The following is a 72,089-nucleotide window of genomic DNA, read 5'->3' as shown; positions in this document are numbered from 1 at the left end:
ATGATCTACGCAAGAAAAGTTCTTCTTACATTGCCAAGCGTTTACTCTTATCTACTTACATGCCTCAAATCAAGTCTAGTAACAAGTATAAGAAAGATACTTCCTCTAGTAGTAACAATAATAATGTCAAATCCAATATTGTTGCTTCTAGTAGTTCTCTTGATTCCACTAATGATTCTCTTAGCCAAGTTACACTTGAGCAAGAAAATAGCTTAATGAAGGGAATTATAGAGAAAGGTGTTTACAAGAGCCTTGCCGGGAGTAAGCAATTCGAGGAAATTGTACGCAAGCAAGGAAGGCACTGGAAGAATCAAGGTGTTGGTTTTGAACGAAAGTTCAATGCCAATGGAGTTGAGTGGGAACAAGATCAATACCCCAAGACGAAGTTTGTCCCTCAACAAGAAAAGTATGACCCTACTTCCTTCAAGGGAACACAAGCTCAAGATGATCTTCCACCACAAGACCACAAGAACAAAGGCAAGGACAAGCTTCAAGAAGAGATTGATGCATTTGAAGAAGCACCTAAAGCCTCGTTCAAGTGGGTTCCCAAGACTACGTCAAGTTCTACTTCATCAAGTACAACTACAACTCCAAGGATTCCCATCAAGATGATGTGGATCCCGAAGAAGAAGAACTAGAGAGTTCTTGAGGGTGACTCCGCCAACATTCTTCACTCATATCATTATGGCAAGAACAAGTGCAATCAACTTCCACATCTTGCACTAGTTCAAGGAGTCACAAACCCTCATGTTGGTAAGGCAAGGGACAAGGTAACCTAATGATTTCATGGACATCATCTTGTGTGTGCATCACTCTATGTCTATGGATATTCTTGTTTGTTCCTTGTGGGACTAACCCATGTAGGTAAGTTGAAAGTGCAACTCACTCCAAAGGATTGCTCCAAATGATCTACATCAACATTGAGCATCCACATCTTCAATACCTACATGAAGTCATCATCGACAAAACCCAAGGTTAGTTCATCCCTCTAAGGGGGGATCTCACATCTAGGGGGAGCTTAACTCTAAGAATTGAGTCAAAGCAACTCTAATGGTGTGAACATATCAATGCATTATGTAAAAGTGGTAACCCCACTTGAGCTTAAACGATGAGTATGACCTATGATCAAATGTTCTCATTTGACTCCTAAGTCGATATACTCATATATAGATGACCTAGTCATCACCAGTTGTTTGATAGATGCTAGAATTGGTTGTGCATGCTTTGCCACATATTTCATTTGCAATCTTATTGTGTGAGCATGTTGGTGCATATTTTACTCATTCAAGGACATCCACTTGTTGTTTTGATTGTTTGGTTTCTTTTCTTTTTGCCAAGTGGATGGACAAGAATGCCTAAGAACCTTCTTTAGCTATCTATGCTTTTCTCATCTCAAACTCTGTTCATGCTACATCACAAAATTTGATCAAGTCAGATTCGAACCACTCTGTGTGAGGAGCACTCGGAGTCCCCGATTCGTCATAGACTTAAACTTCCAAAACCTCTTTGTGACTCTCGGTCTGACCGATTCCTCCATTTCGGTCCTACCGAGATCATTAAGTTGATCTGAGTTTTCAATCTCGGTGCAACCGATTTGAACTTGTCGGTCACACCGATTTGATGTAACTGTACATAGTTATGCATCTCGGTGCCACCGAGTTGTTCCACTCGGTCACACCGACAGGGTCGGGCTATATATAGTCACGGGCAAAAGTTTGGAAATTTCTCCGAAACTCCTTCGCTCGCGCAATAGCTCGCTCTGCCATCGAAGGTCTCCGGATCGTCTCCTCGTCGCCAGCAGCCTCCTGTCGCTGGTCTCCGCCGCCGTCAACGGATTTCGCCCCCGCCGTTGCCGCCGTAGCAAGTCCACCGTCGAGCTAGGGTATGGACTCGATCTTTGTGCTATCCACGTCTGATTCCTAGCACATTGTATTCTTATTGAATCTTGCCACGATTGAAACACTCCTATCCAGCCAAAGTAGTCCGTAGAGTAGATGAGATTCAAATTTTTAGGGTTAGGTTTCCGCCAAAACCATCCCGGACCCACCGAGTTGAAAAACTCGGTCTCACCGATTTGGCTTATGCCATTGCACTAGTGACTCTCGGTCTGACCAAGAATTACTAATCGATGCGACCAATTTTAGGATTCTGTGAAGCCCTAGCAGTCTCGGTGCCACCGAACTGTGACTCGGTCTAACCGAGATCATCAGTTTAGGTTCCAAAACTGCTTCGGTATCACTGAGTTTGAAAATCGGTTGATCCGAAATGCTTTCTGTGGAAAACTAAAACTGAATTTTTGAATCATTCTTTCGCAAAAATCTCCGCATTTTGTGATGCTCATCCTTTCTATCTCATCTATAACTCTTCACAGGGTCAGCAGTCAGCATTTGCAGCATGTCAGACCAGAGTGACAGCCAGAACAGGTCTGAAGAGCAGATTGACATGAGCACGGGCACTAGTCCCTCAAGCTCTACTGATGAAGGGAGCAGAAGCACTCCTAGCAACTTGCCAAAGGCTGCTACCAGGCAAAGGAGGAAAAGAACTTCAGACTCAGAGGATGAGGACTATAAAGCTGAAGAAGATGAGGCTACTTCCAAGAAAGTAGTGCTTAAGAAGGAATATGGCTCTGCACATAGCACAAAGCCAGGTCTGAAAAAAGAAAGTTCCTGCCAAGAGGACACCAATGCCCAAGGCCAGAAAGTCCACTCAAGTGCCAGCACAGACTGAACCCAAAGAGGCACCTGAGAAGAAAGTCACTTCTTCCAAACCCAAGAAAGTCCCCACTGGTGAGACTATGAAGTTCACAATTGAATCAGAGGATGAAGGTGCTCAGGACAAGAAGAAGAAGAGAGCAAGAACCACAATTGCCCAGGTTCTTGGAAAGCCCTCTATGAGAAGAGATTCTGAAGAAGAGGAAGAGGTTGTTGCACCAGCATCTAAGGCACCTAAGCTTATGGGTGATGCAATCAGATCAGGGGCTGCAACATCTAAGCCCAAGGAAGCACCCAAAGCTGCCTCCAAGGCCAAGGTTGTACCAAAGAGGAATACCAGGAGTATTCCAGCTGCTGAGAAGAACAAGGCCCCAGTGCCAAATGTTGCTGAAGGAGAAGGCAAAGAAGGAGAAGGCTGCCAGGATGCCAACTCAAGAGGAGGCATCTGAATATTTCTTGAAGAACAAGCAGGAGCAGCTTCGTTACTTGATAGCGTCAACACTGAGGATTGAGAAGGGACTGGCCACCCTCACTCAGAATTAGGAGAGCTTGGAGAGAATCATGGAACTCAAATTCCATGACCTTGATGTCAAAGTAACTGAGATACAGTCAGTTGTGGAGCAGCTGCAGGATGATATGCAGGAGAGGCAGGGCAAGACTACCACAAATGTGTTTGCCAGAGTGCCTAGAGCCCAAAGGTCAGTTGCAGTGCCTGTGACACACACTAGAGCAACATCTTCAGCACCAGCTACTGCCCCTTCAGCTTCAGTGCAACCAGCTCCAGCATCAACTCCAGCACCCTCTACTTCAACTGAAGCCTTCATTCTTGGAGTTATCCAGACACCACCACCTGAATATCAAGCCTGAGAGTCGATCTAGCACTATGCATTTTCTATGAACTTTTTGGGAACTTGTTGCCAAAGGGGGAGAAAAATGTATATATCATATGCTTCGAGAGAGAGAGTGTGTTGCTTTTGTTCTCTCTTGCTTTATTTGGTGGTTTAAAACTTGTTGCTTTTTATTGCTTAAGATACTATGCTTGTGAGACATTGATGATCATGTGTTTGATCATAAGCTACACTTATGCATGTTTGATGATACTATCCTATCTATCTTATGTGATCATTCACTTTGCTTGGTGATGAGTGCATGTATTCAATGTTTATTATTTTGAGCGCTCCACCAAGATGTATGTGACATGGAAGAGTAACCCATGAGCCTAATTCATAGTGCATTTGCAGTCCAAAGCAAATCTTAAACTATGCACAAATTTAGGGGGAGCTCTTGCTTATCACATACTTCTCAAAGTGACGATGTTGTTCAATCTTATTATCATTTGTCGAAGCTTTGATCTATATGTTGTCATCAATTACCAAAAAGGGGGAGATTGAAAGTGCAACTATCCCTAGGTGGTTTTGGTAATTCATAACAGCATATAGCTCATTGAGCTAATGCTATTCCAAGACTATTATTTCAGGAAAGCTCAATGGATGGCATGGCATGGATGATGAAAGTGGATCCCTCAAAATACTAAGGACAAAGGATTGGCTCAAGCTCAAAAGCTCAAGACTCTTCATTTTATATTTTAGTGATCCAAGATCACATTGAGTCTATAGGAAAAGCCAATACTATCAAGGAGGGATGAGGTGTTGCTTAATGAGCCTCTTGCTTCATGTGCTTAGTGATATGCTCCAAAACCCTCAACTACTTTCCCACTTCCACAAATGACCTAAACCCAAAGCCAAAATCGGTCACACCGATTCTTCCTACACGGCGCCACCGATTCCAAAAGTCATAGCCACTGCCACAAACCCTAAGCAAATCGGTCTTACTGATAGGGATCTCGCTCTCACCGAGATGGGATTGTAATCTCTCTGTTTCCCTTCGTAACGTTTCGGTCTAACCAAAGTGAGCGATCGGTCCCACCGAGATTGCAATGTAAACTCTTTGTTTCCTTTTTGTAACATTTCGGTCTCACCGAAAAGAGCAAATTGGTCCCACCGAGTTTACCTGACCAACTCTCTGGAAAGCTTATTACCAAATCAGTCTCACCGAGTTTGTGTAATCGGTCTTACCGAGATTACGTTATGCCCTACCCTAACCAAATCGGTCTCACCGAGATGCATGTCAGTCCCACCGAAAATCCTAACGGTCACTAGGTTTACTAAATCGGTCCGACCGAGTCTGTTGATTCGGTCCCACCGAGTTTGGTAAATTGTGTGTAATGGTTAGATTTTGTGTGGAGGCTATATATACCCCTCCACCTCCTCTTCATTCGTGGAGAGAGCCATCAGAACAAACCTACACTTCCAACTTACCAGTTCTGAGAGAGAACCACCTACTCATGTGTTGAGGCCAAGATATTCCATTCCTACCATATGAATCTTGATCTCTAGCCTTCCCCAAGTTGCTTTCCACTCAAATCTTCTTTCCACCAGATCCAAAACCTATGAGAGAGAGTTGAGTGTTGGGGAGACTATCATTTGAAGCACAAGAGCAAGGAGTTCATCATCAACGCACCATTTGTTACTTCTTGGAGAGTGGTGTCTCCTAGATTGGCTAGGTGTCACTTGGGAGCCTCCGACAAGATTGTGGAGTTGAACCAAGGAGTTTGTAAGGGCAAGGAGATCGCCTACTTCATGAAGATCTACCACTAGTGAGGCAAGTCCTTCGTGGGCGACGGCCATGGTGGGATAGACAAGGTTGCTTCTTCGTGGACCCTTCGTGGGTGGAGCCCTCCGTGGACTCGCGCAACCATTACCCTTCGTGGGTTGAAGTCTCCATCAACGTGAATGTACGATAGCACCACCTATCGGAACCACGCCAAAAACATCCGTGTCTCCAATTGCATTTGAATCCTCCAAACCCTTCCCTTTACTTTCTTGCAAGTTGCATGCTTTAATTTCCGCTGCCTATATACTCTTTGCATGCTTGCTTGAATAGTGTGATGATTGCTTGACTTGTTCTAAAGTAGCTAAAATCTGCCAAACTCTAAAATTGGGAAAAGGTTAAGTTTTTATTGGTCAAGTAGTCTAATCACCCCCCCCCCTCTAGACATACTTCAAGGTCCTTCACGGATAGATCAAATCGGTGGGGCCGAGTTTGACTTTAGGTTTAGTTCTTGAATGGATATTAGTTCAATGAGCTATATGTTGTTATGAATTACCAAAACCACCTGGGGATTAGTTGCACTTTCAATCTCCCCCTTTTTGGTAATTGATGACAATATAGATCAAAGCTTCGACAAATGGTAATATAAATGAAGTACATCTTTGCTTTGAGAAGTATGTGATAAGCAAGAGCTCCCCTTAATTTGTGCATTATTTAAAATTTGCTTTTGAATGCAAATGCACAATTTATTAGGATCATGGGTTACTCTTCCATGTCACATACATCTTGGTGGAGCGCTCAAAATGATAGAATATAGATAGCATGCACTCATCACCAAGGCAAAATATGAATGATCATACATAAGAGATAGAATATCATCATTCAAGCACACATTAAAGCATAATATGATCAAACACATGATCATAGGAGTATCTCACACACAAGCACAAATAATGTAGCAACCAAACAAGCAAGCAAAACAAGTAGCAAGAGAGGCAAATGAAGCAAAACACTGTCGCTCTCTCTCTCTCGAAGCCTATGATCTATACACTTTCTCCCCCTTTGGCAACAAGTTACCAAAAAGCTTGAAAATGCATAGTGCTATGTGGCTCTCTAAGAATGATCTCCGGGAGCTCTGGTGTGCGAAGGTGGCGTGGAGAGGAGTCCTGCAACAAAAGCATCTGAGGAGGTCTGTGGAGCTGGTGGACTTGCAACTGGAGGGGCAACTGGGGCTGTAGCTGCAGGTGCTGAAGTAGTAGCCCTAGTGTCACTAGCTGGCACAGTTGCGGACCTTTGTGCCCTTGGCACTCTATGAAAAGCATCAGTGGTAGCTCTCCCTCTTCTCTCTTCAGCTTCTTCATGAAGTTTCTCAACTGTAGTCTAGATCTCTGTGACCTTCAAGTCTAGATCATAAAACTTTGTCTCGATGATCCTCTCAAGACTCTCTTGATTTTGAGTCTGGATTGCCAATCCTTTCTCAATTCTCGCAGTGGCCTCAAGCAGATAGCTAATCTGATACTGCTTGGTCTTGAGGTGTACAACTGAAGCATCTGGAACTTGTGAAGATTGTGCTGCCTTCTCTGCCTTTGCTTTTTCCCTCTTCTCCTGAGCCTCTACTGATGTAGGGTGTGATGCCTCCATGACAACCTCATTTTCCTCAAACTCAGGCAACAGGGGAAGGTTCTCCTTGTCCAAAAGATATATGCCTTTGCCCATCTTAGAGTTGATGATCATCTGAATGTGTGGAGCATAGCCACATGATCTATTCCGGTCAGCAGCAGTCCTCTTTATTGTATCAACAATCAAGGTCATCACCTTGAAGTTCTCTGGCACATCAAATATATGCAGCAAGTTAATTGAATGCCCTTTGATCATTCTATCATCTCCAGACTTGGGAAACAATGTCTACCTCAGAATGGTGTTGATGGTGGCAGCCCAGACAGCAGATAATATACTGAGCCATATTTGTGAGTCTCGCAGGCAGAATCAGGAATCTCCTTGTACATGTGTGCCATGGAGTTGTGTCCTTTCCTAGGCTTGGCATATACATCTGTTTCATCTTCTTGTTCTTTAGGGACATTGACTAGCTTGACCCACTCAGCAACAGAAGATTGGTACCTTGTACCCTCAGTCATCCAGACAATTTTTCCATCTGGGTAGAAATGTGAAGTGGAGTAGAACTGCATCACCATCTCATCATTCCATTTGGTGAGTTTCTAACCAACAAACTTATCAACTCCTGTCAATCTAAAGTTGTCATGAACTCCTAGGAAATAATCTGCATTGTTGTCAATGTACTCCCAATCAACCCATCTCATGTCGCTGACAATGGGCTTCTTGTTCAAGAGTACTGTCACATAGAAGTCCTATTGCTACTTGGTGTGGAACCCGTAATCCACAGCAGTCCTTCTCCTGGTGGCATATGGGTCTGTCTGTCTCCATAGCCTGAGACCTGCATCTTTCCTCAGCTTCATATTCTCTGCAACTGTATGTGTATCATCATGATCTGGTATCTTGGGTTTTAACTTTCTGAGCACTTGGGCTTCCTCTTCTTCCACTTCAGGCACTGGAGCCTTGTTCTTCTCAGCAGCTGGAATATTCCTTGTTAATCTCTTAGGTGTTGTTGGCTTAGAAGCTTGTGTAGCAGCATTAGCAGCCTTGGGGCGGTCTTGGGCTTGGATGGAGCAGCCCTTGACTTGATGGCATCCCCCATCAGATTCTGGGTCCTGGCAGAAGGTGCAACTAGATCTTCCTCCTCCTCTTCATCCGATGACCTGATCATAGATGGTTTTGTGATCACTCTGGCCATGGTCTTCTTGACCCTTTCCTTTCTCTTCTTTCCCTCAGCAACCTCTTTTTCCTTTGGCTCAAGGGTGAGATCAATTGCTTCTTGTGTTGGGGCTCTGGCTTTGGACATGGGGATCCTTCTGGTAGGTGCCTTCTTCTTCAGACCTGGCTTGGTTGAAGCTGCAGTGCCAAACTCCTTCTTGACAACTTTCTTCTTTGATGTGACTTCCTCATCAACCACAAAGTCTACATATTCTGTGTGTCTGAGGTTTTCTTCTTCCTCTGCCTGGTTGTTACCTTAGGAAGTTTGCTTGGGGTGCTTCTGCTACCCTCCTCAAAACTGCTGTTAGAGGGGCTGGTGCCCTCACTCAGGTGTACCAATTTCTTAGATCTGTTCTGGTTGTCACTGTTGTCTGGCATGGCTGACTCTGAAAGCTGACCCTGTGAATAGATAGTGTTGAGATAGAGTGAATGAACATCACAAAGTGCAGACATTTTGCAAAACAAATGAGTCAAAAGCTTAGTTTCAGTTTTCTACAGAAATCATTTCGGAGCTACCGATATGTCAAACTCGGTGACACTGAAGCAACTTTTAGAGTCTAAACATGTGAAGTCGGTCAGACCAAGGCACAGTTCGGTGACTTCGATATTGTTGGGGTTTCACAGAGAAATAAACTTGGTCACACCGATTTGTATGTTTCGGTCAGACTGAAAAATACAAGTGCAATGGCCTGGGCCAAATCGGAGACCGAATTTTTCAAATCGGTCAGTCTGAGATGAGTTCGGTGGAAAGCTAACCCTAAGTTTTTGGATCAAAACTATGTTGGGAAATGTAGCATGCAATTTCAAAAAAAATCCTACACTCACGCAAGATCTATCTAGGAGATGCATAGCAACGAGAGGGGAGAGTTTGTCCATGTACCCTCGTAGACCGAAAGCGGAAGCATTAGCTTAACACGGTTGATGTAGTTGAACGTCTCCTTGATTCAACCAATCAAGCACCAAATGGACAACACCTCCGAGTTCTACACACGTTCAGCTCGATGACGTCCCTCGAACTCTTGATCCAGCAAAGGGTCGAAGGAGTAGATGAGTTCCGTCAGCATGACAGTGATGGTGATGTGATCCACGCAGGGCTTCGCCTAAGCACTACGAGAATATGACCGGAGGAGTAAACGGTGGAGGGGGCACCGCACACGGCTAAGAACAATTGATGTGCTTAGAGGTGCCCCCCTGCCCCCATATATAAACGAGGAAGAGATAGGAGGCCGGCCAAGGTGCGCCCCCAAGTGGGGAGGAGTCCTACTAGGACTCCAAGTCCAATTCGGACCCCCACTTCCTTTTACCGGAGAAATCCAATCTATCCATCTGCACTGGTTTCATGCATGTTTAAACAACTTAACCTTGCTGTTTAGTGAAAAACATGATAAGGCACTATTTGAATTCATAATTTGAATTTGGGGTTGAACCTTTGGCTCAATATGACCCAAATCCATCTGTTGCTAGTTGCATTAGCTCAAACCACAGCATATTGCCATGTCATGATCATGCATCATATTGTGCATTGCATTGATTGTGTTTCTTCTTTGTTTGTCGGTGTTTGTCCCCTCTCGGTAGACGATGTTCCGACATTGTGATCGTTGACACTGATGAAGACTCAATGCTATCTTCAGAAGTGCCAGGCAAGCAAAACCCCCTTGTTCATTCCGATACAATCCTACTCTCTCGCTCCTGCTCTCTTTTATTGCATTAGGACAACAACGATTCAACTGTTACTTGCTGCGGTAGCTGAACCCCTTTATCCTCTGCATGACCTGTCATTGCCACAGTAAATAGATGAAACCCACTAGCATGAGTAGGAGTTGTTTGAGCCCTGTTGTGCCTACTCATTCATGTTTGTTTGTCATGCCTGCTATTGCTTAGAGTTGAGTCAGGTCTGATTCATCGGGAATGAATCAGAGGTGGTGAACATGTCCTACTGTGTGTGAGCTAAGTGTGTGAACACGATTTGGTAAAAGGTATCGGTGAGAGGCCATGTAGGAGTACATGGTGGGTTGTCTCATTGAAGCCATCCTTAGGAACTTAGCTCTGTGTTTGTGATCCATGATTCAGCTACTACCATGCATTGGGCCCTGAAATATGACCCCGCTCGACTTCTTATTCACCCTTGTCCTCTGTCCAGGAGTTGCAAGTAGTTTGTGGTGTTTGTAGTATGCTGGAGGCCGTGGACAGTGCTGATCGTAGGGGTGGGCTGTGATGCGGTAGGCACGTGGTCGGGTATACCGGGCGCCCGTTTGGTGTCACGGAACCCTGTTCACATCGTTTGGGGCTGTGAGCGACACCCCGGCCGGATCTCCTCACGGATGGAAGCCGAATAGGCGATAAACCTGGACTAGAGACTTGAGTGTTTAGGTAGGTCATGGTCTACACCCACGTCGGCTTTCGCTTGAAGTCTGCCGAGCACATGTCGTGTGCAGACGCTAAGTGGTGGAAACATGTATGAAGAAGTACACCCCTGCAGGGTTAACATCATCTATTAGAATAGCCGTGTCCGCGGTAAAGGACTTCTGGGTTGCTTATATCAGTTCATAGACAAGTGAAAGTGGATACCTAAAATACGCAAGATAAGCGTGAGTGCTATGGATGGCGTTCTCGCAGGGAGACGGGAGCAGATCCATAGTGGTGTATTGATATGGTGAATATGTGGACTCGTGTGCGCCACCTCAAAAGAGTTACTTGCAGTCGTAGTTTAGGATAGCCACCGAGTCAAAGCTGGCTTGCTGCAGTTAAACCCCACCGTCCCTTTGTTGATAATGATGCATATGTAGTTAGTTCTGATGTAAGTCTTGTTGGGTACATTTGTACTCACGTTTGCCTATTTTATGTTTTTGCAGAGAGACTTCGGTCTCGCTAGTAGTTCCGCATGGACTTCGACGTTTAGCTTGTTACCTCAGCTACGATCTTGTGCCCTCGGCAGGATCTGGCAGATAGTCAGGCTTCTCAGCCTTTTTCCTTTATAGATGTCTGTACTCAGACATGATAGCTTCCGCTTGTGCTTTGATTTGTATGCTCTGAATGTTGGGTCATGAGACCCCTGTTTGTAATATCTCGCTCCTCGGAGCCTAATGAATACATACTTGTGTCGTAGAGTCATGTTGTGATGCCTTGTTGTATTTGCACATATCGAGCATATTGGGTGTATGATTGAAATGCTTGGTATGTGTGGGATCTGACTATCTAGTTGTTTATCTTTAGTAGCCTCTCTTACCGGGAAATGTCTCCTAGTGTTTCCATTGAGCCTAGTAGCTTGCTACTGCTCCGGAACACTTAGGCTGGCCGGCATGTGTCCTTCTTCGTTCCAGTGTCTGTCCCTTCGGGGAAATGTCACGCGTTGAGTACCAGAGTCCTGTTAGCCCGCTACAGCCCGGTTTACCGGAGTCCTGCTAGCCCAGTGCTACAGCCCGGACCCACTTGCTGATGACCGACACGTTCGATGCTGGGTCATGGATGCTTGTCCCTGTAAGTCTGTGCCACTTTGGGTTCACGACTAGCCATGTCAGCCCGGGCTCCTTATCATATGGATGCTAGCAACACTATCATATACGTGTGCCAAAAGGCGCAAACGGTCCCGGGCAAAGGTAAGGCGACACCCATGGGAATACCGTGCGTGAGGCCGCAAAGTGATATGAGGTGTTACATGCTAGATCGATGTGGCATTGAGTCGGGGTCCTAACAGCTTTGGTATCAGAGCCTGACTGCCTGTAGGATTACCAAGCCAAACTGGTCGAAGTTGTGTCTAGAAATGCTTTAGTTATGTAAGGGAATTGATTGTGGGATGGAACGTAAGGCTCTTTTTACTCCTTATACCTCATGGCCTTCTGATCTGAGTCATCCTCTTCTCTTCTACGGGGATTAAGAACTAGGCCTTCTCATCTATCTATCAGGATGACGTGTTACTAATCCATAGACCTATAGAATTGTTAGTTTTAAATCTCAGTTCAGCCTTTACTACTTCTGTATGTTAACTGATGATCTCGAAACCTTGATATTGTGCTTCTGAGTGGCTATGCCACCATTTCTGTAGTATGTCTCCAAACTTTTGAGCATTTACAGCCGTTATGCTGTCCGAGTCATCCCAGGTTTCTAAAATAGTCTGAAGCATTTGCAAAATCCTTTCCTTCTGTTTTGATGTTCCTTTGGGCCAGATTAACCACACTAATCGGTGAGTTGAGGTAATTTATTGCCTTGACATATATGTTGGAGCTATTATTATGACCCTAGGTGTTTTAGGGAGTCACCTAGTAATCTAGCAATGTTTAGTGTTCTCAGTGTGAAGATTCTGTCCATCATTCTCGAAAGCATCTCGTGATGCTACTTAGGAGTAGGTATTCTATTCCTGGGTTTTGAACCCGAGATTCACTCTACTTACTTCATGTTGATAGTGTTTGCTAGTTCCTTTAGGATATTAGTAACCTTTGAATTAGTCCTCGAGGTCTGTGGTATTTCCTTCTTCCAAATACCATGAACCATTCTTGGCAGGAGTTCTTTTGAACCAAAAGATCACAACCAGAGTACTCTTGAGGAGTTCTCCATTCATAAATCGTGACTCTGCCAGTCCTACCTCTCTGCATGGGTTATCCGGAAGAAACCTGTTGAACTTGGTTCGACATATTAATCTATGCATCGACAACTCGAAAGGATATATGTCCCCTTGAGTTGTCCCTCTTCAGTCGTATTCCGACCTTCGTCTATCAATTGATAGTCAGGAGTAATTGTGCATTCGTGTTATCGATGCTTATTATTCTTGTGGTCCGTCGAGCCATTCTATTCTGGAATGACTAGGAGAAACAAACTCCAGTGCCTTGTCCATTTCCAGGATTGGGTCAAAGCAGTCGTACTCCACAGATCAAATTGCTAATCTTGCTTTTGTTCTGTTCTACCCTGAAGTATTACCCATTTTATGTCAAGAAACGTCATGAGAATTGCACCTTCCCTTATGGATTCTTGACGTAGTGATACTTCTTGCCATCATCATTCGCTCCTCGGTTCCGTGTTGTTGCAACCGGAATACCGACAAGTGAATTGTGGTGTGTGAAATCAATACTGCTAGTAACTCCGTTGCTTGGTAGTTAAATGGACAACAACCTCATTTTTAGCGTGCTGATTATTGAGTCATCATTCTAAGATTGATCGTGCTACCTAGTCCTTATTTCTGGTGCACCCTCTGATCAATGAGTTAGGATTGTGTCAATACCTTGCTCTGTTGATGATGTCGTCTTGCCCCGAAAAGCAAGATTGTTCTCAAGCTTAGTAACATACCGGTGGTTCGTGATTTTCTGAATATCTTCTCGGAAGTATCACCAGGTCGTCACCTGACCGCTATGTTGAGTTCATGAACAAGTTGGTTTATTCCTGTAAACCACCCTTTCTCCAAGAATCCATGTTGGATACCCCTGAGCTAGTTGGTTAATCCAAACAACAACTTGGAGAGTTGGAAGATAAAAGATTGCCTGGCTTAGTCATGTTAAGGGATATCTTTCTGTGTGTGTGTTGAAGAAAGATGATATCTTTATTGGTTGATCCTCGTGATCAATTGTTGGATCTATTATCTTACCCAAACCTTTGATTTGAGTATGGGCTATCGTCAAATCAAATCAGAACCAACGATATCTGTAATGTTGTCTTACTCGTTGTTGTTCCTCGAGCATACACCATTATATCTTTCGGGTCTGACCAATGCTATCACCTTGTTCACATAATTGTGGAATTCCACTAATATGGAAACCTGGATGAATTGTTGTTGAGCCCATTGACAACATCCTTATCTCCTCCATGATTTTGCTGAACATTAAGCTAGTGTTGGAAACTTGTGTAAGCATTATCTTCATGACTCCTTCGTGAAGCATATGTTTGGACAAAAGAAGTGAGTCCCTCTAATTCATGTGCACTTGATGCAAGTTGCCGCCATGAATTTGAGAAGGCTTGTTTTACCTCCTTTGGAATCATCCCAAGTCAGTCATGCACGTGCGAAGAATTTTGTGGTCTGTTAGACTGATCATCTTCATTCCATATGTATATCCTAGCACACCAAGCCACTGATTGAGTTGTTCAAAGATAAAGGAGTCTGTCCAAGGTGAACTCTTTGGACTTCGACGCGTGGAGACTTCGATGTCATTAATGATGGTTCCCCACCTGAACTCGGTAGTGTTTTATTGTAAGACTACCATGTGATAATGTTTGTCTGGGACAACGTGTTCACATGTGTGTAGCAGAACTAGCTCATGTTTTGGAGCTTGCTATCGTAGTTCATTTCCCGAGAATCTCGCAACGTCATCTCGTCAATTTGTGTTGCAAACTTTCATTTTTCTTTCTAGACTCGATGAGTCTGGAATATCCTGACACCAGCCAGATCTCAATCTCAGGCAGATATGATGGTTGGAACATTTCCCAAGAACTATAATATTGGTCTCTCGATAACCTGGTAAAGTGGGTGTCGTGGCCAACACATCCAGCCAGAAGACCTATTGTTGTAGTATCTTGATTGAGGAAGTTGGCCACCTCCACATAAGGACTTCGTAGGATTTACTCCCTAGCTATGCCTTATGATTTTTGTGTTTCCGAAGTACGACCTTTACTTGATGTTCTAGTTACCAAACCATTTCAATGAATGGGATACACTAGCACATCAAGGAGAACATTAGAGGCGGAGTGCTAAATGTCTCTCGGTCGATTATCCAGATCTTGTGACCTTGTCATTACTAAGGTGAAATCTGAGAAGGTGTTATCTTCCTTTGCATCTGCATCTTCCACCGGTATTCAGCATGGTAGTATGATGTGCTGCCAGGATCCTCGCTTCAGAAATTGGTAAAACCTTGATGAATATGGAAATGCTCAAGTTCTTGAGAGCACGCACAAGCGCTAGGTGTTATCATTCGCACTAACTGGGATTGCTCTCAGTTTCCTTAGTTATGCTATAACCTTTCAAACAATGGACTCACTCTCTACTGTTGGGCTTCTCCCCAGTTGCTAAAATCATCCCTTGTGTTGTCTTCAACAAGGTAATCCACATCATCCGTTCTAATCCGGGTATGCCATTCTACCGAACCCCTCCAAACGATCGCTCGAGAATTGCCTTAGGCTGGTATAAAGAGTTTCAATGGTCGCTGACTCAAAGGTAATTCTTTTTGCCACCTAAGGGGATGTTTCTACTAGTCACCTTTTCCTAAGGTGCCCCGTCATGGGATCATGGCAACTATTTTCCTCGCTACTTTGAAACCCTCGTCAAATTGTTTCTTCCGCCCTTCCTGATGTGTGTTTTGCCTCTCAGCTCAAGAGATGTTTCTATGTCTCATTCCGTGAGTGGATCCGGAGTTGCTCGATCTTCGAGAAGATCAATCCTTCTAGAGATTATTTTTCTCTCGTTGTCATGTTGGTAGGAGTTCCTGGAGCAAGACATTGAGACAATGATGGTGGTCGAATCAACGTTCTTATGAAGTGCACCCTGGATCGTGAAGATTGTGTTAGTTTGCATTCCCCCTTCATCTTACCCTACGCTTGAATCTCGGGACGAGATTTTTGTTTAGTGGGGGTGAGTTGTCACAGCCCTAGCTAAGCCCTTGCCTGACTCTGCATAAGCATCCATGCATCATGTCTAAATTCAAATGAAATTTTGAAATGGGGATGTTCAAACCCTAGCAGATAATAATTTTAACTAGGTTCAATTCAAATATTTTCATTGGACCCAAAATGCCCTCCAAAAATGTTCATTATTTCTGGAAAAAGGTTAAAACCTTAATCAGAGGTCATGCACATTTTTCCAATGCATTTATGGTTTTTGAATTAATTCATAATTGTATTTGAGTTGGAGAAAATATATTCTATAAATATTTTTATTGCTCCAATAATCCTGGAATATTTTGTGGAGCTCTAGGATAAACCTAAATGCATCCACAATAATTTCCAGAGAGCTGCAAAAATAATTTGGTTAAGAAACCAAATTAAAACAAAACTGCAAAATAGAAAACAGAAACTAAATTAGAAGAGAGAGAGAGAGAGAGAGAGAGAGAGAGAGAAAACTTACCTGGCGCAGCAACCGGCCCAGCTCCTGTGCTGGCAGCCCACCTGTGCGGCCCAGCCCACCTGGCCCCTCTCCTGTCGTCTTCCTCCCGGCCAGGAGGACGAGCGCGTGGCCGCAGCGCGCCGGCACGCACCCCGGCCACCTCCACCCTGCGTGCCTGTGTCCCCGTCGCCTCGATCTCTCCCGCATCGCCACGCACCTCCCTGCCTCTGTCTCTCACTCTCCCGCGCTCTCACCCCCTTCCTGGATCTCTCTCTCTCTCGCATCCGAGAGCGACCGCCGCCGCCGTTCGCTGCCACCGTGCGCAAGGCCACCCTCTCACCCTTCCACCATGCCCAAAGGCTCCACCTCGACGCCACGGAGCCTCAAGACGAAGCACGCGCCTGCGGGACGCCCGAAGCGACTCCATCATCTTCTTCTTCGCCGTCGGCCGCCGGAGATCCCCCTTGCCGCCCCGACTACTCCGGACCGTCTCTGAGCTCGCCGACCCCCTTGTCCGACTCGCCGTGAGCCTCTGCCCCTGTCCATCTCTCTCTTCTTCCCCGTAGGCCGCCGTAGCCACCGAACCACCTACGCCTGAACCCGCCGCCGCCCGCGCTCGTCGCCGGCGAAGCCCCGGTGACCTCTTGGTCCCGTGCGTGCGCCCGTTGCGCTCGCAACATCCCGTAGAGCAAAACTAGCATGACAGCCGGCTCGTTTGCAAGCCGCAGCGCCAACCCCGCACCCACCTGAGCTCCGGCCGCCGCCTCGCTCGCCGCCGTTGCTGTTTCTGACCGCCCCGGCATCGCCCACGGCTACCACCCGATGCGCCCCATCGCGCCGCAGCCGTAGAGCCCATACCCACCTCCTCCCGTCGTCGGAGTCGCTGGAACGAGCGACGCCGCCGCGTCTGTGTGTCACCGGCGGTTAACCGTCGACGTGGCCAGCTTAATTAGTGCCTAATCGCACTGCTAATTACCCACCACAGTCCCTGACAGCTGGGCCCCGCAGCCTAACTAACCATAGTTTATTTCTTGTTTAGTTTTAATTAACAACAGCAGCCCCATGCGTCAGCTTTGACCAAGCTGATGTGGCCGTTGACTAGGCCCACACGTCAGCGGCACCAACCAGCCCCAGTCACTGACCAGTGGACCCCACTGGTCAGGTTTGACCTGGTCAACGTCTGTTGACCTGCTGAGGTCAGCGTGACGCACTGCTGACGCAGTAATTGTTTTCTAGATTTAAAATAATTCAAAAAAATTCAGAAAATAGCTAAAACTTCTAAAATTCATAGAAATTCAACCGTAACTCCAAATGAAATAAATTATATATGAAAAATGATCAGAAAAATCCAATCTATCCATCTGCACTGGTTTCATGCATGTTTAAACAACTTAACCTTGCTGTTTAGTGAAAAACATGATAAGGCACTATTTGAATTCATAATTTGAATTTGGGGTTGAACCTTTGGCTCAATATGACCCAAATCCATCTGTTGCTAGTTGCATTAGCTCAAACCACAGCATATTGCCATGTCATGATCATGCATCATATTGTGCATTGCATTGATTGTGTTTCTTCTTTGTTTGTCGGTGTTTGTCCCCTCTCGATAGACGATGTTCCGACGTTGTGATCGTTGACACTGATGAAGACTCAATGCTATCTTCAGAAGTGCCAGGCAAGCAAAACCCCCTTGTTCATTCCGGTACAATCCTACTCGCTCGCTCCTGCTCTCTTTTATTGCATTAGGACAACAACGATTCAACTGTTACTTGCTGCGGTAGCTGAACCCCTTTATCCTCTGCATGACCTGTCATTGCCACAGTAAATAGATGAAACCCACTAGCATGAGTAGGAGTTGTTTGAGCCCTGTTGTGCCTACTCATTCATGTTTGTTTGTCATGCCTACTATTGCTTAGAGTTGAGTCGGGTCTGATTCATCGGGAATGAATCAGAGGTGGTGAACATGTCCTACTGTGTGTGAGCTAAGTGTGTGAACACGATTTGGTAAAAGGTATCGGTGAGAGGCCATGTAGGAGTACATGGTGGGTTGTCTCATTGAAGTCGTCCTTAGGAACTGAGCTCTGTGTTTGTGATCCATGATTCAGCTACTACCATGCATTGGGCCCTGAAATATGACCCCGCTCGACTTCTTATTCACCCTTGTCCTTTGTCCAGGAGTTGCAAGTAGTTTCTGGTGTTTGTAGTATGCTGGAGGCCGTGGACAGCGCTGACCGTAGGGGTGGGCTGTGATGCGGTAGGCAAGTGGCCGGGTATACCGGGCGCCCGTTTGGTGTCACGGAACCCTGTTCACATTGTTTGGGGCTGTGAGCGACACTCCGGCCGGATCTCCTCACGGATGGAACTCGAATAGGCGATAAACCTGGACTAGAGACTTGAGTGTTTAGGTAGGTCGTGGTCTACACCCACGTCGGCTTTTGCTTGAAGTCTGCCGAGCACATGTCGTGTGCAGACGCTAAGTGGTGGAAACATGTATGAAGAAGTACACCCCTGCAGGGTTAACATCATCTATTCGAATAGCCGTGTCCGCGGTAAAGGACTTCTGGGTTGCTTATATCAGTTCATAGACAAGTGAAAGTGGATACCTAAAATACGCAAGATAAGCGTGAGTGCTATGGATGGCGTTCTTGTAGGGAGACGGGAGCAGATCCATAGTGGTGTATTGATATGGTGAATATGTAGACTCGTGTGCGCCACCTCAAAAGAGTTACTTGCAGTCGTAGTTCAGGATAGCCACCGAGTCAAAGCTGGCTTGCTGCAGTTAAACCCCACCGTCCCTTTGTTGATAATGATGCATATGTAGTTAGTTCTGATGTAAGTCTTGCTGGGTACATTTGTACTCATGTTTGCCTATTTTATGTTTTTGCAGAGAGACTTCGGTCTCGCTAGTAGTTCCGCGTGGACTTCGACGTTTAGCTTGTTACCTCAGCTATGATCTTGTGCCCTCGGCAGGATCTGGTAGATAGTCAGGCTTCTCAGCCTTTTTCATTTATAGATGTCTGTACTCAGACATGATAGCTTCCGCCTGTGCTTTGATTTGTATGCTCTGAATGTTGGGTCATGAGACCCCTGTTTGTAATATCTCGCTCCTCGGAGCCTAATGAATACATACTTGTGTTGTAGAGTCATGTTGTGATGCCTTGTTGTATTTGCACATATCAAGCATATTGTGTGTATGATTGAAATGCTTGGTATGTGTGGGATCTGACTATCTAGTTGTTTATCTTTAGTAGCCTCTCTTACCGGGAAATGTCTCCTAGTGTTTCCATTGAGCCTGGTAGCTTGCTACTGCTCCGGAACACTTAGGCTGGCCGGCATGTGTCCTTCTTCGTTCCAGTGTCTGTCCCTTCGGGGAAATGTCACGCGTTGAGTACCGGAGTCCTGTTAGCCCGCTACAGCCCGGTTTACCGGAGTCCTGCTAGCCCAATGCTACAGCCCGGACCCACTTGCTGATGACCGACACGTTCGATGCTGGGTCATGGATGCCTGTCCCTGTAAGTCTGTGCCACTTTGGGTTTACGACTAGCCATGTCATCCCGGGCTCCTTATCATATGGATGCTAGCAACACTATCACATATGTGTGCCAAAAGGCGCAAACGGTCCTGGGCAAAGGTAAGGCGACACCCGTGGGAATACCGTGCGTGAGGCCGCAAAGTGATATGAGGTGTTACATGCTAGATCGGTGTGGCATTGAGTCGGGGTCCTGACATTCAGGCCGCGAGGAATGCGTAAAACCCTAGTCCTACTTTGGTGGATGTATTGAGTGTTTCTGAGCTCTTGAACTAGCTACGGTGGCTGCGTGGTTCCAAAGAGCCGAATCCCTCTCCAGTACGCCATGTGCCTCCTTTTATAGTCGAAAGGGGCTGCCACAGTGGCACACAGGAGGTGGAAAGGCCTACAGTGCTATGAGCTTATCGCTAGTATTACAGGACAAGGCACATTTAATGCGTAGCTTAGGTGTCCTCTTGCTTTATCGGGGACGGGAGCGAGGCCCGTCCTGTCCGTCGCTGCTCCTCCTCGCTTCGACACGCGCCCTGGCCAGCGATGCATGCGGCACCATGTAGGCAGGCAAGCAACTGAGGTGGCGCGGTGGAGCCTTCACGACGATCTGCATGCCGCCACGCAGGCATGTGCTGAGTTGGCCTGGAAGCTGCATATTGCCATGCAGGTGCCTACCCAGCTAGTTGGGTTGGCAGCTGCATGTGAACGGCAGTGGAGACTTGTTTGGTGCGAGCCTGGCAGTGGCCCCGCTGACGCCCTTGGCAAGGGTCTTGCCGGGAGGCCCGGCAAGGGTCTTGCCGTGGCGCACTGTCGTCCCCGGCAAGGATCTTGCCAGGGGTCTTGTGGATTTCCTTGGCAAGAATCTTGTCGAGGATTGTTGCCTTCCAATCCTCATCTGATCTTGAATATTCTTTGTCTTCACAAAGATCTGCATGCCACCACGGAGATGCCTCCCGAGCCCTGGCCCAACGTTGTTGATGGTGTTGGAGACCGTGGGTTCGAGGGTGGCTCACTCCACTAGTGTGGGCGAGCCGCCCCGTCAAGGGGCTCACCGGGGCTGCTGAGGCTGCCCCGGCAAGGGTCTTGCCGGGGAAATCTGCTTCGTCCATCTGCTCTCTGTGGTCTCGGTCTTTGATGTTGCGCTGATCATCTTGCGGCTTTGGCTCCTTCCTTTTACCCTGCTAAGTGTGGCTTCGGCCTGTGGCTCTGACTGCCCGCGCACAAGTAAAGGGGTACAAAGGAGTGCCCCTACTTTAGTACGCCGACACCTACGGGTTCGAGAACTATGTAGACATGACCGAGACACCTCTCCGGTTAATAACCAATAGCGGAACATGGATGCTCATATTGGTTCCCACATATTCTACGAAGATCTTTATCGGTCGAACCGCAATGTCAACATATGTTATTCCCTTTGTCATCGGTATGTTACTTGCCCGAGATTCGATCATCAGTATCTCCATACCTAGTTCAATCTTGTTACCGACAAGTATCTTTACTCGTTCCGTAGTGCATCATCCTGTAACTAACTCATTAGTCACATTGCTTGCAAGGCTTCATATGATGTGCACTACCGAGAGGGCCCAGAGATACCTCTCCGATACTCAGAGTGACAAATCCTAATCTCGATCTATGCCAACCCAACAAACACCTTCGGAGATACCTTTAGAGCATCTTTATAATTACCCAGTTACATTGTGATGTTTGATAGCACACAAGGCATTCCTTCGGTGTCCGGGACTTGCATAATCTCATAGTCAGAGGAATATATATTTCACATGAAGAAAGCAGTAGCAATAAAACTGAACGATCATTATGCTAAGCTAACAGATGGGTCTTGTCCATCACATCATTCTCCTAATGATGTGACCCCGTTCATCAAATGACAACACATGTCCATGGCTAGGAAACTTAACCATCTTTGATCAACGAGCTAGTCAAGTAGAGGCATACTAGGGACACGATGTTTTGTCTATGTATTCACACATGTATTAAGTTTCCGATTAATACAATTCTAGCATGAATAATAAACATTTATCATGATATAAGGAAATATAGAATAACAACTTTTATTATTGCCTCTAGGGCATATTTCCTTCAGTCTCCCACTTGCACTAGAGTCAATAATCTAGTTCACATCGCCATGTGATTTAACACCAATAGTTCACATCTTTATGTGATTAACACCCATAGTTCACATCGCCATGTGATCAATACTCAAAAGGTTTACTAGAGTCGATAATCTAGTTCACATCGCCATGTGACTAACATCCAAAGAGTACTAAGGTGTGATCATGGTTTGCTTGTGAGAGAGGTTTAGTCAATGGGTCTGTCTCATTTAGATCTGTATGTATTTTGCAAATTTCTATGTCTACAGTGATCTGATACGTCTCCAACATATCTATAATTTATGAACTATTCATGCCATGTTTACAATAATTTTATATGGTTTTGGTATGATTTGCATGGAACTAACCCGGACTGACGTTGTTTTCAGCAGAACTACCGTGGTGTTGTTTTTTGTGCAGAAATGAAACTTCTCCAAATGAGTTGAAACTTTTTGACGATTTTTTCGAACAAAAGAGACCCCCGAAGCTTTGTGGGAGGGCCAGAAGAGCCACGAGGAGGGAACAACCCATCGGGGCGCACCTAGGCCCTTGCTTGTGCCCCGGTGTATCGTGCTCACCTCGAGGCCCATCTGGACGTGAGACCGATGCCAAAAATTCCTATAAATAGAGAAACCATCAGAAATAACCCTAGATCAGAAGTTCCACTATTGCAAGTCTTTGTAGCCATGAAAAACCAATCGGGAGCCTGTTCCGGCACCCTGCCGGAGGGGGAGATCATCACCGGTGGCCATCTTCATCATCCCGGCGGCCATCACGATGAGGAGGGGGTAGTCCACCCTTCGAGCTAAGGGTTCATACCAGTCGATATGTTTAATCTCTCTCTCTCTCTCTCCCTCTCTCTCTCTCTCTCTTGTTCTTGAGATATCACGATCTTGATGTATCACGAGCTTTGTTAATATAGTCGGATCATATGGTGTTTTCCCCTCTCTATCTTGTGATGAATTGAGTTTTCCCTTTGAGATTTCGTTTTATCAGATTGAATACTTTTATTGATTTAAGAGCACTTGATATATGTCTTGCAAATGAATACTCGTGGTGACAATGGGGTATCATATCGGTCCACTTGATATATGTCTTGGCACTCAACTTGCGGATTCCCGAGGTGACATTGGGGTAATCTATGCATAGGGGTTGATGCATGTTCTTGTCTTTTTTCTCCGGTAGGAATCTTGGGGCACTCTTTGAGGTTCTTTGTGTTGGATTGAGTATTATGAATCTGAAATTGTTTGATGCATATCGTATAATTAACTCACAGGTACTCGCGATGACATTGGGGTATCTAGGTGACATTAGAGTTGGTTGATATGTATCATATGGTGTTATTTTAGTATGAACTCTTGATTAGATCGATCAGAAATAATAGCTTGCTATTATTTTAGTATGAACTCTAGGATAGATTGATCGGAAAGAATAGCTTTGAGGTGGTTTCGTACCCTACAAACAATTTCTTCTTATGTTCTCCGCTAGATAAGAACTTTGGAGTGATTCTTCATTGCACATTGAGGGATGATTATATGGTCCAACTATGTTAGCATTGTTGAGAGATTGCTCTAGTGAAAGTATGCACCCTAGGCCTCATTTTCCATTATTGCAACACCATTTGTGCTCCATTTTCTTTACTACCTTGCTGTTTTTTATTGTTCGCACTACAAAAACTCATATCTACTATCCATACTACACTTTTATCACCATCTCTTCGCCGAACTAGTGCACATATACAATTTGCCATTGTATTGGGTGTGTTGGGGACCCAAGAGATTTCTTGTATTTGATTGCAGGGTTACTTGAGAGAGACTATCTTCATCCTACGCCTCCCACGGATTGATAAACCTTAGGTCATCCACTTGAGAGAAAATTGCTACTATCCTACAAAACTCTGCGCTTGGAGGCCCAACACGAGTCTACAAGAATAAAGTTGCGTAGTAGACATCAAGCTCTATTCTGGCGCCGTTGCTGGGGAGGTGAGTGCATGAAGGTATATCTTTAGATCTTGCAATCGAATATTTTAGTTTCTTGTTCATCACTAGTTTGGTTCATAAAAGAAAACTACAAAAAAATGGAATTGAGGTTGCATCATATTATTCGTCTTTGTAATGTCTTTCGTGAAAATGATGGCAATAAAAATTGTGCCCAATTGATAGAAGAAGAATTCAATAGAATGTTTGGCATAAATGATGAGCATGAGTGCAATGTTGTTAGTATGAATTGTTTGAATACCCATGATGCTAGTGATATGCAAAGCCATAAGTTTGGGATGCAATGCTTGATGAAGATGATATTTTTAGTCCCCCAAGATTTGATGTGCAAATTTTTTATAATGATTGCATGCCTCCTATTTATGATGATTACAATGATGAAAGTGGATTTGGAGAGGTCATGACTTTATTTAGTGATGAATCCACAATTTTGGATGAGGTTCCAATTGACTATGATAACAAAGTTCCTATCTATGATGATTATGGTGATGACATGTATGCTATAAAGTATACTGATAACCATGAAACTTGTCATCGTGATTTTAATTTTCACTCTCATGATAGTTATTTTGTTGAGTTTGCTCCCACTACTATTGATGAGAAGAAATTTGCTTATGTGGAGAGTAATAAGTTTTCTATGATTTTGTGTCATGAAAGAAATGCTTTATGTGATGGTTATATTGTTGAATTTCTTCATGATGCTACTGAAAATTATTATGAGAGAGGAACATATGCATTTACATATTGCAATAATATCAAGTTTCCTCTCTATCTATTGAAAGTTTTGAAGTTGCACTTGTTTTGCCTTCCTATGTTAGTTGATTATTTCTCCCATAAGTTGTTTGCTCACAAAATACCTATGCATAGGAAGTGGGTTAGGATTAAATGTTCTAGTCATATGCTTCATGATGCTCTCTTTGTGTTTCAATTCTTTACTTTTATGTGAGCATCATTGAAATCATCATGCCTAGCTTAAAGGGCATTAAAGAAAAGCGCTTGTTGGGAGACAACCCAACACTTTTACCTACTGTTTTTGCATGTTCACATGATTATGCTACTGTTGTAATCATGTTTTATTGCTTTTGTTTCAATAAAGTGCCAAGTAAAGCCTTTGGGATCATGTTGGGTGATACTTGATTTGATCTTGCTGAAAAACAGAAACTTTTGCGCTCACGAAAATAACTCTCATTTTTAACAGAACAGTGCTTTTGAGTTGATTCTTTTTGCAGAAGATTAATATACAAATATCTCATGTGGTCTTAATTTTTTTAATAATATTTGGAGTAGTAGAAGTATGGTTTGAGTACAGATTACTACAGACTGTTCTGTTTTTGACAGATTCTGTTTTCAATGCATAGTTTGCTTGTTTCCTTGTTTCTATGGCTTATATTGCTCAATATAAATTGTGGAAATGATATTCTACAGTAGTAATTGTGCGGAAACAATTATGAATCTCGTCTTTGACAGTACCAAAGTGAAATGTTTGCTCTATATCATACTAACCTATCTCACGAAGTTCCGTTAAGTTTTATGTTATTGAAGTTTTCAAGTTTTGGATGAGATGTCGATATGAGGAGAATAACGAGTAATATTCAAGGAAGATCCAAGCAAATAAGCTTGGGGATTCCCCGGAAGGCATCCCCTCTTTCGTCTCCAACATTATCGGTAACCTACTTGGAGCTATGTTTTCATTCGTCTTATGATATGTGTTTTGCTTGGAGCATCAATTTATTTTGCTAGGATTTTCTTACTGTTATTTAGAATAATGTTTTGCATCTTTTATTTCAATAAAAGTGGCAATGATAGCCTTTGCCATGCTTATTTTGCAAGTATACATGTTGCTGTTTCAAAACGGAAAGTTTATCGCTGTTGCAAAAATTTCCTAGAAAAGTCAGAATGTGATAAAATGTTGAAACCTTTTGCAAAATAATATCTGATAAAATTTATAAAATGTGGTAATTTTTTCAGAATTTGTTTAGTTATGGAAGTATGATGAATATTGCATTCTTTACAGACTGTACTATTTTGGCATATTGATGTTATGTTTGCATTGTTTGCATATGTTTGCTTGTTTAATGATTCTATTTGAGGATAGGAGTATTAAATATGCAGAGGCATTTAGTAGGAAATGTTAAATAATAATTTTAGTGATTTTATACAGTAGAGAATGATAAGGTTTTGCATTGATTTATACTAACTTATCTCACGAGTTCTTGTTGAGTTTTGTGTGGATGAAGTTTTTGAGATTTAGGGAAACCATGATATAAGAGGAATTAAGGACACAAAAGCTCGAGCTTGGGGACGCCCAAGGCATCCAAAGTTAATATGCCAAGAAGTCTCATACATCTAAGCTTGGGGATGCCCCGGTAGGCATGCCACCTTTCTTCTTCAACAATTATCGGTTAGTATCAGTTAAGCCTAAGTTTTTGCTTCTTCACATGAGTTGTGTTGTTCTTGGAATGTCATTTTGTTTTGTTTTTCTCGCTGTTTTAATAAGATACATAGATCTGAAAGTTTTAAATAAAAGAGATTCCTCAAATAGCTACCCATTTACATGACTATTCGCATGATCTTCACTTATATCTTTTTGGAGTAGTTTGTCATTTACTCTTGTGCTTCACTTATATCCTATGAGTAAATTGTTGAATAAATTGAATGTCATGAAGTTGAAATATTATCATGCCTAGTGGTAGCTTCACATTGGGTTTAGAAAGTGAAATCTTTTGAGGCTTGACAATCACAATATTGGTCATACAAGCAATTCACGAATAATTAGTATAAGGAAGAGAACTTTCACATGCAAATACACTATCTTCAAAATCTTTTGTGATTGTGAGCCCCCATAAAAATATTATATGCCAAAATTGTTGACGTCGGACAAGGAAGACAACATGATGATCTATGTTTGTTCATATTCACATAGAAGTTATATTGTCATAAATCCTTCAACATGTGGTGCGTGCCCCCCATCTTTGTTAGCCAAAAATTCCGCACCAAGTAGAGATACTACTTATGCATCCAAAAACCCTTAAACCCAGATATTATTTTCAAGAGTCCACCATACCTACCTAAGGTTTGAGCAAGATCCTTCAAGTAAGTTGTCATCGGTGCAATAAGGCAATAAAAATTGCTTCTAAAAGTGTTAGATCATTTAGTGTAAGAGAAAATTGAGCGTTGTACGAACTTGTGATGGCGAAGAATAAAAGCGACAGACTGCATAATAAATGTTGCTATCACAAGGGGCAATATAACATGATGTTCTTTTGCACTAAGGGGTTGTGCATACAAACAAATAAGCGCATGGCAACCTCTGCTTCCCTCTGCGAAGGGCCTATCTTTTACTTTTCAATATTTACTTTTATGCGAAGAGTCCAAGTTTTTCTCTCTATTCCTTTTTCTTTTTTTCTTTTGGCAAGCATCATGTGGTGAGGAAAGATCTAGGCACATATATCCAGTTGGATATGGGTAGCATGAGTTATTATTGTTGACATCACCCTTGAGGTGAATACGTTGGGAGGCGAAATGATAAGCCCCTATCTTTCCATGTGTCCGGTTGAAACGTTTTTGCTCATGTCTACACGGTGAGTGTTAGCAATCATAGAAGACTATATGATGGTTGAGTATGTGGATCTCTTACTTAGACTCTGTTGAATAAGTTGAATTGCAATTGCTTGGTGACTAAGAACGTAGGTTATTGAGTTTCAAGAGAATTCATCGTTTGAACCTTAACATGTGAATTGGTTGCTACTTTAACATGATGAGTTTTTATGAGAAAAGGTTGTTGTTATGATGCTAGAAAAGTGATTGAAATTACTATTGATCAAACTTATGCACTTTGCTAGCATTCACACTTCATAAATTATTTGTTTTATCATTTACCTACTGGAGGACGAGTAGGAATTAAGCTTGGGGATGCTGATACATCTCCAACGTATCTATAATTTATGAAGTATTCATGCCATGTTTAAAATAATTTTATATGGTTTTGGTATGATTTGCATGGAACTAACCCGGACTGACGCAATTTTCAGCAGAACTACTGTGGTGTTTTTTTGTGCAGAAATGAAAGTTCTCCAAATGAGCTAAAACTTTTTGATGTTTTTTTTGGAACAAAAGAGACCCTCAAAGCTTCATGGGAGGGCCAGAAGAGCCACTAGGAGGGTTCAACCCACCGGGGCGCGCCTGGACCCTTGCCTGTGCCCCGGTGTATCGTGCTCACCTCGAGGCCCATCTGGACTTGAGACCGACGCCAAAAATTCCTATAAATAGAGAAACCATCAGAAATAACCCTAGATTAGAAGTTCCGCCACTGCAAGTCTCTGTAGCCATGAAAAACCAGTCGGGAGCCCCTTCCGGCACCCTGTCAGAGGGGGAGATCATCACCGTTAGCCATCTTCATCATCCCGGCGGCCACCACGATGAGGACGGAGTAGTCCACCCTTCGGGCTAAGGGTTTGTACTAGTAGCTATGTGTTTAATCTCTCTCTCTCTCTCTCTCTCTCTCTCTCTCTCTCTCTCTCGTGTTCTTGAGATGTCACGATCTTGATGTATCGCGGGTTTTGTTAATATAGTCGGATCATATGGTGTTTTCCCCTCTCTATCTTATGATGAATTGAGTTTTCCCTTTGAGATTTTGATTTATCGGATTGAATGCTTTTATGGATTTAAGAGCACTTGATATGTGTCTTGCAAATGAATACTCGTGGTGACAATGGGGTATCATATTGATCCACTTGATATATGTTTTGGCACTCAACTCGCGAATTCCCGAGGTGACATTGGGGTAATCTATGCATAGGGGTTGATGCACGTTCTTGTCTTTGTTTCTCTGGTAGGAATCTTGGGGCACTCTTTGAGATTCTTTCTGTTGGATTGAGTATTATGAATCTGAAATTGTTTGATGCATATCGTATAATTAACTCACAGGTACTCGTGGTGACATTGGGGTATCTAGGTGACATTGGAGTTGGTTGATATGTGTCATATGGTGTTATTTTAGTACGAACTCTTGATTAGATCGATCGGAAAGAATAGCTTACTGTTATTTTAGTACGAACTCTAGGATAGATTGATCGGAAAGAATAGCTTTGAGGTGGTTTCGTACCCTACAAACAATTTCTTCTTATGTTCTCCGCTAGATAAGAGCTTTGGAGTGATTCTTCGTTGCACATTGAGGGATGGTTATATGGTCCAACTACGTTAGCACTGTTGAGAGATTACACTAGTGAAAGTATGCACCCTAGGCCTCATTTTCCATTATTGCAACACCGTTTGTGCTCCATTTTACTTTACTACCTTGCTGTTTTTTATTGTTTGCACTATAAAAACTCATATCTACTATCCATACTACACTTTTATCACCATCTCTTCACCAAACTAGTGCACCTATACAACTTGCCATTGTATTGGGTGTGTTTGGGACACAAGAGATATCTTGTATTTGATTGCAGGGTTGCTTCAGAGAGACTATCTTCATCCTACGCCTCCCACGGATTGATAAACCTTAGGTCATCCACTTGAGGGAAAATTGCTACTGTCCTACAAAACTCTGCGCTTGGAGGCCCAACACGAATCTACAAGAATAAAGTTGCATAGTAGACATCATGCTCTGCATGTTGCTACTCTAGCTAATTGCTCCCACTTTCAATATGTATCCAGATTGAGACTCAGAGTCATCTAGATCGGTGTAAAGCTTGCGTCGACGTAACTCTTTATGACGGACTCTTTATCACCTCCATAACCGAGAAATACTTCCTTAGTTCTCTTAGGTAACTAAGGATAACTTTTACCGCTATCCAGTGATCCACTCCTGGATCACTATCGTACCCCTTTGCCAAACTCATAGCAAGGCACACAACTGGTCTGGTACATAGCACGGCATACTTTATAGAACCTATGACTGAGGCATAGGGAATGACTTTCTTTCTCTTTCTATCTTCTGCCGTGGTCGGGCTTTGAGTCTTACTCAACTTTACACCTTGTAATACAGGCAAGAACTCCTTCTTTGACTGATCCATTTTGAACTCTTTCAAAATCTTGTCAAGGTATGTACTTATTGAAAAATCTTATCAAACGTCTTGATCTATCTCTATAGATCTTGATGCCCAATATGTAAGTAGATTCATCGAGGTCTTTCTTTGAAAAACTCATTTCAAACTTTCCTTTATGTTTTCTAGAAAATTCTACATCATTTTCGATCAACAATATGTCATTCACATATACTTATCAGAAAGGTTGTAGTGCGCCCACTCACTTTCTTGTAAATACAGGCTTCAACGCAAGTATGTATAAAACTATATGCTTTGATCAACTCATCAAAGTGTATATTCCAACTCCGAGATGCTTGCACCAGTCCATAGATGGATCGCTGGAGCTTGCATACCTTGTTAGCACCTTTAGGATCGACAAAACCTTCTGTTTGCATCATATACAACTCTCCTTAGAGATATCCTTTTAAGGAATGCAGATTTGATATCCATTTGCCTGATTTCACAAAATGTGGCAATTGCTAACATGATTCAGACACACTTAAGCATCGCTACGGTTGAGAAAGTCTCGTCGTAGTCAACCCCTTGAACTTGTCGAAAACCTTTTGCTACAAGTCGAGCTTTATAGGCAGTTACATTACCATCAACGTCAGTCTACTTCTTGAAGATCCATTTATTCTCTATGGGTCGCCGATCATCGGGCAAATCCACCAAAGTCCACAATTTGTTCTCATACATGGATCCTATCTCAGGTTTCATGGCCTCAAGCCATTTATCGGAATCTGGGCTCATCATAGCTTCTTCATAGTTCATAGGTTCGTCATGGTCAAGTAACATGACCTCTAGAATAGGATTACCGTACCACTCTAGTGCGGACCATGCTCTGTTTAACCTACGAGGTTCTGTAGCAACTTGATCTAAAGTTTCATGATCTTTATCATTAGCTTCCTCTCCATTTGGTGTAGGCATCACGGGAACAGATTTCTCAGATGCGCTACTTTCCAAATTGAGAGAAGGTACAATTACCTCATCAAGTTCTACTTTCCTCCCACTCACTTTTTTCGAGAAAACTCCTACTCTAGAAAGGTTCCATTCTTGGAAACAAAGATCTTGCCTTCGGATTTGTGGTAAAAGGTGTACCCAATTGTTTCCTTAGGGTATCCTATGAAGACGCACTTCTCCGATTTGGGTTCAAGCTTATTAGGCTGAAGCCTTTTGACATAAGTATCGCATCCCCAAACTTTAAGAGGCGACATCTTAGGTTTGTTGCCAAAACACAGTTCCTATGGTGTCGTCTCAATGGATTTTGACAGTGCCCTGTGTAAAGTGAATGCAGCTGTTTCTAATGCATAACCCCAAAACAATAGTGGTAAATTGGTAAGATACATCATAGATCGCACCATATCCAATAAAGTGCGGTTACGATGTTCGGACACACCATTACGCTGTGGTGTTCCAGGTGGCATGAGCTGTGAAACTATTCCACATTGTTTTAAATGAAGGCCAAACTTGTAACTCAAATATTCTCCTCCACGATCAGATCGTAGAAACTTTATTTTCTTGTTACGATGATTCTCCACTTCACTCTGAAAATCTTTGAACTTTTCAAATGTTTCAGACTTGTGTTTCATTAAGTATATATACCCATATCTGCTTAAATCATCTGTGAAAATCAGAAAATAACGATACCCGCCACGAGCATCAACACTCATTGGACCACATACATCGATATGTATTATTTCTAATAAGTCACTAGCTCGTTCCGTTGTTCCGGAGAACGGAGTTTTAGTCATCTTGCCCATAAGGCACGGGTTGCAAGTATCAAATGATTCATAATCAAGTGATTCCAAAAATTCATCTGCATGGAGTTTCTTCATGCGCTTTATACCGATATGACCCAAACGGCAGTGCCACAAATAAGTTGCACTATCATTATCAACTTTGGATCTTTTGGCATCAATATTATGAATATGTGTCTCACTACGATCGAGATTCAATAAACCATTAACATTGGGTGTATGACCATAGAAGGTTTTATTTATGTAAACAGAATAACAATTATTCTCTGTCTTGAATGAATAACCATATTGCAATAAACATGATCTAATCATATTCATGCTCAACGCAAACTCCAAATAACATTTATTTAGGTTCAACACTAATCCTGAAAGTATAGGGAGTGTGCGATGATGATCATATCAATCTTGGAACCACTTCCAACACACATCGTCACTTCACCCTCAACTAGTCTTTATTTATTCTGCAACTCCTATTTTGAGTTACTAATCTTAGCAACCGAACAGGTATCAAATACCCAGGGGCTACTATGAGCACTAGTAAGGTACACATCAATAACATGTATATCAAATATACCTTTGTTCACCTTGCCATCCTTCTTATCTGCCAAATATTTGGGGTAGTTCGACTTCCATTGACCTTTTCCTTTGTAGTAGTAGCACTCAGTTTCAGGCTTAGGTTCAGCTTTGGGCCTTTTGACGGGAGTGATAACTTGCTTTCCATTCTTCTTGAAGTTCCCTTTCTTTCCCTTTGCCCTTTTTCTTGAAACTAGTGGTCTTGTTTAATCATCAACACTTGATGCTTTTTTCTTGATTTCTACCTTCGTCGATTTCAGCATCATGAAGGCTCGGGAATCGCTTTCATCATCCCTTCCATATTATAGTTCATCACGAAGTTCTAGTAACTTGGTCATGGTGACTAGAGAATTCTGTTAATCACTATTTTATTTGGAAGATTAACTCCCACTTGATTCAAGCGATTGTAGTACCCAGACATTCTGAGCACATGCTCACTAGCTGAGCTATTCCCCTCCATCTTTTAGGCGAAGACTTGTCATAGGTCTCATACCTCTCGACACGGGCATGAGTCTGAAATACTAATTTCAGCTCTTGGAACATCTTATATGCTCCATGGCGTTAAAAACCTTTTTGAAGTCCCGGTTCTAAGCCGTAAAACATGGTGCACTAAACTATCAAGTAGTCATCATATTGAGCTAGCCAAACTTTCATAACGTCAGCATCTGCTCCTGCAATAGGTCTACCACCTAGCGGTGCATCAAGGACATAATTCTTCTATGCAACAATGAGGATAAACCTCAGATCATGGACCCAGTCTGCATCATTGCTACTATCATCTTTCAACCTAGTTTTCTCTAGGAACATATCAAAAAACATAGGGAAGCTACAACGCGAGCTATTGATCTACAACATAATTTGCAAATACTATCAGGACTAGGTTCATGATAAATTGAAGTTCAATTAATCATATTACTTAAGAACTCCCACTTAGATTGACATCCCTCAAGTCATCTAAATGATACGTGATCCAAATCAACTAAACCATATCTGATCATCACGTGAGATGGAGTAGTCATCAATGATGAACATCTCTATGTTGATCATATCCACTATATGATTCACGTTCGACCTTTCGGTCTCCAGTGTTCCGAGGCCATATCTGTATATGCTAGGCTCATCAAGTTTAACCCCGAGTATTTTGCGTGTGCAAATCTGGCTTGCACCCGTTGTATTTGAACGTAGAGCCTATCACACTTGATCATCACGTGGTGTCTCAGCACGAAGAACTTTCGCAACGGTGCATACTCGGGGAGAACACTTATACCTTGAAATTTAGTAAGGGATCATCTTATAATGCTACCGCCATACTAAGCAAAACAAGATGCATAAAGATAAACATCACATGCAATCAAAAAATGTGACATGATATGGCCATCATCATCTTGTGCTTTTGATCTCCATCATCAAAGCAACGTCGTGATCTCCATCATCACCGGCTTGACACCTTGATCACCATCGTAGCATCGTGGTCGTCTTGCCAACCATTGCTTCTACGACTATCGCTACCGCTTAGTGATAAAGTAAAGCAATTACATAGCGTTTGTATTTCATACAGTAAAACGACAACCATATGGCTCCTGCTAGTTGTCGATAACTTTTACAAAACATGATCATCTCATACAACAATCTTTATACCACACCATGTCTTGACCATATCACATCACAACATGCCCTGCAAAAACAACATAGACGTCCTCTACTTTGTTTGTTGCAAGTTTTACGTGGCTGCTACAGGCTTCTAGCATGAACCGTACATACCTACGGCACAAAAACCACAACGGTGATTTATCAAGATTGTTGTTTAAACCTTCTCAAGGACCGGCCGCAGTCAAATTCAATTCAACTAAAGTTGGAGAAACACACACCCGCCAGCCACCTTTATGAAAGACTAGTTGCATGTCTGTCGGTGGAACCGGTCTCATGAACGCGGTCATGTAAGGTTGGTCCGGGCCGCTTCATCCAACAATACTGCCGAATCAAAATAAGACATTGGTGGTAAGCAGTTGATACGTCCATTTTGCAGCATGCTTTTATATCAATATTTATTGAATTATGGGTTGTTACTACACATTATGACACAATACTTATGCCTTTTCTCTCTTATTTTATAAGGTTTACACGAAGAGGGAGAATGCCGGCAGCTGGAATTCTGGGCTGGAAAAGGAGCAAATATTAGAGACCTATTCTGCACAACTCCAAAGGTCCTGAAACTCCATGAAAGTCAGTTTTGGAATATATTAAAAATAATGGGCGAAGAAAGCACCAGAGGGGGGCCACCGAGCAGCCACGAGGGTGGAGGGCGCGCCCCCTGCCTCGTGGGCCACCTGGTAGGCCCCCGATGCCCATCTTCTGCTCTATTGTGTCTTTTGCCCTGGAAAAAATCATAAGGAAGCTTTCGGGACGAAGCGCCTCCGTCTCGAGGCGGAACCTGGGCAGGGCCAATCTAGGGCTTTGGCGGAGCTGTTTTGCCGGGGAACATCCCTCCGGGAGGGGGAAATCGTCGCCATCGTCATCACCATCAATCCTCTCATTGAGAGGGGATCAATCTCCATCAACATCTTCACCAGCACTATCTCCTCTCAAACCCTAGTTCATCTCTTGTATCCGATCTTTGTCTCAAAACCTCAGATTGGTACCTGTGTGTTGCTAGTAGTGTTGATTACTCCTTGTAGTTGATGCTAGTTGGTTTATTCGGTGGAAGATCATATGTTCATATCCTTACATATTAATACCCCTCTGGTTATGAACATGAATATGATTTGTGAGTAGTTATCTTTGTTCCTGAGGACATGGGAGAAGTCTTGTTATAAGTAGTCATGTGGATTTGATATTCGTTCGATATTTTGATGAGATGTATGTTGTCTCTCCTCTAGTGATGTTATGTGAACGTCAACTACATGACACTTCACCATGATTTTGGCCTAGGGGAAGGCATTGGGAAGTAATAAGTAGATGATGGGTTGCTAGAGTGACAGAAGCTTAAACCCTAGTTTATGCGTTGCTTCGTAAGGGGCTGATTTGGATCCATATGTTTCATGCTATGGTTCGGTTTACCTTAATTCTTCTTTTGTAGTTGCGGATGCTTGCGAGAGGGGTTAATCATAATTGGGATGCTTGTCCAAGGAAGGGTAGTACCCAAGCACCGGTCTACTGACATATCAAATTATCAAAGTAACGAACGTGAATCATATGAGCATGATGAAAACTAGCTTGACAGTAATTCCGATGTGTCCTCAGGAGTGCTTTGCTTTATATAAGAGTTTGTCCATGCTTGTCCTTTGCTACAAAAAGGATTGGGCTAACTTGCTGCACCTTGTTTACTATTGTTACTTGTTACCCGTTACGAATTACCTTATCACAAAACTATCTGTTACCAATAATTTCAGTGCTTGCAGAGAATACCTTACTGAAAACCGCTTGTCATTTCCTTCTGCTCCTCGTTGGGTTCGACACTCTTACTTATCGAAAGGACTATGATAGATCCCCTATACTAGTGGGTCATCAAGACTCTTTTCTGGCGCCGTTGTCGGGGAGTGAAGCGCCTTTCATAGGTGGAATTTGGTAAGGAAACATTTATATATTGTGCTGAAATTTACTGTCACTTGTTACTATGGAAAATAATCCTTTGAGGGGCTTGTTTGGGGTATCTTCACCCCGACCAAAAGTGCAAAGAGTTGCTCCTCAACCTACTGAACCTACTGAAAATATTTGCTTTGAAATTCCTTCGGGTATGATAGAGAAATTGCTAGCTAATCCCTATACAGGAGATGGAACATTACATCCCGATATGCACCTAATCTATGTGGATGAAGTTTTTGGATTATTTAATCTTGTAGGTATGCTCGAGGATGTTATCAAGAATAAGGCCTTCCCTTTATATTTGAAGGGAAAGGCATTGGCATGGTTTAGGCTATGTGATGATATTGGATCATGGAACTACAACCGATTGAAATTGGAATTTCATCAGAAGTTTTATCCTATGCATCTGGTTCATCGTGGTCGTAATTATATATATTATTTTTGGCCTTGTGAAGGTGAAAGTATCGCCCAAGCTTGGGGGAGGCTTAAGTCAATGTTATATTCATGCCCCGATCATGAGCTTTCAAGAGAAATTATTATTCAAAAAATTTATGCTCGGCTTTCTCTTAATAATCGCTCCATGCTCGATACTTCTTGTACTAGTTCTTTTATGATGAAGACTATTGAATTCAGATGGGATTTATTGGAAAGAATTGAATGCAACTCTGAAGATTGGGAACTCGACGAAGGTAAGGAGTCAGGTATAACCCCTAAGTTTGATTGTGTTAAGTCTTTTATGGATACCAATGCTTTTCGTGAATTTAGCACTAAATATGGACTTGACTCTGAGATAGTGGCTTCTTTGTGTGAATCATTTGCTACTCATGTTGATCTCCCTAAGGATAAGTGGTTTAAATATCATCCTCCCATTGAAGTAAAGGTAGTAGAACCTATTAAAGTTGAAGAAAAAACTATTACTTATAATGTTGATCCTATTGTTCCTATCGCTTATATTGAGAAACCACCTTTCTCTCTCAGAATAAAGGATCATGCTAAAGCTTCAACTGTGGTTCGTAAGAGTAATGCTAGAACACCTACACCCCCTGAGCAGATTAAAATTGAACCTAGTATTGCTATGGTCAAAGATCTCTTGGTCGGTAATATTGATGGGCATGTTATTTACTTCTATGATGAAGCTGCTAGAATTGCTAGACCTGATACTAAAAATAAACATAGACCTGTTGCTGGCATGCATGTTGTTTCTATTAAAATAGGAGATCATTGTTATCATGGCTTATGTGATATGGGTGCTAGTGTGAGTTCAATACCTCATTCCTTATACAAAGAAATTATGCATGATATTGCACCTGCTGAGATAGAAGATATTGGTGTTACTATTAAGCTTGCCAATAGAGACACTATTTCACCAATTGGGATTGTTAGAGATGTTGAAGTCTTGTGTGGGAAAATTAAATACCCTACTGATTTTCTTGTTCTTGGTTCCCCACAAGATGACTATTGTCCCATTATATTTGGTAGACCCTTCTTGAATATTTTTAATGCTAAGATAGACTGCGAAAAGGATATTATTACTGTTGGTTTAGGGGATATGTCTCATGATTTTAATTCTGCTAAATTTCATAGACAACCCCATGATAAAGAATTGCCTAGTAAAGATGAAATTATTGGTCTTACTTCTATTGACGTGCCTCCTAATGATCCTTTAGAACAATATTTGCTAAACCATGAAAATGATATGTTTATGAATGAGAGAAGGGAGATAGATGAAGTATTCTTTAAACAGGGACCTATTTTGAAACACAACTTGCCTGTTGAAACCCTAGGGATCCTCCTCCACCCATGGGTTATCCCGTTTTTGAGCTTAAACAATTACATGATACTCTTAAATATGCTTATCTTGATGAAAAGAAGATATATCTTGTTACTATTAGTGCTAACCTTTCAGAGCATGAAGAAGAGAAATTATTGAAAACTCTGAAGAAGCACCATGCTGCTATTGGATATACTTTTGATGATCTTAAGGGCATTAGTCCCACTCTATGCCAACACAAAATAAAACTAGATAAAGATGCTAAACCAGTTTTTGATCATCAATGACGGTTAAATCCTAAGATGAAAGAAGTGGTAAGAAATGAACTACTAAAGCTTCTGGAGGCAGGTATAATTTATCATGTTGCTGATAGTTAGTGGGTAAGTCCTATCCATTGTGTCCCTAATAAGGGGGTATTACTGTTGTTCCAAATGATAAGGATGAATTGATCCCACAAAGAATTGTAATAGGTTATAGAATGGTAATTGATTTCCGCAAATTAAATAAAGCTACAAGAAAAGATCATTACCCTCTACCTTTTATTGATCAAATGCTAGAAAGGCTATCCAAACATACACATTTTTGCTTTCTAGATTGTCGGGGATATACCCCGCGGTGTGACCCGGCCGGAGGTATGACCCGGCTGGGACTTGGTGTTTCATTGGTGACCCGGCAGATTGTAAGCCGGCGGACAGTTAAGCCAGATTGTAAGCCGGCGAACAGTTAAGCCAGATTGTAAGTCGGCGGACAGATTATAAGCCGGCAGATGGTAAACTGGCAGAAGGTAAGCTAGATGGTAAGCCAGCAGATGGTAAGCCAGATTGTAAGCCAGATGGTAAGCCAGCAGATGGTAGGCCAGATGGTAAGCCAGATTGTAAGTCAGATTATAAGCCGGCAGATATTGGTAAGCCGGTAGACGTTAAGAAGCCCATGGTGAGACGTTAGAAAAGGTTAAGTCCTAATCTAAGTTTGACTCTACATGTAACCCGCCCCTTCAACTTATATAAGGAGGGGAGGGGCACCCAAGAGAGGGGACAAGAGGAAAAATAATCTTTAAGGCTCCCTCGTGATGATAATGAGACCTAGCCACAAACATCATGTAGGGTTGTTACCGGATGATGTTTCCGGGGCCCGAAGCTGTCTAAACCCTTGTCTTGTGTTGTGTCTCTCGATTCCGATCAACCCCTCTCAAGCTACCACATGGATGTGTTGGCCTCACGACTAAGTCCTCACACTAGGACATCTGCCATGACAATTCAACGACAGTTGGCGCCCACCGTGGGGCCGCGCACGGTGGTGTCGAGTTCTTGGAGGAATCTCTCCCAGGGATCGAGAAGTCTGCAATTTTACAGATGAGTTGGTTTGGAAGGGTGTGCATCAAATTCAAGTCCATCCGTCCAAATTCCAGGTCTGTGAAGTTTAAGGTTCAAGAAAAATTGGAGTTGCGTGTGTGCGCCACTGACATTTTGTTGTGTTTCGCCGGCGGGTCAAATATTGGTCTGTAACTTGCCTGAAGCTGGTGTGGTTAGAGTCGCCGTCTCGTTCAAACATTGGATTGCCGAGTCTAATGGGGCGAGTCACCAACACACACAAGGTCAAGTCCCGATCAAGACAAAAGCATGGTTTCATTGTGTCCAAAGATCTCAAGAGGATAATTCAGGAGTGATGGAAGGAAAAGGACGAAGGGGAAAAGTCAAACCAAAGATGACTCGGAAGAGGACTTGGTCATGAGTGCACGACATCTCTGAGCCGTTTTTGACTTCGCGCTGGCCGAACCTGTTCCGCTCCGCCTATGCTTTGTTGCGCTGAGTCGCAGCCGTCCGAAGGCCCTTGCCGGCTTACCATGTTGTCTAGCCACTACTGCTTGTTCACGGCCTCGAGCCGGCTTGTTCCATTACTAAGCCGCCCTCGGGTCGATCTCCTGCCTTAGAGCCTCTCCGGGTTAAATCGCTGAACCGCCGACCACGGGCTGCCGGTTGTTCCTCCCACTGCGTTGTAGCTCATGCTGGTCCAGCGCTCCGTGATAGACAGCTATTGCTTGAGTCACCGGCTTTGAGCCACCGTCTGCCTCCTGAGCCTCCCCACTGGGTTGTGCCTCAAGTAGTTCCGGCGGCTTGCCGCTGCCACGAGCCGCCCCGATTTCCACCTCGCACTGATTGTTGAACCGCCAGAGCACCCTCGCGCCGCCTCCATCTTGAGTAGCCGCCAAGAAACGTTGTGCCCTTGCATTAAGCCACCGCCACAGCCTTGATGCCTCTGTTGCTGTGGTCAGTCACACTGGTTCGCCGCACCGCCTCCTGCTGGAATTGCTGCTGCCCCGAGTCGCGTCAAGTCGGTCGCGCCGCGAGCTTCCCTCACCACTGCTGAGCCGCCGTGGCCACAAGCCGCCCGGCCATCCGAGCTGTTCAAGCCGCTGAATCGCCGGAGTCTTACCTGCAATTCGTCTCTGAGCCGTCTTTGCATCTTCCACAAAGGAGCTGCCCAGGGTACTGTTGAGTCGTCACCGCTGGACTCCGCTTCAAGCCGCCATCTACCGCGGTCTGCCTCGAAATCACTGGCTAGCAGCCACCACCGTCGATGCCGCGGTCCTCCAGCTCCGCGCTAGCCTCTGCTCTGGGTTGTGTCCGCACCCCTGTCGCCTTACCTTAAACCGCCATGGCAGAGTGAGCCGTCGTCCGCCTCACCACGAGCGGCCGCCGCCGACACGCACTGAGTCGCCGCTGTTATGACCCGCCAGACTCCACCTCGCAAAGGGCCTCTTCAACCACTGTCGCCTCGCGTCGTGATGAGAGCCGCCTTGCCGCGGGCCTCCCCGCGCCAGCTCGATCACGCCTGGTCGCGCTGCTCTGAATCTATGACCCGCCCGCATGCTCTGCCTATTTCTTCAAACCGCTGCAGCCGGGTGCCCGAAGGAAGGAAAAATTCAGTCAGTTGTTTCTTCTACCGCGCCTTGGAGTCGCCAAAAAACTGCCATAACCTGCGGCCACTCTGTCGTAGCCCGCTTGTTGCTATTCTGCTTCTAAGCCGCCTACATCGCCCGCCACCGCTGCTTCCTCTCGCCGGTAGCACCTTTGCAATCGAAACTGCCCCCACGGCCTCATGTTTCGATGACCCACCACCGGTTCAACCATCAGCGCGAGCTCCCGTGCCACGGCAGTTTTGAGCCGCTACTTCAAGGCGTTGCGCCGGCTGAAGCTACTTCCTCCTTGAGTCAACCTGTCAAGCTGCCCGCCACCTCGCGCCACTGCCATCACCCCTGTGGTGAGTCACCGCACCGCTGCGGCCTTGAGCTGCCACTTCAAGTTGCTGCACCAGCCCGTTTTGAGTCACCGTTGCTGCCTTGCCTCGTCAACCCGTCGTGCCTTGAGCCAGACCTCTGCTCGCTTGGCTCTTCTTCTACCACCACAAGACAAACCGCCGGCTATCAGACCGCTATTCTAAAACCAGCCCTGCTTTAGGTGCTTCAGGAAAGGCAAGTGAGGGGTCGGCTTGAGGGACAACAAAGTAAAAGTTAAAAATAAAAGGGAAGGCATGTTGAGGTGCTGCATTATTGATGACTTGTTCAGTGTTAAAGCTGGCAACTCTTGCAAAAAAATTTGCCGTTGACTGTTGCACCTAGCTGACTGGTTCATGTACGGTCAGTCATATCAATACCCGACCAAAAACATCAGGTGATATCCGTCTAAGTATATTTTATTAGCACAATATTGTTTTTGTCAAAGAAACAATTACTTTGGTTTGTATCTTTTTTATATGCAGAACAATTATTTTTGAGATGCCGTTATATCGTGGATGATTGTCCTTGCCATGCCGCTCAATAGAAGCGCCTAAGTTTCCGCTGTTGCGGACCAATCTATATCAGCACATCAGGGTCACACCCGCTCATGCAAGTTGTCCAATGGACGTGTGCAAACCGCCGCCATGTGGTCTGGTCTATATTATCAGCCGCCGTCTGCACCGTCTGCATGAGCTATTTATTGAGTGCAAGCAAGTCACTGCTCGGGTAGCCCGGTTTTTTTTTCAACAAATTGAAGGCCAATTATCATATATTATCAGCCACCGTCTGCTGGATGGCTCAATGAGTAGGCGCACAAGTCGTCACCACTACAGTTTGGTTAACTTTAAAACAGCCAGTTGGGATGAACCATTGGCCGAGTTGCTGACACAGCTCATACGGGTTTATTTATAACCCGCTGTAGTCACCTCAACCTTCTGTGGATTCACATCGCGTTATCAATGTCAATAATACACATCTTATGCTATGGTCAAAATATGGAGAATTTCAAGCCAACTCCTCGAGTCGTCTTAAGACTCGGGGGCTACACTGACATGACTCTGCAAATTTTGTCAGTTTCAACAAATTCAAAATCCCCGGGTCATTGAAGGGGGAGATAACCCGGTCCCGGAGGCTGCTGCCATATTGATGAAAATTGAAAGGCCGTCATAAAATTTCTGGCTCAAATGAAGATTCCGTTTTAAAATCTGGCTCAAGAAACATCTCTCTCCCATAAAGCTTTGAACCTCTCGATATCCGGTTTAAAACTCCGGTTCAAAAAGAATCCATCTCTCACAAGTTCGAGTTCTCAGGAAAAACTAAAAAGTTGCCAAAGAGAATTTGCTGCCATGATGCGCGGTTCAAACATGGGTATCCTGCCTTATTGGCTTATCTTAAAGGTCACTTGGGGGCTTCCTATTCAAACATAGGTGTATTCACCAAAGAGAACATAGCTGTGAATATCCCTCTTGATCGGTGCAATGCCACAATTTCAAAGGTCACTTGGGGGCTTCCTGTTCAAACATAGGTGTATTCACCAAAGAGAACATAGCTGTGAATATCCCTCTTGACAGTGCAATGCCACAATTTCAAAGGTCACTTGGGGGCTTCCTGTTCAAACATAGGTGTATTCACCAAAGAGAACATAGCTATGAATATCCCTCTTGATCGGTGCAATGCCACAATTTCAGAGGTCACTTGGGGGCTTCCTGTTCAAACATAGGTGTATTCACCAAAGACATAGCTATGAATATCCCTCTTGATTGGCTCAATGCCACACTTTTAATGGTCACTTGGGGTCTTCCTGCTCATTGAGCATAGCTGTGAATATCCATCTTGATCGGCTAAACGCCACAAAGCACTTGGGGGCTTCCCGTTCAAACATAGGTGTATTCACCAAAGAGAACATAGCGTTACTACCCTTGTGAGCTGGTTTGGAACACCAGGTGTATTCACCAAAACCTTCCGGGTTCTCTTGCTTTGTAGAAGCTGCCACTCCACCTGGGTAATCCCCGAATGACAAGCCAAACTCTTGACGGTCAATCTTACATAGACCCTGAACTTGTCAAGGTTAAAACGGCGCTCATGTGAGGCCGGTTTCACAAAGTGTAGAATCTTAACTCAGTGGCTTGGCGGCCCATGAAAGTCTTGGAGCTTTAGGTTTGGCGGCCTACGAAAGCCTCGTTTTCTCGCTTTGATTTGTTTTTTGAACATTTTTTGAGCTTCTTCTGTTGTGACATGTTAATACATGGTTAAATATCTATGAGGGTTATGATGCTTATGTCTCATATATGAAATTATCCGGTGTTTATTAACCCGGCCTCACTTTGGACTATAAGTCGCCAGTGTAGGATGATCTACCAACATGGCTGGATTTTTATTATGGTTATCAATAACCAACATTATGATTGAGGTTTTCAAAGTTGCTTCAGCGCAATGGCTATTATTTCTTTATCAATGGATATGATTTATTCTGCAATGGAAGGAATAGCCCTGAGTTGCTGCAGGCTTATGACCCGACACTTGGGGGCTACATTATTCAAATCATGATTATATCAAATATGGAAGTCCCATGTCGCTGCAAGCATGCACCATGACACTTGGGGGCTAATGCAAGATCATTTTTTACTTGCCTTATTGAAGACCCGACTCATCACATGGTAATGAGCCGACCCTTGGGGGCTACTAATTGCTCCTATCAAAAATTAAAGGTACACAAGCTTTAATCCATTATATTGAAAGATCCACTACTCAGTTGGTAGAGTACAAAGCTCTTAACCTTGTGGACGTGGGTTCGAGCCCCATGATGAGGGTTACATCATATGATGTTATTTTCAATGAAAGTCCTAGCTCAGTATAATCTTACTGAGCCGGCCCTTGGAGGCTACCCGTCGCTACTCAAGTATACATGATCATATTTACAAAGTCCCTGCTCATTATTGCTTAATGACCCGGCCCTTGGGGGCTACGCTGGTTGATGTTTTTTATGAGCTTAAGGCAATTACAAGTCCCAGGTTGTTGCAAGCATGACAACCCGACACTTGGGGGCTACATATGTGGAATATTCAGTTTTGACTAGCGACTTAGATGAACAACTTGGATTTCTTCAAGGTTGTAACATTTATATTGAAGCAAGTCTTAAGCGGTTACTACGCTCCCTTCTTAAGACTTGGGGCTACAAGTGATATGCATATAAGGGAGGTACATTTTCAAGTTTGATGTTAACAAAAATTATGACCCGGTGCCTGTCCTGGTTCTAAGTCTGACAGTAGAATGGGGGGTAGGTATGGAGAGGCAAGATCCTAGCTATGGAGCAGTTGTACAGACAAGGGATTTACGAGTTCAGGCCCTTCTCGGAGGAAGTAACAGCCCTACGTCTCGAAGCCCGGAGGCGGTCGACTGGATTATCTGTGTGTAGGTTACAGGGGGTGCGAACCATTTACACCGAGGAGGGGGGTGGCTTATATAGTGTCCGCCAGACCCCTCCGGCCCTCAGTTATGCAGGGTCTAAAGTACATAAAGGTTTGGCGTTACTGGAAACGCCCTATATAAAGTGTCATCAATGCCATAAAGACTACTTAATTACAGACCGTTTGGATGCAGATTGGCTCTTGATCTCTTGGTGGTCGAGTGAGTCTTCATGGTCGAGTCCTTCGAGTTCGTCGAGTGAAGTCTCTCTTAGTCGACTGGAAGGCAGCTTCTTCTGAGGATGTCCTTGGGAAGGGTACTTAGGACAGGTCTGTGACCCTACCCTAGGTACATGACTTCATCATTAGCCCCCGAATGGATCGAGGTTTGAGTGAGGAAGGAGTTGACAATCTTTCCGACCTGTTTTTCGTGTTCTGAACATGTCTCATCTTGGACCAATAATAATTTTCTTTTTAATGATGGCAGCAACTTTTCTTTCAGTCGCCTTGATGCATTCCTTTCTTTTGTCGAGTGAACTTTTGAACCTAGTAAACTCCCGAGCGACGGATCGCAGGAAATCTACCGTCTGACAGATTGATTTGTTGTTAGCGGATTTTGTGGGATCCGAATTTTGGGAAGCGCGCGAAGCGGGGCGGACCGCGGCGCTCGGATGGGATAAGGCGTAGACGCCTCGATTTCTGCACCGTCTTTTTCGCCACGTATCACCTGTGCGCGACTGTTTCGGGATGTGACAGGATCGCCCGGGCCTACTTGTCAGCCACTCGGAAGCGTCCTTATATAAGGCACCGGGCGAGGGTTTTTTGAACAGTGCTCCCTCATTCCCCCCGCTGCCCTTTTCATCTCTGCCCGCTGTGCCCGCTCTCGACTCCGCCCATCCACTCCTCGCGTGCTTCGCCGGCGACAATGATGAAGGAGAAGACGACGGCCTTGGAGCGCGCGAAGAAGGCGACGGCGACGGGGAAAGTGAAGGGAAGGGCGTCCAGTCGGGGCGGATCTTCGTCAAGGTCCCGCCTGCCGCAAGGTTGGGTCCAAGGGGATTGGACCCGCTCGACCATCACCGAGCCAGATCTCAATGACCTGGCCAACGAGGGTCTGATCTCCCATGGGTCAGCGAGGCTCCCGGGGACCGAGTGGCAACCGGAGCCGCAGGAGGGTGAGTGCGTTCTCCTAGCTACTCATGTGGACCGTGGGTTCTCTTTGCCGTCGAGTGTTTTCTTCCGAGGGTTTCTGAACTTCTTTGGGGCGCAACTCCACCATTTCACCCCCAATTCCATTGCCTATCTTGCTGCTTTCGTGTCCATGTGCGAGAACTTCCTGGGTTGTCGACCACACTGGGGTCTCTTTAAGCACATATTCACCTGTCGCTCACAGACAGTGAAAAAGGCGAGTCCAGATGATGATAGGACTAAGGTTATCCAGATGTGCGGGGGTCTTGGGATTCAGATGAGGAGCAAGAGTACTTTACCGGCCATGACCCTTCCTGAGTCGGTCAGAGGGTGGCAGTCGACCTGGTTCTACTGCCAAGACGAGTCGACGCCGGGGCAGTCAACTGGCCTCCATCCGTTCTGCATGGACCTAGTGAACAAACCCTCTTCTGTGAAGGTTCTTCCTGAAGAGAAAGCTCAAGTAAAAATGTTGATGGAGCGCGTAGTCCAGCTCGCTCGGGACGGAGTGACGGGTATGGACCTTCTAGAGGTCTTCCTTAGACGGGGCATCCAACCACTTCAGTACCGAGGCCACCCGATGGGGCTGTACTGTGGAACTGAAGATACCACTCGGGTCCATCCAGAAGCAGTCGACGACGCCACGCTGGAGAGGTGGATGACTGCACTCACAGGGAATAAGTACAACCCTCGAGGGGCTAGGAGGATCCCACCACTCGACCATACCTACACACCAGACACAGTATGCCCACTTATCTTCAATTGTAATCTTGCTTTATTCATTCTGCTTCGCTGCAAATTGGTCGATTGATCTTTGTTTTGTTTTGTTGTCTGTCAGGCCACCACTGAGTTATACTCGATGCCCAATGGAGCACAAACGCCGACTGAGGAGGAGGAAGGAAGTGGGGGCTAAAGCCCAGAGGAGTGGGATTCGGATGCTGATGATGATGATGAGGGTGATGACTCTGGTGAGGAGGAAGAGGAGGAGGAGGAGGAAGTTGCACCTCCTCGCTCGGAAAGACGCTCGAAGCTTGTCCATGATCCTGCAACAGAGCGTGGTAAGGGGGTCGCGACTGTCTCGCAGTCGATCAAGCGCCCTCGGACAACTTCTCCGGTGCCGACTGAGAAAGCTCCGACGCAATCTCGAGTGGCGCCGTCGAACCGGCGAAGGTCTTGCCAAAGATGAAGATGGTGATCCCCACTATCTCAAGGTAATTGTGCTACTTGAGTTTTCCTGCTCCACATGAACTTATTCTTGGTCGACTCATGAATCAACCGACCGACTTCTGGAATTGCAGCGCTGCTACTTCTGATACTTCGGCCAGGGCTGAAGATCATGAGATGGAAGACGCTGCCACTTCTAAACCTGGTATGACCTTTATAGTTCCGTCTTCAGTCGATTGGCTCGTTTTCTCTAACTTTGATTTCTTTCTGCAGCTCCATCTAACATCATTATTGACCTTCCTGACGACGACGATGAGGAACCACTGAGGCAGAGGAGGAACAGGAAAACGTCTGCTGGCAAGGTGACTCAAGACGTGCCAGCACCCGAGACACTGGTCGCGAAGGGAGAGAACGTCACTCGGCCTACCGTATCTTTTGCGGTGTCGTTGGCGAGTGCTCGCCCCTCGTCGTCGAGTGCTGCACAGCCTTCACTTTTCTCGACCCACTACGTCCCGGAGGACCAAGCCAGTGCTGCGAAAGAAGCAATACGCCAGGCGGGAGTCATGATGGAGCAAGTGAAGGCCATCCGAGAAGCCAGCCAGGCAGCCTATGACACCAGTTCAGCTCTTCTGAGTAATGTTCAGGTCAGTCGGTCACCGCCTATTCTGTTAGGATATGATATCTAAAAATTCTTCTTTCTGAAATTCCTAGTGATTGTCCTACACCCACTGGGTGTGTCGATTGAAATGCCGGGTTAGTGGGGGCACGCTGAGTGCACCCACTAGGTGTAGTCCCCAAGGCTATGGTGGACTGCTGGCAGTCGACCATAGTCTTTATGTCTTAAGTTTTTCCTTTATTCGACTAGGTCGAATGGATTCATAGACCGGTGGGGGCACGCTGAGTGCACCCACTGGGTGTAGTCCCCGAGACTGTGGTCGACTGCTGGCAGTCGACTACAGTCTGAAGAACACCTCCCTTTTTTTTGGTCGACTGGTCGACTCTTAACTGATAGAACTAGAGGGGGCACGCTGAGTGCACCCACTGGGTGTAGTCCCCGAGACTATGGCCGAATGTTTGTATTCGGCCGTAGTCTTAGAAACGCTATGATTTTTCCTTAGTCACTCGGAAGTGAATTGTCTTTGGCATCCGTCGATTGGTTCTTCGCAGAACTCCTGCGACCTTGCGGCTCGTTATACTGAGTTGGAGAACAAACACATTCAGCTCGAGCTTGATCTGAAACTGGCCCAGGAGAACTTGACGAAGGCGAAGGAGGAAGCAAAAGGTATGTTTAGTGAGACCCTCGACGACTGCCTTTGCCTCTCATTCGTTTCCGAGTCTGATCTCACTGTAACTTTGCAGAAAAGGTGAGGGATGCCCTGAAGAAGAAGGACCTTGACTTGGCTGAGATGCAGAAAGCGGCTTTAGAGAAGACCAAGCTCGCAGATGAGAAGCTGGCTTCAGTCACTAAGCTTGAAGAAGAAAACACCAATCTGAAAGCTGCTCTTGATGCTGCCAACAAGGAGGCCAGTCGACTGAAAAGTGATAAGATTGCTCTGAGTGACAAGGCCAGTGAGTTGGTGGGAAATAAGAACGATCTGGAGGCTTATCTGGGCGGACTCGCCAAGAAGCTATTCCTCATGCTTGAAGGTAATCTTTTGTATCAAACGGATATTTTAACTGTGATCTTTTCCATCCAACTGTTGTCTTGACTCGGTGGTTGCGCTTGCAGAATTTTGCTAGAACTTTGAAGAGGAGACTGGTCGACTGCAAATAAACTTGGATCCCATCAACTCTCCTGTGAAAGATGAAGTCGCCATGAATGTGCTCCGACTCGAATCTCGCGTCTCTGCCGTCGTTGACTATCTTGCAAGGCTGAAGGTCGCAACTTCTCGCATCGACACAACACTCTGGCCAAGAGAGATGCTCCATAATGATCTCGAGTCTCTGATGACTCGACTGAACGCGGTCCCAAGTCGAGTGTAGGAGTGGAAGAAGTCTTCTGCCAGGTGTGGTGCGGATGTTGCTCTATCTCTGGCCCGCGTTCACTGCAAGGATGCATGAGAGGACAACCTGGCGGCTCTTAAGGTGGCTAATACCAAGAAGCACGATTTCCGGTCTTTCATGGAGACCTTCATCGCCGCTGCCACTCGGATTGCAGATGGAATCGACCTGGATGAGTTTGTTGCACCTTCCAGCCCTCCATAGGAGGGGTAAAAAACTTCTGAGCTTGATACCTTAAATTTGCCTCGGTATGCCGAGTGATTTTTGTAACCGACAAACCTTAACAGGCTTAGCACCTGAGCACTTTCGGTTCCGTTAGGTGTTATCCGAACTTGGATTCGACGTTTAAATATGTTTGCATTTGATTTGAGGTGTCTTTTGCAGGCTAAAGCGAGGTGCTTATTGCAATCGACTTGTTCCCCAATACACTTAGGCGGGCACTGGGCTGCAGCTAAGCCCCCGAGTGGGAGGTCTGCTCTCCACTCGGTAGGATTTTCAAAACTTAGGCGAGCACTGGGCTGCAGCTAAGCCCCCGAGTGGGAGATCTGCTCTCCACTCGGTAGGATTTTCAAAACTTAGGCGAGCACTGGGCTACAGCTAAGCCCCCGAGTGGGAGGTCTGCTCTCCACTCGGTAGGATTTTCAAAACTTAGGCGAGCACTGGGCTGCAGCTAAGCCCCCGAGTGGGAGGTCTGCTCTCCACTCGGTAGGATTTTCAAAACTTAGGCGAGCACTGGGCTGCAGCTAAGCCCCCGAGTGGGAGGTCTGCTCTCCACTCGGTAGGATTTTCAAAACTTAGGCGAGCACTGGGCTGCAGCTAAGCCCCCGAGTGGGAGGTCTGCTCTCCACTCGGTAGGATTTTCAAAACTTAGGCGAGCACTGGGCTGCAGCTAAGCCCCCGAGTGGGAGGTCTGCTCTCCACTCGGTAGGATTTTTACGGTGTTTCTCTGAAGGATAAGGCGTTAATCGACCTTGTCTTTCTTATGGAGAGCACATTATACTTGTGGCGTAGCTCGGAGGAAGAGGGTAGCAGTCGACCTGCACCTCGTCCTTCTTGTGGAGCGCACATTGTACTTGTGGCGTAGCTCGGAGGAAGAGGGTAGCAGTCGACCTGCACCTCGTCCTCCTTGCGGAGCGCATGTTGTACTTGTGGCGTAGCTCGGAGGAAGAGGGTAGCAGTCAACCTACACCTCGTCCTCCTTGCGGAGCGCACGTTGTATTTGAACTTAGGCGAGTGCTTAGACTGCAGCTAAGCCTCCCGAGTGGGAGGCTGGCTCACCACTCGGTAGGATTTTATTGAAACTTAGGCGAGTGCTTAGACTGCAGCTAAGCCTCCCGAGTGGGAGGCTGGCTCACCACTCGGTAGGATTTTATTGAAACTTAGGCGAGTACTTGGACTGCAGCTAAGCCCCCGAGTGGGAGGCTGGCTCACCACTCAGTAGGATTTTATTGAAACATAGGCGAACCGGATTCGCAGCTAAGCCCCCGAGTGGGAGGCCGGCTCTCCACTCGGCGAGGTTTTTTTTACAAACTTAGGCGAAGCAGATTCGCAGCTAAGCCTCCCACTGATGGGGAATTTTATTGAACAAAAAGTGACAACAATCATTGGGGAAATTATGACACTATTATCTTGTGAAACATGAACTACAGAAGTACTTTTACTACAACTCATCCGAGTGAATACTTAGGTGTAAAAGGGGCGGAGTAGCTCCGCATTCCAAGCTCGGGGCTCGTCGATGTCGTGCTCGACGTTGTAAAGACGGTACGCTCCGTTATGGAGAACCTTGGTGATGATGAAGGGACCTTCCCAAGAAGGAGCAAGCTTGCGTGGTTTCTGTTGATCCACTCAGAGAACCAAATCTCCTTAGTGGAAGGCTCGACTCTTCACGTTTTTGGCGTGGAAGCGATGCAAGTCTTGTTGGTAAATGGTCGATCGGATCAGAGCCATCTCCCTTTCTTCCTCTAAAAGGTCGACTGCATCCTGCCGTGCTTGTTCTGCTTCTGCTTCGGTGTAGAGCTTGACCCGAGGAGCATTGTGGAGCAGGTCACTCGGCAAGACCACTTCAGCTCCGTAGACCAAGAAGAACGGAGTTCTCCCAGTCGACCGGTTAGGCGTGGTCCTTAACCCCCAAAGCACCGAGGGAAGTTTGTCGACCCATGCTCCAGCCGCATGCTTGAGATCACGCATCAGTCGGGGTTTCAACCCTTTGAGAATCAAGCCATTGGCCCGCTCTGCTTGTCCATTCGACTGAGGATGGGCGACTGAAGCATAGTCGACTCGTGTGCCCTGAGATGTGCAGAACGCCCTGAATTCCTCCGAATCAAAGTTTGACCCGTTGTCAGTGATGATGATGTGCGGGACTCCATATCTAAATATCAATTCTCTGATGAAGCTGACAGCAGTACCAGCGTCAAGGTTCTTGATGGGTTTAGCTTCGATCCACTTGATGAACTTGTCGACTGCTACCAGCACATGTGTGAAACCGCTTCGGCCTGTTCTCAAGGGCCCAACCATATCCAATCCCCATACGGCGAAGGGCCAGACGAGTGGTATGGTCTTCAGAGCTGATGCAGGCTTGTGTGACATGTTGGAGTAAAATTGACATCCCTCACACTTGTCGACTATCTCATTTGCCATTTCATTCGCTCTTGGCCAGTAAAATCCGGCTCGGTATGCTTTGCCCACGATGGTCCGAGAGGACGCATGATGGCCACAGGTCCCCGAGTGGATGTCCTCAAGGATTATCCGACCTTCTTCTGGCATTATACACTTCTGACCAACTCCAGTCGCGCTCTCTCTGTACAGCTGCCCCTTGATCACGGTAAAGGCCTTGGATCGGCGGACTATCTGTCGAGCCTCTTCCTCGTCCTCTGGGAGCCCTTTTCTCAAGATATACGCGATATATGGTACTATCCAATCGGGAGTGATCACCAAAGCCTCCATGACCAGGTCGACCACTGCTGGAACTTCAACCTCAGTCGGATATGTAACACTCTTGGGCTGCGGAGCTTCTTCGGTAAAAGGATCTTCTTTGACTGATGGAGTATGGATATGCTCCAAGAACACATCACTGGGAATGGCTTCTCTCTTGGAACCTATTTTTGCCAAATCATCAGCCGCTTGATTTTTCAGTCGGGGTATATGATGGAGCTCTAACCCTTCGAATTTCTTTTCAAGCTTCCTCACTGCATTGCAGTATCTAGTCATGGCTGGGCTTCTAACGTCCCACTCCTTCATCACCTGATTGACCACCAAATCTGACTCGCCATAAACCATAAGGCGACGGACGCTGAGTGAAATGGCCATGCGCAACCCATATAAAAGTGCATCGTATTCTACTTCATTGTTGGAGGAATCAAAGTGAATCTGGAGCACATATCTGAGCTTATCTCCTCTGGGGAAAACCAAAACTACCCCAGCACCGGAACCATTTAACATCTTAGAGCCATCAAAGAACATGGTCCAATGCTCCGAGTGAACTTGAGTCGGCTACTGCTGTTCAATCCACTCAGCAAGGAAATCTGCTATTGCTTGGGACTTAATGGCTTTCTTTGCCTCAAACTTGATATCAAGGGGAAGGAGTTCAATCGCCCATTTTGCCACTCGACCAGTTGCATCTCTGTTGTGCAGAATCTCTAAAAGTTGGGCGTCGCTGACGACTGTAATGGAATGATCAGAGAAATAATGAGCAACCTTCTTCGTGGTCATGTAGATTCCTTACACAAGCTTCTGATAATGAGGATATCTTTGCTCTGATGGAGTCAAAACTTCAGAAAGATAATACACTGGGCGCTGAACTTTGAAGGCTTTCCCTTCTTCTTCCCGCTCGACCGTAAGCATTGTACTGACGACTTGTCCTGTGGCTGCAATATAAAGCAACAGAGGCTCTTTGCTGATTGGAGCAGCAAGCACCGGCTGGGTGGAGAGCAGAGCTTTTAGCTCGGCAAACGCTGCATCAGCTTCTGCAGTCCACTCGAACTTGTCTGCCTTCTTCATCAGTCGGTAAAGAGGCAATGCCTTTTCACCGAGTCGAGAGATGAATCGACTTAACGGGGCCAAGCATCCAGTAAGCTTTTGGACATCGTGCACCCGCACAGGGTGTTTCATTCGGAGTATAGTGCCAACTTTTTCTGGGTTAGCGTCGATTCCTTGTTCGGAAACGAGAAAACCGAGAAACTTTCCACCAGGAACTCCGAATGTGCACTTTGATGGATTGAGCTTGATATCATACCTCCTGAGATTGGCAAATGTTTCAGCTAGGTCAGTCAACAGGTCGGAACCCTTTCGCGATTTGACCACAATATCATCCATGTACGCCTCCATGTTCCGGCTGATTTGAGTGAGTAAACACTTCTGAATCATCCTCATGTACATGGCTCCGGTATTCTTGAGGCCGAATGGCATGGTGACATAGCAGAAGCACCTGAATGGAGTGATGAAAGCTGTTTTGATCTCATCGGGTCCATACAGACGGATCTGATGGTATCCGGAATAAGCGTCTAAAAAAGACAATCTCTCACATCCCGTAGTCGAGTCGACAATTTGGTCGATGCGAGGAAGAGGAAAATGATCTTTTGGGCAGGCCCTATTGATATGCTTGAAATCAATGCACATGCGAAGTGACTTGTCCTTTTTGGGGACCATGACGACATTGGCGAGCCACTCGGAGTGATATATCTCTCGGATAAACTCTGCTGCCAACAGCCGAGCCACCTCCTCGCCAATGGCCTTTCTCTTCTGGACGGCGGGCCGTCGAAGATGTTCTTTGACAGGTTTTGTTGTTGAGTCAACTCTAAGGCGATGCTCAGCCAGCCCCCTGGGAACACCCGGCATGTCAGCAGGCTTCCATGCAAAGATGTCCCGGTTCTCACGGAGGAACTGGATGAGCGCTTCTTCCTATTTAGGGTCGAGTGTTGTGGAAATATGGGTCGGAGCTGCATTGGGGTCGGTCGGGTGAATGTGAACAGGCTTCTTCTCACCGGACGACTGAAATGTTGATTCTGTGGCAGGCTTCTTAGCCCGCAACAAATCACTCGGATCTGCATTTTTCTTGTACCCCTCCAGCTCTACCATTGTTATCTGGGAATCGGCAATTTTCGAGCCTTTCTGAAAACACTCTTCTGCCTTCTTCCGATTGCCAGTGATAGTGATCACGCCCTTGGGGTCGGGCATCTTCAGTTTGAGGTACACGTAACATGGTCGAGCCATGAACCATGCGTAAGCTGGTCGCCCCAAAATAGCGTGGTAAGCACTCTGAAAATCCACGACTTCACATGTCAGCCTCTCCTTGCGGAAATGCTTCGAGTCACCGAACACCACGTCCAGAGCTATTTGGCCGAGTGACTCAGCCTTCTTTCCAGGTATAACTCCATGAAAACTCATGTTGTTGGCGCTTAGTATGGACATCGGAATGCCCATTGCTTTCAGCGTCTCCGCATACAATATGTTCAGTCCGCTACCACCATCCATTAGCACTTTCGTCAGTCGAGTGACCTCAACGACCGGGTCGACCACCAAAGCTTGCCTCCCAGGGGTGGCTATATGAGTCGGGTGATCGGACTGGTCGAATGTAATGGGAGTTTGGGACCATCTTAGATAGCTTGGCATCGCCGGGGCGACCATATTTACCTCACGGTTGATAACCTTCAATCGGCTTTTGCTTTCCACATCAGCAAAGATCATCAGAGTGGAATTAACATGAGGATATCCTCCATCACTGTCCTCCTTGTCCTCAGCTTTGTCCGACTCCTTTTCCTTGTCCTTGGGCTGTTTACCCTGGAACTGCTGGATCAGGAGCCGGCACTGGCGAGTGGTGTGCTTCGGGTAAATGAAATTACCCTCCTCGTCTTTCTTCGTGTGGATGTGGCATGGCAGATCCATCACGTCATTTCCTTCCTTATCCTTCACCTTCTTGGGGTTCAAGGATCCTTTGGGTTATCCCTTGAACTTGCCCTAAGTCACGACCAAAGCCTCCCCCGGCGCCGCAGGCTCGGCTTTACGCTTTTGCTTCCGACTGGAATTTCCTTTTTCCGACTGACTCGGCTTGTACTTACCGCTCCGGAGTCGGTCCTCTTCTTCACCATTGGCATATTTGGTGGTGATTTCCATCATTCGACTCAGCGTCATATCTCCGGTCCGACCAAACTTCAAACTTAATTCTCTATTCTTGACACCATCCTTGAAGGCATAGACTGCCTGATGATCAGACACGTTCTCCACGGTATGATGCAAAGTGTTCCATCTCTGAATGTAATCTCTCAAGGTTTCATTCGACTTCTGCACGCAGACTTGCAGCTCTGTCAATCCAGCTGGTCGCTTGCAAGTTCCCTCGAATGTCCTGACGAACACTCGGGAAAGATCTTCCCAAGTGTAAATGCTGCTAGGAGCTAACTAATTCAACCACGCCCTGGCCGAACCTTCCAGCATGAGTGGTAAATGCTTCATAGCCACCTCATCATTCCCGCCGCCAATCTGTACCGCCACTCGGTAGTCTTCAAGCCAGGTTTCAGGCTTGGACTCACCGGTGAACTTACTTACTCCAGTCGCCAACCTGAAGTTGGGGGGAATCACCGCGGCTCTGATAGCCCTGCTGAAACATTCTGGACCTGAAACATGGACTCGGCTGCTAGTGGGCGCATCTCTGTCATGGCCACCTCGATGAGCTCTGTTCCGATCGACCAGACCTTGCTCGATGATGGATCGCGCGTCAAAGCCTGGTTCCCTGGGGTCGACCGGAGCTCTTCGACCCACACTAAGCTGGCGCCTGTCATCTAACTGCCGATGAGCGTAAGACCCACCCCTTGGGGGAGGAGAGGGCACTCGACGCCTATCATCACGATCGAATCGGTCACCATATTGGTCACGTCGACCCTCGCGTCCCTCACGCCGCGGAGGCGATCTTGGGCTGTGAGCCGACTGAACTGTATTCGCAGCAATGGATCCACTGTGAATCCTGTTGCGTGACTGTGACACGGCTGAATTCTGATCTCCCGCTGCTTGGAGCAAATCCCTGATCTGGATCAAGCCTCTGCCAGCCTCTGACTGAGAGGGCTGAATTGACTCTGCTATACGGGCTGCAGCTGCTAAATTCTGAATCGGGGTTCGATATACCTGAGCTGGTTGCGGAAAGAGTTGACGTCGACTGGAGTCAGGTACTCGTTGCCGCGTGCGTTCGTCGAGTGCTCGCTGGAGGTTCTCCAGTCGAGTGCACTCAGCCAAGTTGGCCAAACGCACCTCTTCCAAGGCACGAGCCTCGGGAGTTTCTCCAACGATGGGAGTATGCAGGGCATCCACGTTCCTGCGGCGAAGTTCTTCCCTTTGCAGGGAAGTAAGTGGCTCGGGTTGATATTCCTCATGGGCCTGAGCGGGGTCGCCTCCATCGTCCATCCTGTCGTCGCAGGGGAAGCCGGGAGGGCTACGAGGCCCATTAACCATCAAGACCTCCGCCGCCGGATCACTACTGTCGCACTCGGATGCGGTCTCTACGGAGCCAGTCGACAGATCGAACAGGCCGTAGAGAGATTCGTCGGGCTCGATTGCCGCGACTTGGGTGGTGGCCGATTGGCGAGCCACTGCGTGCCTCACCCATCGCTGGAGCCTCGACCGACCAGAGCGCTTGCGCTGGCGGGAGACAGCGAGGGAGGAAGACACGGGAGTCGACTGATATGGAGTCGACTGATACGGAGTCGATGGTTTCCGCAGCAGAATACCGCAGACACACGCCCGAAAATGCGTCGCACCACGGACGGGGAGCGCGTCGACGTCGAGTGGAGCCTCCTGGAGCCAAGCGGAGTCGTCAACGATGAAGGTGAGCACGCCGAGAAGGATCTCGCGGACCTCGACCAAAACTCCACCAGAAACCATGGTGAAGGCAATCGGAACAATTGCAACTTCTCCAAAAATCGCTAAGACACCTGCCCCACGGTGGGCGCCAACTGTCGTGGTTCTAAGTCTGACAGTAGATAGGGGGGTAGTTATGGAGAGGCAAGATCCTAGCTATGGAGCAGTTGTACAGACAAGGGATTTACGAGTTTAGGCCCTTCTCGGAGGAAGTAACAGCCCTACGTCTCGGAGCCCGGAGGCGATCGGCTGGATTATCTGTGTGTAGGTTACAAGGGGTGCGAACCATTTACACTGAGGAGGGGGGTGGCTTATATAGTGTCCGCCAGACCCCTCCGGCCCTCAGTTATGCAGGGTTTAAAGTACATAAAGGTTTGGCGTTACTGGAAACGCCCTATATAAAGTGTCATCAATGCCATAAAGACTACTTAATTACAAACCGTTTGGATGCAGAGTGGCTCTTGATCTCTTGGTGGTCGAGTGAGTCTTCATGGTCGAGTCCTTCGAGTCCGTCGAGTGAAGTCTCTCTTAGTCGACTAGAAGGCAGCTTCTTCTGAGGATGTCCTTGGGAAGGGTACTTAGGACAGGTCTGTGACCCTACCCTAGGTACATGACTTCATCAGTGCCATCAATACTTACAAACCGGCTCTTTTCGAGAGATGCAACACAAGACAAGGGTTTAGACAGCTTCGGGCCTCGAGAAACATCATCTGACGGGTATTTCAAGACCAATATTTTTTGTTAATCATTGGGAGCCGAGTCAAAAGAATTATTCTTCACATTTTTTCTCTGTGAGAAACCAACGTCAGCAAATTGATTATGAAGCTGGCCTATTAACCCGGATTTTTCTAGAAGAAGGAAATACCATGGAGTTAAGGATGATCAGGTGCCGGCTTACAAGAGTTCTTAACCTGGAGCATAATCTGTCAAAATTGTTGTTGTGTTTGTTTTACAGGATAAGTTTAACATGGACAAATCCAAATTAAACTGGGGGCTAATGTTGGGGATATACCCCACGGTGTGACCCGGCCGGAGGTATGACCCGGCTGGGACTTGATGTTTCATTGGTGACCCGGCATATTGTAAGCCGACGTACAGTTAAGCCAGGTTGTAAGTCGGCGGACAGTTAAGCCAGATTGTAAGCCGGTGGACAGATTATAAGCTGGCAGATGGTAAGCCGACAGAAGGTAAGCCAGATGGTAAGCCGGCAGATGGTAAGCCAGATGGTAAGCCGGCAGATGGTAAGCCAGATGGTAAGCCATATTATAAGTCAGATTGTAAGCCGACAGATATTGGTAAGCCGGCAAACGTTAAGAAGCCCAAGATGTTAAGAAGCCCATGGTGAGACGTCAGAATAGGTTAAGTCCTAATCCGAGTTTGACTCTACATGTAACCCGCCCCTTCAACTTATATAAGGAGGGGCGGGGCACCCCAAGAGAGGGGATAAGAGGAAAAATAATCTTTAAGGCTAAACACAACTAGGAGAGCCGGGGATACGGCGACTCCCTCGTGATGATAATGAGACCTAGCCACAATCAACATGTAGGGTTGTTGCCGGATGATATTTCCTGGGGCCCGAAGCTGTCTATACCCTTGTCTTGTGTTGCGTCTCTTGATTCCGATCAACCCCTCTCAAGCTACCACATGGATGTGTTGGCCTCACGACTAAGTCCTCACACTAGGACATCTGTCGTGACAATTCAATGACATAGATGGTTATTCTGGTTTCTCTCAAATACCTGTGTCAAAAGAGGATCAGGAAAAGACCACTTTTACTTGCCTTTTTGGTACCTTTGCTTATAGACGTATGACTTTTGGTTTATGCAATGCACCTGCTACCTTTTAAATATGTATGACTGCTATATTCTCTGACATTTGTGAAAATATTGTTGAGGTTTTCATGGATGATTTCTCCGTTTACGGAACTTCTTTTGATGAATGATTAAGCAACCTTGATCGAGTTTTGCAGAGATGTGAAGAAACTAATCTTGTCTTGAATTGGGACAAGTGCCACTTTATGGTTAATGAAGGTATTGTCTTGGGGCATAAATTTTTGAAAGAGGTATCGAAGTTGATAAAGCTAAAGTAGATGCTATTGAAAAGATGTCGTGTCCTAAGGGCATCAAAGGTATAAGAAGTTCTCTTGGTCATGTTGGTTTTTATAGGAGGTTTATTAAAGACTTCTCTAAAATTTCTAGGCCTTTGACTAAACTCTTGCAAAAATATGTTCCTTTTGTTTTTGATGATGATTGTGTAGAAGCATTTGAAATACTTAAGAAAGCCTTAATTTCTGCATCTATTGTTCAGCCACTTGATTGGAATTTACCCTTTGAAACTATGTGTGATGCTAGTGATTATGTTGTAGGTGTTATTCTAGGACAAAGAGTTGATAAGAAATTAAATGTTATCCAATATGCTAGTAAAACTCTAGACAGTGCCCAGAGAAATTATGCTACTACTGAAAAAGAATTTTTAGCAGTTGTGTTCGCTTGTGATAAGTTCAGACCTTATATTGTTGATTCCAAAGTAACTGTTCACACTAATCATGCTGCTATTAAATATCTTATGGAAAATAAAGATGCTAAACCTAGACTTATTAGATGGGTTCTCCTGCTACAAGAATTTTATTTGCATATTATTGATAGAAAGGGAGCTGAGAACCCCGTTGTAGACAACTTGTCTAGGTTAGATAATGTTCTTGATGACCCACTACCTATTGATGATAGCTTTCCTGATGAACAACTAGCTATCATAAATGCTTCTCGTACTGCTCCATGGTATGTTGATTATGCTAATTACATTGTTGCTAAATTTATACCACCTAGTTTCACATACCAGCAAAAGAAAAAAAAATTGCTATGATTTAAGACATTACTTTTGGGATGGCCCACACCTTTATAAAGGAGTAGATGGTGTTATTAGACATTGTGTACCTGAGCATGAACATGAACAGATCCTACGCAAGTGTCACTCCAAGGCTTATGGAGGACACCATGCTGGAGATAGAACTGCACATAAGGTATTGCAATCCGGTTTTTATTGGCCTACTCTTTTCAAAGATGCCCATAAGTTTGTCTTGTCTTGCGATGAATGTCAAAGAATTGGTAATATTAGTAGTCGTCAAGAAATGCCTATGAACTACTTGTTATTGAACCATTCGATGTTAGGGGCTTTGATTATATGGGACCTTTTCCTTCCTCTAATGGGTATACACATATTTTAGTTGTTGTTGATTACGTTACTAAGTGGGTAGAAGCTATTACAACTAGTAGTGTTGTTCATAACACCTCTATTAAGATACTTAAAGAAGTTACTTTTTCCGAGGTTTGGAGTCCCTAGATATTTGATGACTAACAGTGGTTCACATTTTATTCATGGTGCTTTCATAAAATGCTTGCTAAGCATGATGTTAATCATGGAGTTGCATCTCCATATCATCCTCAGTCTAGTGGTCAAGTAGAATTGAGTAATAGAGAGATTAAATTGATCTTGCAAAAGACTGTTAATAGATCTAGAAAGAATTGCTCCAAGAAACCTGATGATGCATTATGGGCCTATAGAACTACATATAAAAATCATATGGGTATGTCTCCGTATAAAATGGTTTATGGGAAAGCATGTCACTTACCTCTCGAACTAGAACATAAGTCATATTGGGCTATTAAAGAACTCAATTATGATTTCAAACTTGCCGGTGAGAAGTGGCTATTTGACATTAGCTCACTTGATGAATGGAGAACCCAGGCCTATGAGAATGCCAAATTGTTTAAAGAAAAGGTTAAAAGATGGCATGACAAAAGGATACAAAAGCGTGAGTTTAATGTAGGTGATTATGTTTTGCTATATGACTCTCGTCTAATATTTTTTTCAGGAAAACTTCTCTCTAAATGGGAAGTCCTTACATTATCGAGGAGTTCTATCATTCCAGTGCCATCAAAATCAACAACGCCGAAGGCACAAATCTGAAGGTGGTGAACGGTCAAAGAGTCAAACATTATATCTCAAGTAATCCCATAAATGTTGAGCCAATGTTATTGACACCGTAACCCCAGAGGAGTACATAAGGGACACTTTCTAGAATGTTTCAAACTCCTAAAAGGAATATGTATGTAGTATTGTAAGTAAACCGACTCCAAAACTGCTCAAATAGCAATTTTTCTCTGCTTTGGAATATTTAAAAAATTAGGAAAATTAGAAGTAGTCTGAAAGAGACACAAGGCGTCCACGAGGGTGGAGGGCGTGCCCTACCCCCCTGGGCACCCCCCTGCCTCGTGGCCACCTCGTGTGCCCTCCGAACTCTGTTTTCTTGCACAATACTTCTTTTGGTCGGTAAAAATTCATTATATAATCTCCTGAAGGTTTTGACCACCGTACCGCGGCAAAATCCTCTGTTTTTGTTTTGAGCTGTTTCTGCGGCAGATTTAGAGCAAGATGTCTTCTCAAGACTCAGTCGGGGAGAGTCGGGTTTCTCATCCGACACCGGGACCAAGAGCAAACAACAATGCTGACTACTTTGGGCCATCAACGGAGGAAGAGATGGAGGCTGACTTGAAAAGGGTAGATGCCATGGAGGAGGATCAAGAAGTTACCTCTCGTCTCCAAGCCGATTCATGATGGAGGAACTTCAGAGCTTAGCAATTCCAAAGTCGGTCATCCCTTCCAATGCTATATTTCTTTCTTATGAAATTATGAAAAAGAGTGTTACTTGTTCTCCTGCAGCTATGCAACATCCATGGGTGAAAGAAGCTTTAGCCGTCACGGGTAAACTCTGTAAGGAAATAATGGATCTTAAGCAGCAAGTCAATAAGCTCGAGGAAGAGAATCATATCCTAAGGGGCATCATCGCCAAGAATATCACATCACCACTTCCAAAGAAAGAGACATAAATACATGGGTATGGGCACTCCCCTTGGCAATTGCCAAGATTGGGGGAGGTGCCCTGGTATCGTATCACCATCACACTTCTATCTTTGCTGTTTTTCTTAGTTCAATCCTTTTGGTTATATCTTGATCTAGTAGAATAAAGTTCTAGTATGATCTATCTTTGAGTTTTGTTTTGATCTCTATCTATGTAATCGACTCCGTGAGTTGTATATAATAAAGATTAGTTTTGAGTTGAGGGCATTGCTATCTTGTTATGATCTTGAGGGAATAAAAAGAAAGAATAAAAGGAAATAAAAAGATCATATTGATCTTATGGAGAGTAATGACTTCAGATATAAAGGGTATGATGAATAAAAGTTTTTGAGTGTTGACAAACATAGTTTTGGTCATCGTTGCAATTAATAGGAAGTAATACAGAAAGCGAGGCTTTCACATATAAATATACTATCTTGGACATCTTTTATGATTGTGAGAACTCATTAAAATATGACATGTTAAAAAGTTGATGTTGGACAAGGAAGACAACGTAATGGGTTATGTTTTCTTATATCCAAATAAGTTATATTGTCACAGATCATCCAACATGTTGAGCTTGCCTTTCCCCCTCATGCTAGCCAAATTCTTTGCACCATGTAGAGATACTACTTGTGCTTCCAAACATCCCTAAACCTAGTTTGCCATGAGAGTCCACCATACCTACCTATGGATTGATTAAGATCCTTCAAGTAAGTTGTCATCGGTGCAAGCAATAAAAATTGCTCTCTAAATATGTATGATCTATTAGTGTGGAGGAAATAATCTTTATACGAGCTTGTGATATGGAAGAAATAAAAGCGACGGACTGCATAATAAAGGTCCCTATCACAAGTGGCAATATAAAGTGGCATTCTTTTGCAATAAGATTTTGTGCATCCAACCATAAAAGCGCATGACAACCTCTGCTTCCCTCTGTGAAGGGCCTATCTTTTATTTTTACCTTCTACCCGTATACAAGAGTCATGGTGATCTTCACCTTTCCTTTTTACACTTTATCCTTTGGCAAGCACTATGTGTTGGAAAGGTCCTGTTATATATATCCACTTGGATGTAGGATTTCATATAGTATTATTGCTGACATTACCCTTGAGGTAAAAGGTTGGGAGGAGAAACTATAAGCCCCTATCTTTCTCTGTGTCTGATTGAAACTTCATACCCATAAGTATCGCGTGAGTGTTAGCAATTGTGAAAGACTAAATGATAGTTGAGTATGTGGACTTGCTGAAAAGATCTTATATTGACTCTTTCTGATGTTATGATAAATTGCAATTGCTTCAACGACTGAGATTATAGTTTGCTAGTTTTCAATGAAGTTTCTGATTCATACTTTACATTGTGAATAGATTGTTACTTTAGCATAAGAAATCATATGACAATATATATGTTGTTGTTCTAAGAATGATGATGATGCCCTCATGTCCATATTTTATTTTATCGACACCACTATCTCTAAATATGTGGACATATTTTTCGATATCGGCTTTCGCTTGAGGACAAGCGAGGTCTAAGCTTGGGGGAGTTGATACGTCCATTTTGCATCATACTTTTATATCAATATTTATTGCATTATGGCTTGTTACTACACATTATGTCACAATACTTATGCCTTTTCTCTCTTATTTTATAAGGTTTACACGAAGAGCGAGAATGCTGGCAGCTGGAATCCTGGGCTGGAAAAGGAGCAAATATTAGAGACCAATTCTGCACAACTCCAAAAGTCCTGAAACTCCAAGAAAGTCAGTTTTGGAATATATTAAAAATATTGGGCAAAGAAAGCACCAGAGGGGGGCCACCCAGCAGCTACGATGGTGGAGCGCGCCCCCTACCCCCTGGGTGCGCCCCTGCCTCGTGGGCCACCTGGCAGGCCCCCGATGCCTATCTTCTGCTACATTGTGTCTTTTGCCCTAGAAAAAAATCATAAGGAAGCTTTCGGGATGAAGCGCCGCCATCTCGAGGTGGAACCTGGGCAGGACCAATCTAGGGCTCTGGCGGAGCTGTTCTGCCAGGGAAACATACCTCCGGGGGGGAAATCATCACCATCGTCATCACCATTGATCCACTCATCGAGAGGGGGTCAATCTCCATCAACATCTTCACCAGCACCATCTCCTCTCAAACCCTAGTTCATCTCTTGTATCCTATCTTTGTCCCAAAACCTCAAATTGGTACCTGTGGTTTGCTAGTAGTGTTGATTACTCCTTGTAGTTGATGCTAGTTGGTTTTTACGGTGGAAGATCATATGTTCAGATCCTTAATGCATATTAATACCCCTATAATTATGAACATGAATATGATTTGTGAGTAGCTACGTTTGTTCCTGAGGACATGGTAGAAGTCTTGGTATAAGTAGTCATGTGAATTTGGTATTTGTTCGATATTTTGACGAGATGTATGTTGTCTCTTGATAATCCCCAAGTGCAGGGAATCATCATAGCAATTCCCAAAGGTGGAAGTGATAAGTATGGAGTGTCGAACCCACAAGGAGCTAAAGGTAAGATCAATATTCTCTCAAGCCCTATCTGCCACTGATACGACTCTACGTGCACCGAACATTTGCTTCCAACTAGAAACAAGAAATAAACCTGTGTTGTGGGTATAAAGAGGATAACTTTGCATGATATCGGAGAGCTAAAAATATGAAAGTAGGTGCTATTATCATAAAGTCAGAATATATTACTAAATATTATAAATAGCGAGTGTGGAATAATGGTGGATCGGTGTGCGGAATTGTCCTAGGTAATTGTTAACAAGACCGGTGATCACTATTGCAGTTTCATATGAGGGAGAGGCATAAGCTAACATACTTTCTCTACTTGGATCATATGCACTTATGATTGGAACTCTAGCAAGCATCCGCAACTACTAAAGATCATTATGGTAAAATCCAACCATAGCATTAAAGCATCAAGTCCCCTTTATTCCCATACGCAACAATACCTCTTACTCGGGCTTGTGTTTCAGTCACTCACCAACCCACTATAAGCGAATAATGAACGTATTGCAACACCCTACAGCGGGAATCCCTCATGCTTGCGCAACACGGAGGGCACCATAGGACAGCATCAAAGTAAAACATACAACTCATACCAATCTAGATCATCAATCAACCAAAAGACAAAAGATATCTACTCAAAACATCATAGGATGGCAACACATCATTGGATCATAATATGTGGCATAAAGCACCATGTTCAAGTAGGGATTACAGCGGGGTGCGGGAGAGTGGACCGCGTAAAAGAGATAAGGATGGTGATGATGATGGTGATGTTGATGAACACGATCACCGCGGCGATGATTCCCCTCCCGATGGCACTCCGGTGCCACCAAGAGAGAGGAGGAGAGGTTCTCCCCCTTGTGCTTCCTCCTCCATGGCTTTCCCCCTCTGGTCCTTGGCCTTCATGGCGATGATGGCCCCTCCGAGATCCCCCTCTATGGCCTCCGGTGATGATGGCCCCCTCCCGCAGGGTGCCGGAGAGGGCCTAGATTGATTTCTCGTGGCTACAGAGGCTTGCGGCGGCGGAACTTCCGATCTAGGTTATTTCTCGAAGGTTTCTGTATTTATAGGAATTTTTGGCGTAGGTTTCACGTCAGGGGGATCTCCGGGCTGTCCACAAGATAGGGGGGCGCGCCCTAGGGGGGTGAGCGCGCCCCCACTCTCGTGGGCAGCCCGGGACTCTTCTGGCCCAACTCCGATGCTCCGTGGTCTTCTTTTGGTCCATAAAAAATCATCAAAAATTGGCACGTCAATTGGACTCCGTTTGGTATTCCTTTTCTGTAAAACTCAAAAACAAGGAGAAAACAGAAACTGGCACTAGACTCTAGGTTAATAGGTTAGTCCAAAAATCATATAAAATGGCATATAAATGCATATAAAACATCATAGATGGATAATATAATAGCATGAATACTTCATAAATTATAGATACATTGGAGACGTATCAGCATCCCCAAGCTTAATTCCTGCTCGTCCTCGAGTAGGTAAATGGTAAAAGAAATAATTTATGAAGTGTGAATGCTAGCAGGTGCACAAGTTTGATCAATGATAATTTCAATCACCTTTTCTAGCATCAATATGTGTCATAATAGTAGATTATCTCGTAAAACTTTTCATGATCAAGTAACAATCTATTCACAATGTCCAGTATGGTTCAAAAACTTCATTGAGAACTAACAAACTATAATCTCAGTCATTGAAGCAATTGCAATTTATCATAACATCAGAAAGAGTCAAGAATAGAGCTTTTCAGCAAGTCCACATACTCAACTATCATATAGTCTTCTACAATTGCTAACACTCACGCAATACTTGTGGTTATGGAGTTTCAGCCGGACACTGAGAAAGATAGGGGCTTATTGTGTTGCCTCCCAACGTATTCACCTTTAGGTGATGTCAACAATAATAGCCCATGCTAACTTACATCCAATTGGATATATATATATATATATATATCATGATCTTTCAAACACGAGGAGCTTGCCAAAGGATAAAATGAAAAAGGGAAAGGTGAGGATCACCTTGACTCAAGCATAAAGTAAAAACATAAAGTAAAAGATAGGCCCTTCGCAGAGGGAAGCAGAGGTTGTCATGTGCGTTTAGGGTTGGATGCATAAAATCTTAATGCAAAAGAATGTCACTTTATATTGCCCCTTGTATGTGGACCTTTATTATGCAGTTCGTCACTTTTATTGCTTCCACAACAAGATCGTACAAAGCTTATTTTTTCTGCACTAATAAGTCATACATATTTAGATAGCAATTTTTATTGCCTGCAACATGACAACTTACTTGAAGGATCTTACTCAATCCATAGGTAGGTATGGTGGACTCTCATGGCAAAACTAGGTTTAAGGATATTTAGAAGCACAAGTAGTATCTCTACTTGGTGCAAGGAATTTGGCTAGCATGAGGGGGAAAGGCAAGCTTTAACATGTTTGGAAGGTCAATGACAATATACTTTAACTGAGATGTGAGAAAACATAAACCATTATGTTGTCTTCCTTGTCCAACATCAACTCTTTTAGCATGTCATACTTAATGAGTGCTTCTAAATCAGAAAAGATGTCCAAGATAATATATTTGTATGTGAACCTCTCTTTCCTTATTACTTCCTATTGATTGCAACGATGACCAAAACTATGTTTGTCAACTCTCAACAACTTTTATGCCTCATACTCTCTATATGTGAATTCATTACTATCCATGTTATAAGCATATGAAACATATATAAATTCAGATTTATGACATTCAATTCATTCCCCCATTTACTCATAGGATATACATGAAGCACATGAGTAAATGACAAACTCCTCTAAAAGATATGAGTGAAGGACACTGAGTAGTCAAATAATTAACTAGCCATGGGAGGGTTCCTTTTTTTATTCAATATTTCAGATCCAAAGATTTTATTCAAACAGCAAGTAAAATTTAAAATACGCCCCAAGCAAAACACATATCATGTGACAAATAAAAATATAGCTCTGAGTAAGGTATACCGATAGTTTTGAAGACGAAAGAGGGGATGCCTTCTGGGGCATCCCCAAGCTTAGGCGCTTGAGTGTTCCTTAAATATTACCTTGGGGTGCCTTGGGCATCCCCAAGCTTAGGTTCTTCCCACTCCTTATTCTCCTCCTATCGATATCTCACCCAAAACTTGAAAACTTCAACCACACAAAACTTAATAGAACTTCGTGAGATATGATAGTATGATAAAGAGTAAACCATTCACTTTGGTGCTGTAAAAGACAAGGTTCATAATTGATTTCACACAATGCCTACTGTACCATATCATTTCTACAATTTATATTGCGAAATATAAGCCATAGAAACCAGAAAACAAGCAAACTATGCGATGAAAACCGAATCTGTCAGAAACAGAACAGTCTGTAATGATCTGAACAATAACCATACTTATGCTCCTCCAAAAATTATGAAATAAATTGGTGGACGTGAGTAATTTGTCTATTAATCTTCTGCAAAAATAATAACCTCAAAAGAACTCTTCTGTAAAAAATGACAGCTAATCTCGTGAGCGCAAAGTTTCTGTTTTTTACAGCAAGATCACATTAACTTTCACCCCAAGTCTTCCCAAAGGTCTTACTTGACACTTTATTGAAAAAAAAGCTATAAAACATGATTAATACAGTAGCTTAATCATGTATACACACAAAAACAGTAAGGGTAAATATTGGGTTGTCTCCCAACAAGCGCTTTTCTTTAATGCCTTTTAGCTAGGCATGATGATTTCAATGATGCTCACATAAAAGATAAGAGTTGAAACATAAAAAGAGCATCATGAATAATATGACTAGCACATTTAAATATAACCCACTTCCTATGCCTAGGGATTTTGTGAGCACACAATTTATAGGAACAAGAATCAACTAACATAGGAAGGCAAAACAAGTTTAACTTCAAAACTTTACGTACATAGAGAGGAAACTTGACATTATTCCAACTCCTACAAGCATATATTCCTCCCTCATAATAGTTTTCAGTAGCATCATGGATAACAACTTTGTTTTCATACTCAATTGTAACCTCTTCCTAAATAGTAGAATACTAACTAAAGTTGACAATCTTCCAAATCCACTTCATAAATATCACACTAAGATTCAACACCCTCCAAGATAGTGGGATCACTAATTCCTAAAGTTGACACTCTTCCAAACCCACTTTAATTCATAGTATGATTTATACTCCATAAGATATAAGTGAAGTTCATGGAGCATTCTACAGTTAATATAGACTAACCAATGTCCAAGCTCAAAATATATAAGTGATGCACACGAAGCATTCTATAAAACCATACTCAAACGATTTAAGTGAAGCACAAAGAGCAATTCTATAAGATCATACTTAAAAGATATAAGTGAAGAACATGAAGTATTCTATAAATAAATGAAGATCTATCTCATACTAGCATGATTCTTAAAGGAAAATAAAAACACAAAGGACACAAATCATGTGAACAAAACAAATATCAAGGTATACCGATATTTGTTGAAGAAGAAAGATGGGATGCCAACCGGGGCATCCCCAAGCTTAGATGCTTGAGTATCATTTGAAATATTTACTTGGGGTGCCTTGGGCATCCCCAAGCTTGAACTCTTGTCTCTCTTTATTCTTCTCACATTAGTAACTCCTCGTTCTTTAAACACTTCATTCACAAAAACTTAAACAAAAACTTGTGAGATCCGTTAGTGTAGCAAACTACCACTTTAAGATACTGTAATTAACTCATTCCTTGTTTATATTGGTGTTAAACCTAATGTATTCCAACTTCTCTATAGTTCATATCCTTACATACTAGCCATAAATGCATCAAAATAAGCAAACAACACACGAAAAACAGAATCTGTCAAGAACAGGACAGTCTGCAGTAATCTGGAAGTTTAGTAAACTTCTGTAACTCCTAAAATCATGAAATAAATATGATAATTTGAACAATTTGTATAAGTAATGTGCAAAAAGTTTCAGGCCCATTTGACTTTCCAGTAAAAATGTAAATTCATGCACTACAGCCAAAGTTTCTGTTTTTGTTCTGCACATAGTAAGCAAGCAATCTTATCATACTAAAACCAAAGCTTGGCACATTATTTTTATAATACAAGGGATATATACAAGGGGATAATTATTTACAGAGAAACTTCCATGAAAAATTCTCCATTGTTTTCGTGAGCATGAACACAAGTGCTCAAGGTCGACCCTCACTTCTTCAATGCATAACTTTTCAATCACTTCTCTTTTTGAAAAACTTTTTTAGGCATGAGAGGCAAGTAAATATTTTTGTATTTTCATTCTTTTAAAAAAACTGTATGTTTCACCCACAACTAAACAGAAACAAAAAAGGAACAACAAAATCTACTTAGTGAAGAAAGCAAACAAGCACACACGAAAATATCAACCCCACGCTATTGCTCCCCGGCAACGGCGCCAGAAAAGAGCTTGATAATCCCCAAGTGCAGGGAATCATCGTAGCAATTCCCAAAGGTGGAAGTGATAAGTATGGAGTGTCGAACCCACAAGGAGCTAAAGGTAAGATCAATATTCTCTCAAGCCCTATCTGCCACTGATACGACTCTACGTGCACCGAACGTTTGCTTCCAACTAGAAACAAGAAATAAAACTGTGTTGTGGGTATAAAGAGGATAACTTTGCATGATATCGGAGAGCTAAAATATGAAAGTAGGTGATGTTATCATAAAGTTAGAATATATTACTAAATATTATAAATAGCGAGTGTGGAATAATGGTGGATCGGTGTGCGGAATTGTCCTAGGCAATTGTTAACAAGACCGGTGATCACTATTGTAGTTTCATATGAGGGAGAAGCATAAGCTAACATACTTTCTCTACTTGGATCATATGCACTTATGATTGGAACTCTAGAACCCACTATAAGCGAATCATGAACGTATTGCAACACCCTACAGCGGGAATCCCTCACGCTTGCGCAACACGGAGGGCACCATAGGACAGCATCAAAGTAAAACATACAACTCATACCAATCTAGATCATCCATCAACCCAAAGACAAAAGATATCTACTCAAAATAGCATAGGATGGCAACACATCATTGGATCATAATATGTGGCATAAAGCACCATGTTCAAGTAGGGATTACAGCGGGGTGCGGGAGAGTGGACTGCATAAAAGAGACGAGGATGGTGATGATGATGGTGATGTTGATGAATACGATCACCGCGGCGATGATTCCCCTCCCGATGGCACTCTGGTGCCACCAAGAGAGAGGAGGAGAGGTTCTCCCCCTTGTGCTTCCTCCTCCATGGCTTTCCCCCTCTAGTCCTTGGCCTTCATGGTGATGATGGCCCCTCCGAGATCCTCCTCTACGGCCTCCGGTGATGATGGCCCCCTCCAGCAGGCTGCCGGAGAGGGCCTAGATTGATTTCTCGTGGCTACAGAGGCTTGCGGCGGCGGAACTTCCGATCTAGGTTATTTCTCAAAGGTTTCTGTATTTATAGGAATTTTTGGTGTAGGTTTCACGTCAGGGGGGTCTCTGGGCTGTCCACGAGATAGGGGGGCGCCCTAGGGGGGTGGGCGCGCCCCCCACTCTCGTGGGTAGCCCGGGACTCTTCTGGCCCAACTTTGATGCTCCGTGGTCTTGTTTTGGTACATAAAAGATCATCAAAAATTGGCACGTCAATTGGACTCCGTTTGGTATTCCTTTTCTATAAAACTCAAAAACAAGGAGAAAACAGAAACTGGCACTGGGCTCTAGGTTAATAGGTTAGTCCCAAAAATCATATAAAATGGCACATAAATGCATATAAAACATCATAGATGGATAATATAATAGCATGAATACTTCATAAATTATAGATACGTTGGAGACGTATCATCTCTCCTCTAGTGGTGTTATGTGAACGTCGACTACATGACACTTCACCATGATTTGACCTAGGGGAAGGCATTGGGAAGTAATAAGTAGATGATGGGTTGCTAGAGTGACAGAAGCTTAAACCCTAGTTTATGCGTTGCTTCGTAAGGGGCTGATTTGGATCCATATGTTTCATGCTATGCTTTCGTAGTTGCGGATGCTTGCGAGAGGGGTTAATCATAAGTGGGATGCTTGTCCAAGGAAGGGCAGTACCCAAGCACTGGTCCACCCACATATCAAATTATCAAAGTAACGAACGTGAATTATATGAGCATGATGAAAACTAGCTTGACAGTAATTCCCATGTGTTCTCGGGAGCGCTTTGCTTTATATAAGAGTTTGTCCAGACTTGTCCTTTGCTACAAAAAGGATTGGGCCACCTTGCTGCACCTTGTTTACTAATGTTACTTGTTACCCGTTACGAATTACCTTATCACAAAACTATCTGTTACCGATAATTTTAGTGCTTGCAGAGAATACCTTACTGAAAACCGCTTGTCATTTCCTTCTGCTCCTCGTTGGGTTCGACACCCTTACTTATCTAAAGGACTACGATAGATCTCCTATACTAGTGGGTCATCAGCAGTATGACGATCACCTCCCACAACTCTTTGTGTTATACTCGTGCATATCATCTACGCATAGACCTGGCTCTAATGCCACTATTGGGAAACGTAGCATGCAATTTCAAAAAAAATCCTACGCTCATGCAAGATCTATCTAGGAGATACATATCAACGAGAGGGGAGAGTGTGTCCACACACCCTCGTAGACCAAAAGCGGAAGCGTTAGCTTAACGCGGTTGATGTAGTCAAACGTCTTCTCGATTCAACCGATCAAGCACCGAAAGTACGTCACCTCCGAGTTCTACACATGCTCATCTCGATGACGTCCCTCGAACTCTTGATCCATTAGAGGGTCAAAGGAGTATATGAGTTCTGTCAGCATGACGATGTGGTGACGGTGATGGTGATGTGAGCCGCGCAGGGCTTCGCCTAAGCACTACGACAATATGACTGGAGGAGTAAATGGTGGAGGGGGGCACCGCACATGGCTAAGAACAATTGATGTGCTTAGAGGTGCCCCCTGCCCCTGTATATAAAGGAGGGAGAGGGGAGGAGGTCGGCCAAGTTGCTCCCCCAAGTGGGGAGGAGTCCTACTAGGACTCCAAGTCCAATTCGGACCCCCACTTCCTTTTAGCGGAGAGGAAAAGGGGGAAGGAGAGGGAGAAGGAGAAGGAAAGGGGCGTGCCGCCCCCTTCCCCACTCCAATTCGGCATCCTCCCTTGTGGGGGGCGCACCAGCCCCTTGTGGGCTGGTTAGCCTCCCTCCTATGGCCCATATCTTTCACCGGGGGGTTCCGGTAATCCCTCCAGTACTCCAGTATGTACCCGATA

Source organism: Triticum aestivum, chromosome 5B, assembly GCF_018294505.1.
Source record: "Triticum aestivum cultivar Chinese Spring chromosome 5B, IWGSC CS RefSeq v2.1, whole genome shotgun sequence".
Lineage (NCBI taxonomy): Eukaryota > Viridiplantae > Streptophyta > Magnoliopsida > Poales > Poaceae > Triticum > Triticum aestivum.
This window is presented reverse-complemented; position numbering follows the sequence as displayed.